At 39.3% G+C, this 72,089-nt stretch overlaps 1 protein-coding gene across 2 annotated transcripts; it reads left to right on the top strand.

Moving 5' to 3' along the window:
• The first annotated feature begins 19,691 nt into the window (after positions 1-19,691).
• HERPUD2 (HERPUD family member 2) lies at positions 19,692-40,027 on the top strand. 2 transcript variants are annotated; one of them, XM_026102141.2, is made up of 9 exons: positions 19,694-19,862; positions 20,092-20,443; positions 25,043-25,120; positions 28,331-28,444; positions 30,461-30,618; positions 36,472-36,594; positions 36,955-37,278; positions 38,567-38,681; positions 39,114-40,027. In XM_026102141.2, the coding sequence occupies exons 2-9, from the start codon at positions 20,297-20,299 to the stop codon at positions 39,273-39,275; spliced, it is 1,221 nt and encodes a 406-aa protein (XP_025957926.2). In that variant the 5' UTR covers positions 19,694-19,862; positions 20,092-20,296; the 3' UTR covers positions 39,276-40,027. The 2 variants fall into 2 exon arrangements, with proteins under 2 accessions (XP_025957927.2, XP_025957926.2); XM_026102142.2 differs by lacking the exon at positions 28,331-28,444 and having other exon boundaries at positions 19,692-19,862.
• Positions 40,028-72,089: the final 32,062 nt, after the last annotated feature.

The following is a 72,089-nucleotide window of genomic DNA, read 5'->3' as shown; positions in this document are numbered from 1 at the left end:
AACGCCCTTGCTGCTAGCAGTAATCTTGAAAAAAAGGAACAAGTTTTTTTAGACTTTGGCGTATCAGATGTTCTGCCTAAGACTGTGTCTTCCTGTTTTATTTGGTTTCTCTCCCTCTTCTTTAAGACAACTACCACAGCAATATCTTGCATTTGCTGTAGTCAATGCTTATTATTAGAAATAATTTGTATCCCCAAACATCAGTGAGAATTAGGATCCCAGTACACTAGCTTACCTCTGACAATTCAGTCTAGCTCCTAACATATACCAGGCAGTGCTGCAATCTGGTTTAAATGCTTACATACTTGAATGTTTCCATTCCATTGCAAATTGAGTGTTATTTGATTCTGCAAAAACAAACATTATGAAGGTGTTTCCTCTTGGAGTTTGGGAACTTCTGTCACCAATGTGTAAGGATCTCTAATTACAGGAATGTTCCCTTCCATCCACCACAGCCGTCTCCAGGAATGTTTCCCCTCATTAGAAATCTATCCTATAATTTAAGATTAGAACTGGAACATAAGGCAGTAATTGCCCCTTTCTCTTTGATTCTTTGCAGAATTTACATTGTCAAGCTGAGGCATTTGCTGTGCTTAAACCTTTCCACCCCTCAGCAGTCAGGCTTTACTTGAACTTCATTTTGCTTTGCCTTGTTTGCATAATCAGCTCCCTAGTTCCAATGCTGTGAGAGCTGCTTGTAGACAGCATTTGCTTCAGGGAAGCACAAGCCTCTGACTCGCTTGATAATATTATAGCCACTGGATGGTTTTAGTTTTCTTTTTTTTTCCTCACCATCTGACACTCAGCTTTTTGCTACATTGGTGACCTGGTGACCTGTGTTACTTTCCCATTAAGTTATTCTGGCTATAAACATTTTGGAAGAAGAACTGAAAGTGAGGTGAAGTGGTAGGTTTATTCAGGTTTCTGTTTTCAGTATCTGCTGGTTTCTAGAATTTGGCAGAAGGCATATATAACATTATTCTATGGGTCATTTTTATCTTTAAAACAATGTATGATTTTGAATTTTTGTAGTTCCATAAATACAGAAATATGAAAGACTTTCTTCCTGAGTTCAAAATATGTCACTTGTTGCATCTGTAAGAAACTCTTGCTGATAAGTGTTGGGCTGGTGACATAGGAAGTAGCTCCCTGCCCTCTTATTCCTGCTATGTTCTTCCAAGCTCTGAGTCCTGGCTGCTCTCCTCTGAAAAACACTTTGTTTGCTAGTGGGTTTCTAACATTCTTACATTATCTTTACAAAGATAATGTAAATTTGCCAGTGAAGTCCTTTTAGCTATTTATTTATTTTGATTTCAATTTGCAAAATATGTATTAAGAAAAAAAACATTTATTCCAGACTCCAAACACGTTTAACAATGCATTAAAAATGTAGTCCAACCCCTAAGAGCTTTAGCAAACCACTGGCTTTTTCCCATATGCCAGGGCTGTGTCTCAGATTTTTCCTAGAGCGGCAAAATGGACAAAAAGGGCTCTGTGTGGGTGGGCTTGGAGTAGAGGTCTAACCCATGTGAACACAGGCCCAGAGCACTTGACTGTTGACTTCTCTGGTCTTTCTGGCTCTTGCCTCAGTGTCTGTGTGGAGAAGCTGTGAGCATACATACCCATGTGCGTACATGTGCACATCTTGCTCCAGATTATGTTTATAACATCCACGTATTGGGAATTACGCTTTGACTAGGAATCTATTCACTGCACTAGCTGTTACTGATGTTTCCTGTTCCAACTTTCTCCCTCTGAACTGCCAACATTAAGTTACTTCTGGCTTTAATGTCAGCACACAATACAATACAACAGAAAAGTTTCTAAGGTCCACTGGTAATTTATAATGTTTTCTTCCTAATTACCTCCAGTTAGCGGGGATAAACATTTCCTCAGAAGACAAAACACTAAATGACATTCCAGGATTCACCTTACTTTCTGGATAGACTGGCTTTTAAAAAAGCAGTCTGTTTCTTAATGGGAAAAAGAAAATTCCGTCCTAAAAGTGTGTCTGAAAATCAAGTCGTTTTTTAGAGAAAACCCTGCAGTCTGCATTTGCTGACTCTCTTCCTGTGTTGCCAATGAGTTGGGATGGCCGTAGCCTGACTATTCCTTTTCTCATTATATTTGGTGTGTGCTTGCTTCCCTCATAGGCTGCATTTTGAATGTGTTTGTTTAGTTCTTCTCACTGTCATACTGCCTTCTTTATTCTTTTCCTTATGAGTTTATTTCTGTCTCTGAATCTGCACTCTGCTTTGCTCTGCTTGGCCAGGTTGAGTGTACTGATTGTAGGAGGATGTGCCTTTTTTGTCATTTTAACCTCTTGGTGGTTAGTGTTCTGTTGAAGACAGAGACTGCAGAATGGAAGTCCAAAAATTAACACCCTAAAACAAAGTCCTAATGACACCACAGAAAAATCAAAAATCAAAATAATATACACACATAATAAATTAATAAAGCAGGCATGGAATCAAAAATTGCATATTTTTTTCCTCAGATATAATCCAGATGTTACTTAATAGAAGAATTGCATTTAAATATAAAAGAATGGTAGTTATTGCATTATATAATTACTGGGTTTTTTGAGTAAGAAAAATATGAAAAACCCACTTTAAGTAAGGCACACCTTTCAAAAGAATCTTAAATCTTTCTTAGCATGGTTTAAGGCCATTTTGGAATATGATCCTCTTACCTCTGGTAAAAGTCTGCAAGGTTTATCAACAGCTTTTAACACAACTGAACTTAAGATATTGCTGCTTTTCCACAGAAGCTATCTGGAATCAATAGGGTCATTCTAAAAATGAAAACTATTTGCATTTCCTGGAGAAATACCTGAGAGGGTCATAATGGATATCTTGCTTACTTCACATCCCCTCATGGGAAGTCAATTGCCAATACTGGTGGCAATAGGATGTCATCTGATTAGATACCTCAGCTATATGCATCTCATAATTTGTACTGGACATCACATTTACCCAGCTATAGCCAAGATTGGGAACAACAAAAGTCAGAAGGAGAAAACAAGCCAGATCAGAAGAAGTTTGAATAAAAGATGGGTAGAGCTGACAGATGGTATGGCACATTTAAGAAATCATGACTTTCCCCTCCTTCCATCAGTTGCTAAGGAGAGATTATATATGAGAGAGTATCAGTAATATCAGCAGTCAGGTAATACTTAACGCTGACCAGTGTCTGTTCATCCATGAAGCCATCTCACATTCTTCCATCTTAATCAGACCTGCTTCTGGGGGGTTCAGCATTCATCCCTGTGGTTCTTTATTTCTAAGATGGATGAAAGGAATGTTCTATAATTTAAACTGACCAGGAAGCTGCTCAGAAGTGCTAACCAATCCAACATGCAGTTGTGCATCTCTTGAGCTTGCAAAGACAAATGGGAACATGTCAGAACATATTTCCCCACAGCTTAGAGACTCCACATTCAGTAACTGTTCTAAAGAAAAAGAGTGATCTTTTCTTCAGCTTCCTACAGGGTAGGGTTCAACCCCATCAATGACTCTGTTTCCCTCCCTACCACTCCAGGGACATTTGCTGAGAGGAGATGATGTAATTGTCATGATTGAAATGAAACTCAGATGAGTTGAGGAGACTGAGTGTGAAGAACACTTTGCTACTTTCATATGGCAAAGAAAAAAAGGAAAGATTAAAAATAGAGAAACTCATCGCTTGTTTTTTTTAAAAAAAGATTGCAAGATGCATATTGTTTACTCATGCCTTCCTTCAATAGAAGCAGTGACATGTGTCTGCTAAATCACCTCCTTCATCCCCTACTTTAGGTATATTATATCCACTAATTCCTCCAAAGACAAGAGATATAGTACCTACCTTCCAGATGAGGCTGGAATAGTCCTCAGAGCTGGATGAAACCATGTTTACTACAGATTCCTCTCAAATGACACACAGCATGCTAAAAAGTGCTTCCCGGGTGGCCACATCCCCTCTCCTCTCCCATCTGAGGTATATCAGGCTCTTGTATTACTACAGTGATACAGACAACTGTTATTTTTATTTAGTAACTCTACACAATAATGATAGTTATGATAATAATGCATACCAATTAATGAGGAGCACTGAGACCTGCCAAGAGAAATATTTGCAGGTATACAGGATGGAGTTCCTCCCCATTGCAGAGAAGCCTGCAACTGGATGCTCTAAACTAGTATTTCATGAAAGGACTTAAGGGGAGGGAAAAAGACCAGGCTGTTAATTTTTGGAAAGAAAAGGATAAAAGAGAGCCCAAAGCACCCTTAATGTTACTGGTAGAATTGCTTCAGCTGTAGTGTAGGTGTGCCTTAGGTGACTGGCAGCAAAATGTATTGCAGATTAACAGCACATGATTATAACGCCTAAAATGGAAGGCATATCAAAAATGAGAGACTGGGACAATTGGTAAGGAGGACAGGGCCAGTGGTGGTAGCCAGGGGATGTTCCTAAATTTTATGGGTAGAAAGGAAGATAATAATAAGCAAAGGCTGTAGAAGTGACTAATAAGGTTTAAGGCCACTAGAGAGGAGCAGGACTGGATGAATGAACTGGTCACTATAGGATGCATTTGTATTAGAGCACAACAGTGAGCATGAGAATAGATAAATGCCGCCAGACTTGTTCCCCAGACCCTTCTTAAGAGGAACCACCTCTTAAGGTTACTTACTTCGCATAACAAAGAGCTTCTTCTTTAAGATTCCTCTTTTTTGGCTTGACTTTGACTTAACTTTAAGAAACTAACTTTCATAGTGGCCCTACACGGCCTTGTTCTTCCACTTGTTTTTTGCCATTTGGTCTATAGTTTTCTCAGTCAGACTGCCTGGCTCTATCTGAAGTCTTACAACTATCTATATTGTGTTGTGTAAACCATTATAGCAACAACGTATAAAGCACAGACTACTACAGTACCTAAATGCTATCTGAAGCACACCTATGATATTCTATGAATAATAACGTACCAAGCCGTAAAAATGAATTGCATAAATATATTATAAACGGATAGGATGTAAAATTCTACTTGTTGAACAGCGCTGACAACAGAGTTGAAATAGTAGCATAGCAGTTTTGAGGGAAAAGAGCAGTAGTAAAAAAGGTAATTTTAATTTTGAGAGAATCTCATGCGCAACAAGAAGACTGAATATTACAAGCATACAGAAGAGAGTGGTACCTTCACAATAGTACAACAAACCAGATGTGAGATTTCGTCAAATTAAGATGCAGTCAAGAATTTTAAGCATTAAGCTATACAAAAACTTAGTAGCACAAAGAAAATTTTCTACCTGGTGACTATGGTGACATATTTCTGATCAAGAAATATCACAGACAGAGTTGTCACCAGTCAAAAACAATCTGGACTCAAGTGAAAGAAATGGTTAAAAAAAAAAAAAAAAGATAATAGGAAGCCATTATAGGACACTGGGGGAGGATGAGAAAGCAGAACAGGAAATGTTTATGCAGATAAAGGAAGCCTGCAAAACAACTACTGCAGGGATCACAGGAATTTCATTCTGCCCGTCACTAAGCGGAATTGTAATTGGGAAATATCAAATAAGTGTGAATAGCTGAAAATTTAATACAGCCCTGAATTGTCTTTATACAGATTATGCAGAGTTATAGATAGAAAAGTAACTGCCTCAGAAAGCTCACGTCATGGAGTTCCTTGCTTATCTTTCCAATTCCAAAATAGTGCACGTCTGAAATAACCAGAGGTTACTGACCTTCTGGGTTACCCTACTCATTCTATTTTCTCAGGCTTTTTTGCAGATGGCTGGGGGCTGGTATATTCACAGAGGATGTGGTTCATTTAACTTGTGGGGATTGACTCTTGTCATGTTTGTGGAGGGAATGAACTATAAACTGTTGTTGGTGAGCTATGAGATGGTTGAGTCCTTATCTTTCTTGACAGGGAAGTGGGTATATGCTTTTTATCATCTGACTTTTTCCTCAAAGTTGGAATATATGATTGGCAATAACTAGTCATATATAGAGACAATAATACACACTAAAAAAAGTAGTTCCATTTTCAATTTAAAAAAATCAGCTAAAAGAAATTCTACTACCAGCAGTATGATTTCACCTTGGCTTTCGTGAAGTTTAAATTCCGCACTGCAAAACTGCAGTTAAGAATTTGAGGCTTTGGCAAAACTTTTATGTGATGCAGTTGTGAGGAAGAAAAGTTAAGTGAGAGTTACAGGAGCCCTCAGCTGACGTTAGTGCATCAGGCCCAGCAGCATTCTTTGTTCTGTCCATCCCTGGCTTTTGCTTGCCTTTTGCCCAGGCACTGTGTGTATGCTGCGCTGCAGCAGGCCTGCCTTTGCCAAGTGTTTCTGTCTGGTCCTCCCATTTGCCACTCAAATGCCCTTGATACTTGCCTTGTCCAGAAAAAGTGTGTTTTGCCATGCGGCCAGCATAAAACGTGGGCAGGCCCCCCTGGCACTAGACTTGAATAGACTTACAGCACATCATGCCATATTAAAGGGACCAAAGCCAGAAAGATACGAAGAGATACAAGAGTAACCATCAAACATTTATGAGCAGTAGTTTAAAGCATGTTGTTCTGAGAAGCTGAAGCAGTTAAATTTATTGTCCTAGGCTTCATTTTTGCAAAGATCCATCTCAAGACTCATCTGGTATCTTCCAGTTCATAGCATACATGTCCGCTAATGCAGCATTCTGCACAACAATAATCACTTTAAGATTAGTCCTGACTTAGTTCAATTTTTCTACTATAATGCAGATTATTCCTTGATATCTGCTAAAATTAATTATACACTTTAATGTTACAGTTCTGTTCTTTATTTGTCCTGGTGAAAGATGATCTGATTTGGTATTTCTCAAGCCATAATTGTTGTGTCTGAAGTCATACTTGTTTGTGTAATAGTGATTGCACTTGCAAGCCTTGAAGGCAATTCAAATGAGCACTGATTTTATGAAGAGACTGGGATTAACTAAAGTTTTGATGAAACTGCAGAAGAGTGTAGATAGTTAATTCCACTTTCCTCTGGTTGTGTGTATACACTGCGCTCCAGCAACTCTGCAGAGAAGTCTTCAGGAAGAAACTATAATCAAACCTTTTGCTAGGACACCCTCGTTAGCAGCCTGCAGAAATGCCTGCTTTATTTTAATGAGGCCTTTCAGCACTATCACGCAACTGTTTTCATAATCTCAAAGCTCTTCTTTAAATAGCTGTGACAGTCAAGTCAATTATGCTCCCATGGACCAATTTTCAGTTATCTTTGGTTGGCTTCCACAAAAAACATATTTGTGTCCCTCTGTTGTCAGCTGAAATATTTTTTTGAATTCAGTATTATTTATTTCACTAATTAGGCTTTAACTTGCTTTTGCTTATTTTTACAAATTTCCCTCTTTTCCCTACTAGAATATATATATATATATTTTTAAGGCTTACTACTTATTGTTTCTACTGAACTTTGGATCCCTGAACCTAAGAGGCTCTGGACTATTCTTCCTATTTAAAATCCAAAACAATGTGTTTCAGTTTCCAGTATTTATTTTTTGTCCCCAAATATTTTCAGCCAATAATTCCCTTTTATATCACTGCTTAATTTTGTTTCCTCCACTCCTACAAATTCAAGTTAAAACAGGACTAGAGGAGATTCTTCTGGCAGCCTGCCTGCTGAACTCCAGAAATGCCACTTCACATATCCATGCTTTAGATGGTTGAATGGGTTCCAGAATACAGCTGGAAAGACAAACCTGTAGACTGAAGTCTTTTAATCTGAGGACAGAGGAAACCATCCTCTAAATTGCTTCATCCTAATAATCATATATCTCTTTTTTATTTTGAGTGCTTCATCTTGACAAAACAACTGATTCTCTTTGCCACTTAATTTGCTGGCCATTGTGACAACTCAGCCAGCAGGCACTAATGGTGCCACTGCACTTTGTGACACTGACACCCATTTACTAATAAAGACATTAAAATACATCATAGACAACTATGCAGTTATCAGATAGTAACAACTTTAGACCTTTGCTTACCTGGATGTCCTTTAAGACAGGAGTCTGGCTGAGAAAGGATGATTCTGTTGTTACTTCATGGTCATGTCCCAAAAGAGATGATCCTAATGATATAATTTAGCATTCCTAAAAGCATGCTAGTCTTTCCTAAGTGAGAATAAACTGCAGCTTTACACTCAATCCTTGTATGGAAAATGTTAAAATTCACAGCAGATTTCCAGACGTCAGCTTCCCAACTGTTTTTTAAAATCTAGGTCATTATATATAGGTGGCATCAGATAAGCCTCTATGGGAGCTTTCAGAATGTTTTAAACAGCAAAATGGGTCAGCTTTCTTTCAAACTTCTAACTATCTAACACAAGTTTTTCATATGTGCACAGTCCAAGAAAGGTTAAATATCTCTCTTGACCCCTCATTTTGTGTGAATTTTTAACGTTCCATGTTCTCATAGCTCTGTAAGGCACATTTTGTAGGTAAATCCCCTTTCTATTTCAATCTGTAGCTTTTTGCCATCCAGTGTGAAACTAATTGTAATATAAATCATTCCATCTTGCTCCAGACTTTGGTTGTTCATTTCCACATGCTGTGCAGTCACAGTGCTGTAGGCATTTTCCCTGAGCTGAAATGTTTGATGTGCCTCAGATACTACAGTTTCTTTGATTTTTTTAGTATTATTCTCCTCTTTATATCGGCCCAGCCTGGGACTGAAATGGAGCTTCCAAGACATGCCCCACTCCCTGTGTGTTCTTTTATGCAAATAGCTTACTGCACTCATGAGCATGCTTGCAAACAAATTTTAGGTTAATGAGAAACAAACACCAGTCTAAGCCATGGCAGAGCAAAGGTGCTCTTGACTGGGTGTTGCTAGGAAGTAACAAGGGGATTGATGGGGAGAGATGGTTGCCAAGGCTGATGGTGCTATTTGTGGGGAAGCAGAGGGACATTGAACCCACATATGCAGATGATTTCAGTGGCCAGAGCTGTTGGATGGATAAAGTGTAGCTGTTTGAGGAGACCAGTGGATACTCAGGCTCCTGGACTTTCTACAGATAAAGGTAAAATGTTTGTTAGAGGGGATCCTGTCATAACTGGCTCCAGACATGTCAGCTTGGGAACCTTTATCCTGCTTCCTCTGGTGTGGATCAGGTCCACTACTTCTGGGCACAGTCCAGTTAAAGGCAGTATATGATTACCGGTCTAAAGAGTAGCGCCACAGGTGCCTCTAGCAGCCCCAGGACTGAACTACAAGCAAAAAAGCCTGCCACACTTCCCCACAGATGGCCTAAGTGCCTGAGAAATCAGCTGAGAGCCAGGCCAGCGTGGGAAGGTCCCCGATAGCTCCAGTAAAATGCGTGACATTTGGCAGCTCAGTTGCTCTACAGACAGTTGAAACCCAGGAAAACATTCCCAGTGCCTTCAGAGGACTACAGATCCTTCCTACAGGCTGCTCTCCCTGTACTGGGACATCATTCCAAGAACTTCAGAAACCATTATCTTCTGGACATGAATCCACCTGCATCTCAAAGTATTTACTGTTTCTTTCCTGAGCTTTTTACATCTCCTGCTTATTTTCAAGTACTTGCCCACAACTGGCAAAAAAATAAACTTGTCTCTTTTTTCATTTCTTTCCATTCCAGTCAATACAATTTCCTTGTGCCCGTTATAAATTCCTCTGCCACTGAACTCTTCTGGCATCATGCTGGCTTGTATTTTTAGGGCAGAGGGGAAAGGTTTTTTGTGTGGTCATTTAATGCATGAGCAAACTTTTGAATAGGCTTTCTTGGTAACTGAAATGTTTTTTATCTGCAGAATAGAGGGAGCCTAACACTGCAAGCTTCCTCCTGCCGCCCTGGCAGTCCCCTGCAATTCCAATTTGGTGTGACTGCTTTTTGGAAAGGAAGAATAGCTAGAACTCAGTACCTATCCACTCTCATTGCTAGGGCTGATCAATGAAACAATTGTATTTTTAGTGTATTACAGACTGACAGGAGACCACTCAAATGTATTATTGTATAACCAGCAGGTAAGAATCAGAAGAAACCAGGACAGTGACTATGAATATGGACCAGAGCTGAGCCCACAACACACAGCATAAAAACCTCATAGCCCATTTTTTAACAAACAAACAACTGAAATATCCAGTTCCTCCATAATGGCTTCTTTGTGATTTTGCAACCCTTGGCTGTGAAATTAAGGTGATGTCAAAAGCAGATTACCTTACTTCAGGTAAGGCAAAAGAAACAGCAGATAGACTGCTCAACCAGAGTGTTAAAAAATTCTGGGCAATTAAAAATTAGTTATACAAAAATAGCGGAATAATACTGTATGCAAATAGAGCCATTTTAAAACATCACAATGCAAAAGTCTCCATGTACTGTCAGTGACTCCTTGTATCTCTGGGAAAAAAGCCCTCCTTTTCTTGGCTATAGACATGGCAATTTCTTCCCTGAAGACGGCTAGAAGCAATACAGCCATCTACTGACTGACACAGTTAACCACAGCATGTTTATATGCTTGTCTCTATTTCCATCCTAAAATTGTGGCCTGTGGAAAACTGGTTTTCAGCAGAAGCTAATTACTGAAGCACACAATTAATATCTCATAGTAACTGCTGACTCTTCTTATTACTCATTGGTTTGACATCTGGTTAGGCAGCTGTGTCTATAATCACCTCTAAGCACGTGCAATGTATTTTTCCAAGCGTAAGATGGCACCACGTCATGCAGCAGACCTGCAAGGGTGCCATTTCCACAGTCATCACTGCCATGTCAGGCTAGGAGAAAACAATAATCACAATACATTTTGGTGGAAAAATGGCACAAGATTACCTGACTGTGGCTATCCTGCTCTTGTCTTGGCATCTCAGGGTGGTGGTTGCTGAACACTGATCCTCTTGTAGATGTCAGAGTCCAGACACTGGTAAAGGGAAAAGACCAACATAATGTTGATAGAACAACCTGGCAAAATAAAGGGGGCGGGAGCGTTTGACTCAGGAATTACGCAGGGTTTTAATTGTGTTTGTCTGAGAGCTGTTTGTAGGTTGTGTGATGATGCAGATATTTGGAAATGGAGCCTGGCATGCAATACCCTGTGTGCTATGTGATTTGAGAGCTCGTATGCTCTAAGACCATAGAATCTTGCAGGAAGTCCCCATCTTGCCACAGACTCTCTCATTAAAACAAATGTGCAACATTTCAGGTTCACACAACTATAATGAAGAACATGAAGATGGGAACAGAGCATGCTGTTTCATGGATGAAATACTGCTTTTAAAGATGGCTTGTATTACAGTAACACCTAGATCCTGAATGGATATCAGGTGCTTCCCTCTTTTACCAAATGGAGCTTTGCTTAATAACCATATAAGACTCAGCAAGAACTGTGTCAGTGGCAGCAAACTGAAAAAAATACCTAGCATACTTGGTGCACAAGTACCTGGCTGAGCAGTCTAAAAGGCACTCATGAAAACATGGTGATGCAGCACACTATTTGTAAATATAAAAAGTCTTATGTTATTATGAAATGACTGTCCAGAGTACCTGACAGTGCAGAATGAGCCTTACAACCGTTTACAGAATCATGGTTTTTACATAAGGTAAATGAAGGCCCATTAATCCTCCTCAGATTTAGGAGGAACTAGGCAACCTGCAGAGCTGCTGTGAAAGTCCTAAACACTCTGTAGATAAAAGACTGAATCTTCTAATTGCACCTATTGGAATTAGGTGACTATATATACAACTGGAAAAAAAAAAAAGAATTAGTGTGGTATCCACCCTTCCTGGAACCAGAGCATCCATTCTCAAGATTTCACTTCTAGCTTATTTTATTGTATCGTGCTATTGTAGATAATATGATATGCTACTATAGATTCTCAGATAACTGCATAAAGCTCCACATATATGAGCAAAAAGTATTGTTTCCTTTAAATTGAGACTTGAGACTGTGCTTGTGACATTTAAGAACCTGTAAAATTTTCTTTATACAAAGTGTGATATTTAATGGACAGAGATAAATATTGTGCTATTGTAAAATCTTATAGCTACAGGGATAAGTTTTCTGGCTGAAGTTATATTTGCCAGAGCACAGATGTCAGGAAGACACCTAAAAAGATAAAAAAGTATAGAGAAGCATTTGGAAGCAAAATATTTGAAAGCATTTGGAAGTAAAACCTAAAACAGCTTGTTTCCACTCAAAAATAAACAAGTGTCAACAGAACAGGCATGAGACAACGGCTCAGACAGAACAAATTATAAATATACAAAGTATATTCATTTCCAGAATAACTGGATCTCAATTCTGTACATACTTATGTGCAAGTGGATGCATTGAGTTTATTAGCACTGTTCATGTGTAAAGTTATTAGTTAGAGTCCATAAGTCTCCAGTCATGTGCAATGACATTTTCAAACCTGTAGGACTGGAACTTTAAAAATGATAAACACTTCTGAAGAGACATGTTTTTTTTCCATGGTCTGCAAGCATTTGGTCATTACTGTTATAAATAAAAATAAGCAGGACATGTAAAGCTATAAAAGCAGAGGCTGAGAAAAGGTTTGACATTTCATAATCATTAGCTTGGCAGTTCTTGAAGTTCTTCCTCTTCCCCCTAAGGCACATGCTCTGCCTTGCATGCTCTCCCCACAATTTGCAAATTATTTATGTGGCAATTTTCCACCTGTGAAGCATTGACACAGGGCATAGCATAGCAGTGGAGAGAGAAGTACTGAGGGCAGAGCTGGAAGGGATACTGCCAACAGACAAGGGCTACACTGGATTTGGGAGCAATGAGAAGTCATCTTGCTAATTCCAAGCATTTTAATCACTGCATCCCTCACACCCTATTCCCACCAGGACATTTCTTCTCTAACTTCACTCCTAACTCCCTTCATTGTGCCTCAGATGCCACTGGAAGAAGGCAGTGGCACTGGACCACGCGGAGCCTGCAGCGTGACGAAGAAGGCTTGGAACCAGCAGCGCGGCTCTGTTCTGCCCTTGCTGTTTCCTCCATGCCACATCCTGGGAGTGGGAGTGGGAGCGGAAGCAGGCAGGATGTGTGCTCCTGGGAGGGCCTGGGAGGAAGCAGCAGGGGGCACGGGGCTGCAGGGAGTGCCGTGGCTACTGGAGAGGCTCACAGGGACCCAGAGTGCTGTAGCTGTTAATGGAAGAGCCATCCTTTCTGTAACAAGAAAGCTGAGTATTTACTTACATATCTTATTTCTTTCCATGCATGTCCTTTCTTGCCTCCACCCCCTAAATTTTGTTCAAACAAAAAATAAGGAATTTGGCCTCATGGCTGGGATTTCTGGACAGCTAGCAACCTGACTAGACCTGCAATAGCGCTGATCAGATGCTGGCTGTCCTGATAAATGACTGCTGTACATATACAGATCAACTGCACTTCAAATGAATATAAATCTGAGATATCTGGAGCGTGTCACACCTACTGCACAGGTGCTAGTTCTGAGTATGTGCCAGGAGATGCCTCTATCTGCATTTCTGCCTGGGTTGTCCTAAATTGAAATTAGAGATTGTGACCGACCAATAACCTCTACAGTGGGAGAAGGCTCAGAGGGCGAGGTGCCCCATGAAGTTCAGGAATAATGTAGGATGTGGCTCATTAATCCTTGCTGTTGCATAGAGAACTGACTTTACCTCAGCACAAAGGGAACCAGAGGGTAACCTTTGTTTTTAGATAAGCAGCTATAGCCGTTAATTGGACCAGGTCTAAACGTCTCCCTGAGATGAGCCAGATCAACATGGGGGAAGCGTATACGTGGCTAGCCCAATATATAGTATAAAACCTCAACAACTTAACACAGGAATTTTGAAGAGAGCAACGGGCTTGAGCTGGCTTCAACCCACGTATTCCTTCCTGGTGAATGGAGACGCCCAGTGTCATGACAGTGAGCATATTACAGAGACCGGTAATTGGCAATCGCATTGCTATTGTGATTGAACTGTGTAAGTGTACACTTGTATTGTGATTTCAGTACATTGCTGAATCACTCTGCTAAATCAAATATCCCATTTAACATCAAATATCTTCAAAACAAACTTTTATATTAAATATTGCACTCTCTGTATGTGTGGAATATCTAAAAGAACCTGGTCAGAGGATACTGGACTCTGACAGAGATGCTGGCATAAATTTTACACAGGATAAGAAAAATACTTTTAAAAAATGTCACAGAGCCCTTCTGATGTAACTCAACAACTGATCAGGTTTCAGAAAACTTTTGCTTTGAGCATGAAAAATGTTGGCTATCATCAAGTTGCTTATTTTCTTTCCTAAGCTTTTAATACTGAACATAGCCAAAGACAAATGTAGACCATAGGGTGGAGTGATCTTTCCAATTATAGTAAGTTTTATGTTTCCACTGATGCAGGTGAGTCCTGGACTGCTTCCTGCAGGCTGAAGGGATTACTCTTGCAGCCATTGTACATTGTGGAAAATCAAACAAGCATCTTTTCAGACTGTATTTGAGCAGTTCTTAGACGTGTTGGAGTTGTTCTGTTCCCCCTGTAAGCGGTTTCCTTCCCTAGCCAGTTCCTCTTGACACTACCCCTGCGCTGGGGCTTGTCAGTACCTTGAGGAAATGAGTTCCATGGACTAATTACATGCTCTTGTAAAAAGAATTAAGAAAAAGGGTTGTACTGGTTTTAACTTTGCTGCCTCTTAGTTTAATTAAATATCCTGTTTTCTCAAATTATAAGGTATCCCTTAATGTTTATTATTTCTATCTTTATGGGCTCCCGATCTCTCAGGCAGCGCGTCGCTGTGCCAAGACACACTGCACAAATAAGCCCCGATTCTGCAGACAGTTAGGCACATACCTAATTTCATACATGTCCATAAAGGATAACAGGGCTAGTTATACAGTGTACAGCTAAGCATTCTGGAGAATGGTCTCTGCCCCAAAGGGCTTATAACCGCAGAAGAAAGTCACATGAATAAAGAATGCTGTGGATGAAAGAAGTTGTTGGATCAGAGCACTGATCCTTAGTAGTCTCTCATGGGCAATATGGTCAGATGCCTTTTGAAAGTTACAACAAATTACATTAATAGATTTTCTTTTACTCACTGCCCTGTGGAAGAGATCTTCCTTTATAGTGTTGCCGATTTGTCTCCAGTTTTTCCTGGTAGAGACTTAGGACTATTTTTAATTTAAAAACACAAAGAATTTGCTAAGCGGAAAATGCTCGTTTTTGGAGATGAATGTTCTTTTTGAAAAACTCATCGTAGTAGCTGGTTTTGCTAGATTTCCTGTGGCCATTTTAGCAATTTGGTTTTGAGCTGTATGTTTGAAATGGTGTTTCTTCAGCATTACATGAGCAGACATTTTAATTAGGGTTTTAATAAATCTCATAGTTTTTTGAATGGATGAAAAATAATTTAAGGAAGTGGTCTAATTTAAATTCTATGTATTAGGGAGAATTAAAAGCACAAAAAAATATTTTCCAAAAAAACCTCCAGTCTTCATGGTGAATCTGTAAACAAAAAGCTGCTCAACGTAACACCACTCTATGTCTGAGATCAAATTGGAGAGCTGACCTGAGGCTGTGAAACACGGTAGTATAGCACTCATATGCTGGAATTCTACAGCATAAAGTAGAGTCCATTCAATTTATACCTCAGAAAGCTGCTGCTCACTTAAATCTTTTCTATCTCTGCAGCTGCTTAACCAGCATATTCACTGTTTGACTTTCCTTGAAACAATAAGATACAAAGACATTCTCTTACCTGTATGTCTCTTTTTGGGCACCTCACATGTAAGAGGTAAGATTTATGGATGAATGTTGCTCCTCTCCAGTCCTAGAGCTACCAACAGGGCAAAAATATTTGCAGGTGAATCACAATTTCGTCTAACCATTTCAAGAAGTTATTCCTTATATAGTTGTTGACAGTTGGACTACCAGAGCTAGTAACATTGCACCCAGTAATACATGTTTTCAGGATTTGTCTGTAAAAGCAACTTCTCGTCCAATTAGAAACTGGATAGCTGGTCTTGCAGCACTTTATTCCAGAAGGTGACTGCTGAAACCGTTATCACCTGGTTGAATTCCTTGGTATTCCACTTCTGTGTTGCCTTCTGACAGCCAGCCGCCTATTGCAGGCTAGTGGGGCCTTAAACGATCATGTTCTTTAAGGATGATTTACAAGTAAAAGCAAGTAGTTCTGTATTTCCCTCATTTGAATTCTCTGAAGGCTAGAAAGGAGAAAGCTTACCAGCTTTCTCATCAGCAGAGACACTTGTAAGGTGTCTCCCTCTTACTGGCCACCTAGTTCATGGAGTCTGTTGTATTGCAGCATCTAAGCCTGCTACTCCTGAAATTTGATTGAAATTGGCCAACAAGCCTCAAGATTAGTGGGAGGATCAACTGGTAGGTATAGAAAACATCACTGTATAAGTCTTGTCCTGACAAACAACCAAGAAGCCATTAAATACATATACATTTCGGCTTGCCTGCTTACAGAAATATCAAGACTGACAAATTGTATGCCTCTTTCAGAAGACTCAGATATGCAGTCAAACCTGTTTGTCAGTGTTGCCAATATGGCAACAAAAAAGACTTCCAGAGCCATTTTTCCTCCTGGAAATTTCCTGGTGGAAATTCCTATAGCACTGTTGGAAATTTGCTAAATGTCTAGTACAGAGGAGATGCTGTAAACCTCCATGTAAACATGTGTAAACACTGCTGTGAACATGACCTCTCCCTTAGTTTTCATAAGGAATAAACCTCTCAGGCTTCACATATACAACTGGAAGAAGCCAAAATAGCACACACCCACTCCTTCCTCCATGTAGGTCCTCTTTAAATCTTCCAGATTATTAAACAAACTGTATATTCTGTGATTCGAAACAGAAAATCTTGATGGGGTCTAAAATACTGATTTTCCCAAAGCCATGTTTTTAAAGAAAGAATGTGGAAATCCTTGTAGTCTTTCCATGGTAGAGCAGAGTTTTTAAAAAGTCTTCTTAGAGGAGACTGTTTCTGAGGCTACAGATTCTGAAGTTCTTTCTGGTTGTGATCCCACTTATAGGTCATTAATTTCACATGACCCCAAATACTAGTACAAATAGCAGAAGAGACTGAATTTCTGTCACTCAAAACCCAAACTACTACAATCTTACTTGGTGTCACAGCTCCTAGGTGGAGCCCTGCTAGTTTATGCAGAAGAATGAAAGAACACGGAGACCCAGAGTTTTTAAGATTTCACACTATCAAAAAAAAAAAAAATCAAGAAACTGGGAAAAGAATCAACTGATAATAGCCTGAAATTTAGATCTAGTCCAACTTGATAAATGGATACTAGCATGGATTATTCATACAATCTACCTTCTGTGCCTAGTTTATTTAAAAGCCTAGAGATGTAGGCTCTTAGATGCTCCAAACTGTCCTCTGGATATTCTAATAGCTGTATAAGAAGCCTAAACTCCCAAATCAGGTACCTCTTTTAGACACCTCAGGTCAGAAGATGATCCCTCAATCTTTCATAGCATTTTAAAGCATGAATTCCTTTTTAAAGGAAGTACAAAATGCAAAAAGATTACTATGGCTCTGTCAAGGTATGTCAAGTCAGACAAGTATTAAGAATAATGACATCATTTCTTGCATGTTAAAATACCAAACAGCCTTTTGATGTGATACTTTATAATAGTACATAATGTATATTCATACAGTGTTGTCTAGAATGTAAATCAGTGTTAATCTGTTTTTATTAGGCTATAGGTTTTAGTCCTACAATGAGATCCTTACAAGTATATTTCTGAACCTGTGGGCCTGTGCACAGTACAGGGATCTACTCACACACCTGGCATAATATGCAGTTTCTAAAATGATGCCACATAGAGATTTTCCTGTTCTTGGGAGATTTCTTGGTCATCCCAAGTCTGGAGTTGTTTACAGCAGGTAATGTGTATGTTCTAGAAATATTACATGTACGTAAAGTGGCAAATTGTCAAGCGATAAAATTGCAACCATCCTACACGCAAAGTTGAAAACTTACAATTTGTTTTACTTTTTGTGTATTAATCCTTGCAAGCGCTTCTCCAGCCAATCCATTTTGGTTCATCACCTTATCTACAAATATTTGTCTAGCACTTTGAAATTCTATTCTATTCTTGGAAATTCTTGGGCATCCAAGTTACATGCCCTGGAAAGCATGTCCAGAATTTCAAGTGCAAATAATTGTTCTTACATAACAAGGGAACGAACTGGGAAACTGATACAACTATGTGTAAATATTACATCTGAAGGTGTTGTCAAGTACCAGTTGTCCACATTATGACTTGATAATATGCATGATAAGCTATGGCAAGGAAAACAGTTGCTGTAGAAAAACTGAGGTCACACGACCCATCTACAACATGAGGCTTGCAAAGGAATAAGTTATAGAGGCAAATAATCAGAAGTGAATAAACTTTCGATTAAGCAAAATTAAGACTGTTTTCTCTGCTTTTGTACATTCTCATGTTAGCTGCTGTCTGTACCCTGGTTTTATTTAACAGAGAGAATTAGGTCCCTGGTGCTTACGACATTCCTTCAGGCTCTTCTTCTTATCCTTCCCTTCAAACACTGGAGTTCCTTAGGGTCATCTCTGTATCAGCAGTCTTCTCTGTGTCTCACTGCTTGTTCATACTGAAGAGATTAACAAGAGGGATGATTCTCTGGCATTAAAGGGACACTGCCTGCTTGAAAAATCAAACCAGTCTGAAACTCTTGTGCCTTCCATATTTCCAAATGGTATTTGAATACTGTAATAGGAAAAAAGCATTGTTTCTTGGATCTTTTCAACAGACACTATAAAGTATTTCTGTTCATAAGCAATTTATTGTTTTTCTTATCTAATTAATAAGGCTGACTTCTATTGTAGAGATCTTTAGCAGCAGTATTATGGGCAGAAGCATTTTCCCCTTCCTCACTGCCAATTTTTGTCTGTAAAGATTATACTTTTAAAGGGTTTTCTTCTCAGAAACTAAAAACAACATAAAATGATGGCAAGCCTACGGTGCTAACCTGGGACTTCAGAAGCTTGTTTTATGATGTGAGACAGGTCTCTTGTCTGACATGAGGCAAATCTCTTGCTGTGCCTTAATGCCCTGCTGTACGGCAGTATACTCTGACCTCACAAGGTGGCTGCGGACAAACATAGCATGGGCTTCGAGATGTTCCCATGCAACAGGTACTAACACTTCAGTCCGCTGATTAAAGTATTTAACATGTCTGTTCTCAAGCCCGGCTGGTGAATCAATACCCCAAGGCAAGAGCTTTGCCCAAATCCCACATCCTGTATTACGAGCCGCCGTCCCCGGACACAAAACCAGTGTCCCGAGAGACAGAATCTGCGTTTCTGGGAGCCCTGTTCCCCGGTGTCCTCCCCCCGCCACCATCCCACCGTTTCAAAACGCCGGAAACCTTCCCTGACAACAGGCTTTTTCCCCCTCCCGTTCTTTAGCGTTCAGCAGGCAACACTCTCCGGAGCGGCTCAGCGTTTACGCGCTGCGCGCGCGCGCACACACACATCCGCAGCCCTCAGCGGGGGAGAGCCGCCCCGCCCGCCGCCACAGCCGCGCCCATCCCCCACCACTAACCGCCACAACCCCCCCTCCCCCCGCGCAACCGCCCCCGCCGGCCGCGAGGCCGCGCGACTGCGGCAGCCCCCCCACCCCCGCCGCCCCGAGGCGCGTGCGGTGCGCGTGCGCAGTGCGCCGCGGCCGCCCGGCCTGCGGGCGCTCCCTAGCGCCGCGCGCGGGGAGCCGCAGTGGGGAAGGAGGGACGCTTCGCTTCCGGTCTCCATTTTACGCAAAACGACTTGGGGGCCAGAGGTTGAGGCGGTACCGCTGGTGGTGGGGCCCGGCTCGGGCGGGCTTGTTCCGGGTACTGGGCTGTCCCGTCTCCCCTTCCTTCCCCCCTGTGGGCGCGGGCGCGACGGTGGGCCGGGGGCGAGGGGCGCGTCCGTTGGCCTGCGCGTGGGGGCGGGGCGCGGGGGCGCTCGGCGCAGGGGTCAGCGGGGCGGGGGTGCCGGTGTGCGACCAGCTAAGCCGCCCCCTCCTGTCTCTCTCTCTGTCTCATTGCTCCGTTTTTGTCTCCGCTGCTTGGCGGGCAGACCCCACGCCGGGGCGTGGCGGGATCGGCCGCCGCCCGCCGCTGCCCTGCCCGCGGTGTGAGAGCGAGCGCCGGCATGGGCGCCCCCGGCTCGGCCCGGAGGTTCGTCCCCGGACACTGAACCCGCCCTCGGGCGTCGAGAGATTGAAGCAGCTTCGCTTCCCGGGGGGCAGAGAAGGGGCGGGCAGGCCGCCTCTGCCGGCATCATGGACCAAAGCGTCGTGGATCACCCGGTGACCCTCATCATCAAGGCTCCCAACCAGAAGTACACCGACCAGACCATTAACTGCTTTCTAGACTGGACCGTGGGCAAGCTAAAATCTCACCTCTCTAAAGTCTACCCCAGTAAGCCGGTGAGTTGTTGGCCAGCCTTTCATCTTGTTAAGGCTGTCTTTACAAGAACTTCTGGACTGATTTATGCTAGGTGCTCTACAGAATAAATAAGGAAGAGTCCTACTTCCAAAGAGCTGTCTGTGTACACGTAATGATTGGCTCTGTGCTTTCAGGCAAGTAGGAAATATAAATAGCCACTTTTTTTAATATTTTAGAAAGAACACAATTTAGTTTCCTGAAGGGTGGTAACACTGAAGGCATTTATTAAATGCTACATTAGTCATCTTTCAGAACTGGAGTTTTAAGTATCTCAGCAGAATTTAATACTAATTTCTGTAAATGTAAGGGTTCTGTCTAAAATAATTACAGTGCTTATGTGATACTACTGAAATTAAAATAATCCAGTGAGCTTACTGAGAGGTGGAACAGGTAGATGATTATTCTTAATATCATTTGAAACATGCAATTAAACAAGCTCTGCAAAAATTTTTTTCTTTGGGAAGCCTATTTGTTGAGGTTGTGCTAAAAACTGCTGTGCTCACAATTTTTTTTACGTACTTTTGTGATGGTTCTGACTGTGTTTTGAAACTCTGTTAATGTAAAAATCCACACTTTTTTGTTCACTGTGGAAAATATGGTTTATCTCTAAGCTCTTTCAGTTCTAAATTTGAGGATTAAAGAGGCTATGAAAAAATATACTACTGTAAAAAGATAATAACATACCTGTTTAGAATGGCAGTTGAACAGAACAGTATGTTTTTCTGTTTGATTTTAAGGATGGTTTGTTCCAGGAAACTGTATGAAGGGAGCGACTTACTTGCCTTCACATTGCAGCAGCCTGTGGGGCTTGGACCTTGCTATAGAAAATATCAGGCAAAGGTTGCATTTATAGTGTAAATGCTAAACATAAACCTAGTTCTATAGAAGAACTATGAACGTTGTTAGTTCCTTTTGAAAAACACTTCATAGGTAAAATAGAGATTCCTTTTGGAGAGAGCAGGAGAAATGCAGTCACTGATACGTTGGAGATCTGTTATACTGTAGTATTTAACAACTTGTGGATTTAATTATTGCTGTCAGTAATTCTCTCCTAAGAGAGCCTATCTGCTTTAAAAGAAACAAATATACAATTTCACTTATTCTTACGTAGAATGTCCTTCTGTAAAATACTTGTGTGTGTGTTTAACCTCTAGTTTTCTGACTTATCCTGTGATCTTGCTAAATTTGGCTTTTAGGAAGAACTATTAATGAACAAGAGATTTTTATGTTGCATTGTAGGTTTTAAACAGCAGATTGATATCAAACTTCAGTTTCCTGATGAAACTTTCTTCTGCTGCAAACTGATTGATCCCCCCATGTTTATGATTAAAATGTATGTTAATAGTTCAGAATCCTCAAAATTATTTTGGTGTTGGATTAAAGGTAGGGGAGTTTTAGTGGAAGTTCTGTCAGTAATTGAGGTTTTATTTGGATTTACTGTACTTAGTACTTGTAACTGAGCACAATATTTTGTTTTATAGAATCTCTCAAAGTAATAGCGTGGAAAAAAGTGTTTTCTAGGATGTTTTCTCTATGTGGTAAAATTGAAAAGCTTATTTTTGGCTTGATATGTTTTGACCTAGAGTCTTACTGTTCTTTCCAAGTCTGTTTAAACTTTTGTGCTGTTAGAAACCTTTATTTAAAACCAGAATAGTGTCAGAGGCTTGTCAGTGAAATTTCTACATTCCCTGAATGTGCAAAGTCCTGGGAATAACTTCTGTTACTGTGCTATTTTAAAAGTGCAAGAGTACATCAGCTCACAGATGCTATACACAGGTATTGTGATGTTCTTGAAGTTAAGGGTGTAAAATAAAAATTGGCTGCCATTAGAGCTTAAGCATAGTCTTTCAAGTTGTTGTGTGCGCCTTGTACTTTATACTGCTATGGACATTTGTAAATTAGTATCTTTTCCAATTGGTAAACTGAGGATAACTCTAAATGCTCTCTTTAAATGTGCCATCTATTAAGAGCATATCTTCAGAAAATGAGCTGGTTAAAGTAGACAAATGAGGAGTTAGGCTTTGAGGCAGTATCGTGTGTAGTTTCACCAGATTAATTTGTAAAAATGGTTTAATGTATAAATTCCAATCATAGCTACATTTAAATCTGCTTAATCAGTTTTAATGTTGGTGTTGTTATTTTACTAAGCCACTAAATAAACTAGATGGGTTTAAATCAGTATTAGATGAGTTTGTGGGCCTATATTGAGGTTGACATTTGTTAAAATTTTTTTCAACTGCACTAGTTTTTCGTAACTAGAGTACTGCAGTTATAGCACCCCTAAAAGAAATTGGGTGTGTTTTTTTTTTTTTTTTTTTTTTGAAAAAGAAGACTTTGAAAATCAATCTGTATGTCTCAGCTGGGCAGATCTTATGTACAGTGCATTATGCCCATAAATGTTCATTTAAAATTTGCTGTTTCTCACTTCCTTTAGTACCTGTCAGCTAGTGTATACTTTGTCCACAGTTGTAACCAGCTGTGGTTGTTTAGATTTTTAATGCCTATGGAAGAATAGTAGACAGATTAAGTAACCAAAGCGGTAGCTGTCCTGTCACTGAAACTAATGATAGTTCAGAGATGGAGTATGTTTCCAGAGGAAAATGCTGCATGAGGTTAGATTTGGTCTCCTTAATAATATTCTGAGCATAGTTAACTTGGACGAAGCATTGCAGAAGGACTCTAGCTTGAAAAATGGGAAGGAAAAAAAAAACCCACAAACCCTAATGATTTCTTAACTTAATATACATAACTTTTGGATTATGATCTGGAAACTGTCTTTCCCATGTCTTACCCGTCTCAGGTATGAGCTGTAAGCTTTAGGTTATAGAATCATTGTATGACTTTGCTTCTGAAAATGGGCCACTCCTATTATTATTATTATTAAGAAGAAGACTACAACTATTTCCATCACACTGGAGTGCATCAGTCTAGCAATGAGCGTATTGCTACTTCAAGCAGAAAGTGTGTCAGGGAAACATCTCTGGCAGAGGATGAGTTGAATGCCTACTGCCTTTACCTTGGAGTATGTGTGAATTACTGTGTTTTCACATTTATCACCTCTTCTTCCATCTGCATTTAACACCCTTGCCTCAAATTTCAGAATTCCGGGTTGGCTTTCAGCTCTGAGAATTCCAAGTGATAATTCCTGTAGTGCACAGTTAGGTATTTAAGTTACATAGGGAGGAGTATGGATTTAAAACCTCTTCTTCCCTTGTTAATATCTCTGGCTCAGCGTGATTCACAGTATGCACTGTTTATAACCTTTTCTTGTGTGGTTATGCAGGAAGCTGAATTGCATTATTTGGGACTGTGTAGTAGTCTGCTCTGAGGGATCGGTTTAATCTAGCCCTTTCTTGTCTGCAAAGTACTTGTATTAAGAAATCTGATAAATAATTGATATACTTTAGTAGTTTTGGAGAAGGTATTTAATTTTATGGGAGAGAGCGGGAAGTTCCTGTGTAAGATACTGCAGAAAAGAATCTGATTTGACCATGCAAGAGCTTGTGTTGTGAGTGGGGCAGGCAAAACAATTCCCCCCCACTCCTTCATTTTGGATGATAGTGCAAGGATTTTTTTTTTTTTTAAGGTGTTTAGCACAGTCCTAATTAATCTCCACAGAAGCTATCTCAGGACCCAAAAATACGGTTTCTGAGACTTTTCTTCTGGCTCCGCTGATCATTCTGAAGCAACAAATTTCTTATAAAAGTCAAGGTTTTGTGTAATTTTGGTGCATGCTGCTAGTTCCAGAAGAGAATGGAGAAGAACATAGAAAATGTTTCTTCAGTATAAGTCATCAAAACAGTTTTGTACTGTATGTGGCAGATTATCCACTCATTGTTTAAAGCTGTGTATTTAATCATGAACAGTACTATGAATTTTGTTTAAAAACAAAAAAAAGTGTCAAGTTTACTGTGTACTTTTTATAATTCTTTGCTTAGAGTAGCCATAAATCTTTATAGTAAAATGACCAGATTTTTTTTTGGGGGGGGGGGGGGGGGAGGGGAGAAATCAACCAGTGTTCTGTAACTCTTCTGTGTTTGCTGAGTTACTGTCAGTCTGTAGCAGATTATTGCAAGAAAAAATGTGTCAGGACGTCTGTGAAAGATGTTTTTTAATCTTAGAGGTATGGATTTCAGGTCTTTACCTTTAGTATTAGCATGAATAAGACTGCAGAATGAAGGGGTGGGAGAGAAAGAGGAGAGAAGTAAGACTAACTGTTTGCATGACGGAGAAATTCTTCAAATATTTCTCACTGATAATGCATGTCTGTTCCACTGATGTTAGACTAGATTTCTTCTAGCATTTAGTTAGGCTAGCTCCCTCTTTCAGCATGTTTCAGTTATGTGGTTGTAATTGTCGCAGCACAATTGCTGAGTGCATAATTGCAAAAGTTCTTTCAGAAATAGTTTGAGAGTTGGACTTGAAAAGCCTCTGAAATGTTTTTAAGGCCATCAGTTAGTGGTTGGAATTGTAAGGTGTTTTCTCATCTGCAAATGTTTTCTCATCTGCAAATGTTATCTCTAGCTCTTTATCTGTACAGCTGGAAAAAGCTAAATTCCTTTCTTTGTCCCATCTCCTAGTCTACAAAGGATCAGAGACTGGTGTATTCTGGCAGACTGCTTCCTGATCATCTCCAGCTGAAAGATGTTCTCAGAAAAGTAAGCCTCATATCAACACCATATGATACCTGAGGAAAACCAGTTTTGGGGAAATAGGAATTTAGGTTTGCATTGTTAACTTCAATTTTTCATTGTTGTATTAAGACTGAAATTGTTACAAGCCAAGTAATGCTGATATGTTCTGGAAGATGTATTTTCAAGTATCCCTTGGTTGTAGCACTACAATACTTGAAGACTTGGGGAGGTTTTCCATTGGTGGGAGAGGGAGTAGAATATGGAAGTCCTAAATAAGTGATATGTAGCATAGAATTACTTTTTTTGATGGTTCCTGCTGTAACTTAAACAGCACCAGTTAACAGATTTGCAATTGCTTGAGACATCATTTCATTTCCTGGATTTAAATCCAAGAATTTACATTAAAAATGGGACTTCTGTAAGCAACCTAAGGGTAATACAGTTATATGTAGAAATAGACTTTCAAACTCCTGAATGCTTTTGCTGGGAAAGCTGTTTGTTATCCTGGCTTTATTCTTCAGATGTTAACTGTTCCTGATCATCTTGTTGTACTTCCTTTCTTTGTTATTTTGCTGGTTCATCTTGGGGGGAAAACAATTTTACTAATCTAACTTTGTCTTCTTTAGGCAACATGCAGATTAAATCCAAATCCTAAATACACACTATGTCCGATGTAGGAAATCTTGAAATACCTGCACCTAGTTCTCACACTGGGTCAAATAGCCTTGGTCAATGCTATTGAGAAATGGAATTAAGTTAGTAAAGTTCTTAAAAGCATTATAAAATAAGATGATGTTTAGTGCAGATTATGAAGAATTGTGTATGTTTCAAATTTTGGTAGCAGAAAGCGTAGTGCATTATGTTGAATATTCTTTAAACTCTTTTGTAAGCAGATCAGGATGCATTGATAGCTTTATTTTTAAAATATTTCAAGTCATTAAGCAATTGCAGTTTTTTAATCTTGTAAAATATGCGAACTCTATGATATGATACCAGAGTGTTGGTGATGATACTTTTTTTTGAAAGGTATTGATGTTAAAATCAGCATACAGACTGCAATAATGGGTTACATTTAGTATGCACAAAAATTTTTGTAGAAGAATAATGCTTTATAGAGCTCAATCTCTTACAAAGTGGGCAACTGAAATACCATGATGAGTATGAAGAGGCTGATGAAGAGGAATCTTGGGTATTGCTTGTGTTGACTAATGCTGTCTTTCCTTTTTAATCTTGTTTTTGAAATAGGTCTTACTAGTTTGGATTTAACTGATTAGGATAAGTAATTGAGATTTACTGTGTCTAGTTTTACTAGAAAACTGGAAATGAACTATTGCCAACAAGTATGCATCTGGTACAACTTACATGTTTATACAAAAGTGCTTCGCTAACTTATCCCAAAGCTTAGTTTTGCTTGTTAAGAACAAAATGTAGTCTGAATCACCTAAGTTTGGTTGGCTTGCCTACAACAGAGTAATTTTAGGAAACAAGTTCAAATCTTGTTGACCTCCCTTTTGTAGAGGAGAGGCTTGCCTAACTAACGTTGTCTTCATTCACTTTACAGGGGAAAGGTTTATTTTTTTTTTTTTAAAGCATTTTAATAGTTTGTCTTTAATGACCTTGGGTTTAGTTAAAGGAATTTAGTGAATTTAGAAACATATTCATCGCTCTGACTACAGTGATAAAGATCTGTGGTGAAAAAGAAGAATTCTTTGTGCCTAAGCTTTTAAGAGTTTCTGGAAGAAAGGTATGATTACTCTTAAGTTCAGTCGCGCCCTCTGGCACTATAAGCGTGGTGATGGCCAACACATGTATGAATAAAAACATATTACAATAAATAACTATCCCATTGAGTAAAGTTGTACACGTTAAGCTTGCAGGTAATTTGTCTAGCTTGCTTTATCTCTCCAAGTGGTTTAAGTTTTTCTCCAGAAAGAAGATAACTATTTAGGTTAAAGGCTTTTGAGTTGGTCAGAATGCTTATCATCTGTGTTTGGTGCTGTCTGAGTCTCTGCTTGCTATCACTGGCTAGTAAGAAATTACTTAGTGTTACACTTAGCGTAACAGTGAGGGTGTGCTTGGGTGTAGCAACAAATACATGTTATGAAATGAGTGTGGATATGGATAGGCTACACTAGCAGGAATACAGAATGTTGTATAAAAGCAGCTGTCTGGTTTTCTTTGTTCCCAGAAATTCATCCTTAATAGTTAAGCATAGAGAAGTGTGTTTTCTGGCTCTTTTTCCAGATTAAAAAAAAAGTTTCGAAATGTCTTATCACTAAAAACTGCAGTTTGACTGTGTACCACAGCTCATGACTTCAGAAGATGACAGGTGGTTTTTGGCTGGTTGGTTTTCCTTGTTGCCCCCCACCCCGTGCACTGCAGAAAGTATAATGTTCAGTTTAAATATATAGTTGTTGCCCTTGCCATATAAGCTTCATACATGTTGATCTAATGGAGTGTTTTCATTTGATACAGTTTGATACAGTAAAGTAGCTGTAGATTATGAAGTTTTTATGGCTCCATATTTGAAAAACAGCATATTCTTGAAGAATTGGCATGGGCTGATTACTTGTATGTTGACTTGGCTTCAAGTGGTGCCGCTAGTTCCCTTCTTTATTTTCAAGTATTCCAAAATACTTGAGTCATGTGTAGTGCTTCAAAAGGGTAGATTTGAGACTAGCTTAGAGTAGAATGAGGTGGAAGCAGCAGCTGGTATATTTTCCTTGTATTGCACTGCTCCTGGTCTTTTTAGCTCCTACATTTTTCTTTTTCTCTTTTTTTTCTTTTTTTTTTTTTTTACCCTGTTGTCTTTATTGACTAACACTCCTCCTTAAATCTTAACACAAATGTAAGCATTCTTAACTTAAGGGAAACTAAGCCCTAGAAAGAGCTGAGATTTTTCCAAAATATTTTGATGCGAGGTAAAACTTGAGCTACGCTTCCTCATGTTTCTCTGTGTGGTCTTCTATTGGTTCTGCCATACTGCACATTTAGGCAAAACTGGAAGTAAGTGAATATTCAGTGTTACTGTAGACAGCTGCTAAGAAAACATGAATTTTGAAACACTGAGCTTCTCTTGTACTAGGCTCAATTTTGCTTTGTGTCTCTCCGTTTTGTATAACATTTCTTTATTGATTACAAACTTAACTTTGGAAGTGGATTTTTAAAGAAAGTTCTTACTTGCAAATTTCACACATACTGTTGCTTCAGCTCTTCAATTTCTTTGATTTTTAGCAAGATGAATATCATATGGTTCATCTGGTATGTACTTCCCGGACACCCCCAAGTTCTCCAAAACCGAGCACCAGTAGAGAAGGTCGTGGAGCTTCAACATCCAGCAATAGCTCAGTGAGTTTTTTTCATACACAGGACATGGATTTCTTCTACCCTGAGGAAGCTTTCCAGTAATTACTCTTTTAGTTTTTAAAACTTGACTGTAAAATAGTATGATGAAAGTAGAGCATGTGATATGCATTTGTACAATTAGACTTAATGATTTAAGGGTGTCACTTTACACAGATACAACCCTTATTCCAATTGTAACACACTTATGTTTATTAAATGATGAAACATACTACTTTATCTAAGCTACTCTTTTTTTAACATTTTCATTATGGAACAGTATGATTTTATTTCTCTCCCTTTCCCCATATCTTTAGTAGAAATTGAGCAGTGGATTCAGACATTTTTAAAGTAAAGTTCTTGCTTTGTGAAAATCAGTGCTCTACAGAAGAGACCAGTCAAATTGATGCCCTTATTGTGGGAAATGCAGGTGGAGCTTGGCCACTGTTCATTCTGCATAACATGAGCTGGCCGGTACTTGGTCAGCTTCAGAGTAGTCATAGTGTTTGTAGTCTGTGAGGTGGTGAGGATTAGAAAGCTTTTATAAGGTTTTTTAGGTCAGCTGTTTACAGAACACTCTTGTTCTGTGTGTTATCAATCACTCTTCTAACAGAAATGCAGTTAATGTTTCTGATGAATTGCTTGTCATCACTGTGATTCTCTTGGTTTCTTCCAGAGGTGACAATATCACTAAATGACCCTTGAAGGTTAGTCAGAAAAGAATATATACAAAACTGTTGTAGGTACTTTCATTTGTGGCGTTTTGATCATCAGCACACGAGCAATACCTTTCCAGTAATGAGCTGATTTTCTTTGTTCTTCTGTTGATAGAGTACTGTTTGAGACTGCTGTGTTGGAAGTGTGAGCAGTTTAAGCAGTAGTAGAGGGTGGATAGTGATTACATTCTCTTTCTGAAAACTGTATAATTGTTTTCAAACAGGACAAAGGAGGCTTCCTTTGTGATTATTTTATTGCTAGATAGGTGAGATATAAATGCTGTGTTTAAATGGCTGTATACTAATGACTGCCTAAAACAGTCAGTAATACACAGTGCTAAACTCTTAATACTTTGAAGGGAACAATTCCAAAGCGTAAATGGCCTTTGTTCTTCCATCTGTTTCTCCCCACTGTCTGGTGGTAAATTTTTCTTGTTTTCCTTTGTAGGGCAAATGTGATATGGATGTCTTAAGTAATTGCAGCTCCTCACTTCCTGAGTTGTCAAAGTTGAAGAGGATTTTCTACTGAGTAAACATTACAGTAACACTTAGAAATAGGATTTGTGGATTTATTAAAACTAAAATAATGCATCTTACTGGCAAAATTATAGTCTTGTTATGGTGACAAGTAATCTAGGAGAGCCAGCTGTCATTCTACTTCCAGATAGATAAGTATCTATCTTGTAAAGCACTGAATGTCTGAAACTCTAGTTTCATGTATGTTTCTGGGAGCCTACATAGTTTCTAGCTACTTCCCTGTTCTCTAACCTCAACCTGATCAGTTGGCACAGAGATTTGGATTGGGCAACCAGCACAGTGAAAAGGGTGATACTTAGAAGGGTAGAAGGGAAAACTGAAGACAAGGTCAGAGGAAGGGTAGCTTTTAAGCTACTGCAGGACTGCATCGTCTGAGTTTAAAGCTATAACCTGAGGTTGCAGTTACTTTTACTAACGATAGATACTAGAAATTTTGCTGCTGCTAAATATTCTTTGGATTAAGCTTTAGTTTGGTCAAGTTTTTTTGAAACTTTGCCCAGTGACTCGTGGTTTTCTCTGGGAGCTGTGAAGTGTTGAGTTTTTCTGTAAACTTCACTTTCTTATATGTGCATCCAAGTGAATTTCTGTGTTAACTATAGGCTTGCCAGAACCAATAAAACCTCACTAAACTTGCCTGTTACTGTGTTGCTTATATCCACAATAAAACTCATGACAAAACATAAAAGCAAACAGATTTTTAAAACTAAGCAGTAAATCTTGTAACTGTGGCAAAAAAATCCCCAACCTCTTTTTTGTGTTTTTTTTAAAGAATTTAGACCATTCAGGATCAACTACTGCCTCACCCACAAACCATGAAGTTTCGTCTACATCTTTGAACACTAGTGCAGATGGAGTGAGACATCGTAATCTTCCACAAGCACAAAGCAATCCTATACCAAGCCACCAGTTCCCTTATTTAATGCAAGGGTAAGTGAGGTTGAAGTAATCCTTAGCTCTTTGATACTCTTTAAAATATTTTTTAGATGTTCAGTTACAATTAAATTTCTTTTGCAGTCCGCAAAATGATTTGGCTACTTCATTTTGAAGCCTAAATCATATTTAGAAACATTTTTCATATGAATGTTAATGTTTTTAGCCAGGACCCATTCAGAAAGTAAGGGGTTTTGGTGTACCCCTCCCCACTTCAAGTTGGTTTTTTTTATTTTTTATACATGCTTTCTGCCCTTGGCTTTCTATTGATAGGTGCAGTTGTAATATTCATCTCATAGACGCACTTAGTAATATAACTAATCAAATGATTGCTTTTGGCTGCTTTTTTCTAGTCTGTTATAGTTTAATATAGTCATTAAGACTAAAATATTATCAGAATATGATAGTTTTTGGCACATAAGAGCTTGTAACTCTTCCATTCTTGTCCATATTGGATTTAACAGTAGAAATGATAGGCAGTTGTTTTGAGTAAGTCTGAATCTACAACAGAATTTTTAAGCATTGGCATGCTCACATAACAGAATGAAATGTAGCCAGTGTACTTCTCTAGATTAGATCTGTTATTCTGTAACTTCCAAGATCATGTCTTTTTTGTGAACTTAAAATGCAGCTTTAGGAATTTTTAGCCTATGTAACTTCTGCAGCTTCTTAAACATTCTTTGCCTCTTCCAAGGGGAAAAGAGGAATATAGTACATTCTGATTTGATAGCCGTAATGTCCTCAGGGGACGCTTACTTTCAAGATTTGGTTCTGACAAGGTGTTTCCCCAGTCCTATGTAGTTTCCAGTGATTTTATTTATGTATTTATTTGGCAGGGGGTGGAGGGAGAGAACGTCAAAGCAAAAAACTATGAACCTGCTAAGAGAGTAACGATTAATTCTTTCACTGGAGAGAGAATAGTTGTCAAGAACTGTTAAAATTCAGTTCAATTACTTTCTTGTTAGATTTAATCTAGACTTTACTAGTCTTACTTGCTACTTTTCATCCTTAATTCTTTCAGATCCTTTTTATTATTTACATGAAACTTATTCTCTGCTAGGAAGAAATCACCTTTGCAGTGGCAGGAGCACTCATGTTATTCTGGCCACATTAATCTTTGCAAAAAAACCCAATTATATTTGTTTCTATGAGGAAACCAAGTGAGACTAGGTTGACTGTCAGGGATACTGTTCTGCCTACTGTAAATCCATTCCAGAAGCTATTTACTGCATGCTGTGTAAATTACTAATCTGTAAGAGGTTTTAATTTAGCTTTTCATGTAAACATACACTAAGCATGAGCTTTTCATCAGTATGTGTGATCAACAAAATAGATTTTTGACTTCAAATAGATGACAGAACCATTGATTGTTATCAGTTATATTTTAATATTGATTTTTTTTTTCAGCTGAATCATTTCAAATGCATTGCTAAGTATTAAAAAATGGTGTTTTCTTTTTTTTGTAAGTTAAGACTATGTCAGTATTAGCAAGTAGTATGGATTGAGAGGAATGGATCTACAAATCATTGAAACAGTTGGTGCTGAGAACATGACATCAATGCTGCACGCGTTTCAGGGCTTTCTATCTTGTATGGGTTATCTGCAGCTTAGTCACCTGGAATGGATGCTCATTTGTGGCTGAATCGTCTTAGGAGTGCACCTAAATCACATCTTTCAGTTTAGTTTCATCCAAAAGGAATTCAGTTCATGGTCCAAGAGTGTTCTGTGGCATAACCGGAAGAGGGAATGATTGAGAGATGTGCTTGAAGAGTGCAGTTCAGATCCAAACAGAAGTATCAACATAAACGCACCCTAAATGATCTTAGGTCTTTTTCATAAAACTAATTTGATAGAATGCTATCAGAGCTTTAGGTAGATTTTTGCTGTAGGCTGCTGGGCACTAGCTCTACTCTACTCTGAAAAGTCAGTCAGTCTGTGCCGGTGCCTGCTGTAGTCTGCTGTCTTCTTGAAGCATCCTTTTTAGTGCTTTCAATGCTCTGTGCCAGTTGGATACATCTCTCTTTTTGCCCTGGGTCACTGCTACCTGTATTCCAGCATTAATAAACCTTACCACCTCACTGGGGGCAGTGAAATCTAACTTTAATGTACTGTATTTGCAGAATGAGACTTGTTTTGAACAATCAAGATTAGAAGCTGAAATATGTGTTGCCTTGTGGATTTTTTTTATTATTGTTCCATGACCAAACACTTTTTTTTCTTTTTTTAACTGCATGATGAACTGTAGACTTTACTGATCGAAAAAGACACCAGATACTTGAAAATGTATGTGAGGGTTAGTCTCCTTGGGCGTTTTGCAACACTGTCATTAGTAACAGCAATTTGTACAAATAAGTAATCCAAATGTTAGGTAGTTAAATGTGATTTTGCTGTTTGTTTTTGTTCTTGGAACAAAGTTTCAGTGTGTGAGTTGTATACCCTTTGGGAAAATAGCTGACTCAGGTTGTTAAAATATTACAGAGAAATAGATTTAGAATTTTATGTTGCTTTGAGGTTTTTGTAAACACAGTTTATAGATTTGAATTGGGAATGTGGAAGTAGCAAAATAATGGCTTAGTATAAATATAAACTGTGCAGAGTAGGGGTAAGTTACTGTCTGCTCCTATGGACTTAGCACAACGGGGCTCTGATCCATGGCTACAGAGGTCCAAACAGAGCAAATGAACTCAGTCCTGAAGTGGCTTGCATTTCAGATTGGAGAATACTCGAAAGCAATAAACAGATAAGGAACATCAAGGCAGTAAGATTATTTGTCAGCATGAGCAGCTCACCTATTAAAGCTGTTGTATATACATGATACGTAGTATTGTTCGAAAGCAAACAAGATTGCATGTCGGCAGCATAGAGTATGTTCTGGCACACAGATACCAATTTTGCTTCGTCAGTAGCCTTTGTTTGCTGTATATGTATTTTTTTTTAAATAGTAAATATGCATTCAATATTGAAATAGCATTTAAAGCTGATATCCCAGTCTCATATGAGACTAACAGTAAATGAGGTTGTTCTTATTATGAGTCAAGATCATTAAACAAATGCAGTGATGCAAAATGACAATGACTGAGCTTATAAATTGGAATAAAAAGTCTTCTTTTTTCTACTAGTGGTGTGCAGTATCTTTATTATGACACCAGTTTTTAAATGTAAAATGTTAATCTGTTCCAAAACCTTACTCTGAAATGAGTATTAACTCATTTTAGGTTTCTTTCATATAGCAAAAGTAGTGAATTCTGGGATTTTTAGCCATTTAAGGGGTGGTGTGCCTCTTTCTTCTCAGAATATTCTGAAGCTACCTCTGCATTTGAACCTTAAATCTATTTTCTGACTTACCTGACAATTCTTCTGTTGTCTGCACTGCTTTGTTCTCCATTTTTAGAATGCCTGTGCCTGTCCAGTTCGCTTCCCTGCTCTTCTGCTGTTGCTGCCATTCTCTTAAAATACTCTGCTTGCTGCCTATTTCTCCTCCTTTTGGAAAAAGATGAGAAGAAAGCATGTGCTACTTTCCTTTTTCCCCTAACAGCAAGCCAACTCGCTTTGCTTAGAAGGGTCTCTTCCTTTTGAGAGATTCTTCTCACTGAAATGCCCTGTACCAGATTTAGAGTTGCTTCTGAGTTTCAAAAGCAAAGTTAATAGCCTGCCGGCTGTAATAGCTATATAATTTGTACTATCTTCCTCATTATAATTTTTGATAAACAAATAAAATACTTCTCTGCTATTTAGCATTCTAATGTAGAGACCAGTTCTTTTGACATTGGCATCTGCTTTATTTCTTGTTAATGATATCAGATTTTGAAAAAGTAAGTGTTGCTTCTCAAGAAGTCACATCTCCTAGAAAAGCAGTAAAAATATATATAATTTATATTGTGTGTGTGTGTGTATATATATGTGTATGTATATTTGAATGTGAAAGGAAAGAACATGACATAACTGAAGTAGTCTTGCTTGACCACTTTTTATTCTACGCTTTACCCTTAAGCCTTGAGACATTGAGAGAATAACTTTGGAAAGAATTTGGAAGAAAGTGGAGATTCAAATCTTATATTTCTAAAAGGCATGTTTGTGGAGGAGGGCTATTACAATAAGCCTCCCAACTTTTATTGAACTCAACTTGGCAGTTTTAAAGAAAAACAACGCTAAGATCTTTATCTGATCAGAAAAAGAATTGTTAAATTCCTGCAGAACTCACTCTGCCAAGTTTTTAGGTAGCACTGTCTTCCAGTGACTGAGCTTGGGAAACATTTGTGTTGGAACAGTGGTCCTACTTATTCTTATCCCCATACCATAACCCACCTGCTTGAAATTGAGATAGTGCTCAGTGATTTGTCACAATGTAGTACTTAAAACCTGTGTAGAATATTTCAATTATTTTTACATTTTGAGGGTCAAGTGAAGGGTCAGTATTTTATGAGAAATAAAACTCTAAAATTCATAGTGTTTGTCAATTTAGGGGGTTGCAACAATCACATTTTTAAGGTTTACAGCCTTAAAGATAAAAGTACGATTTTTGTTCTTGAATGGGAGCTTGATAGCTTTACTGCTCAAACATGTTAATTTTGCAGAAATTAGTCACATCAGCAAGGCTCCCAGTTCACCCTTGCAATTTACAAAAGAAATCTAGAATATCGCTTATAACCATCTCATTCTGTATGTGGTGTTAGGAAAGTAGCTTTTGCTTTCTTTTCTTTCTTTCTTTCTTTTTTTTTTTAACTATTATTAAAACAGGTAATTACTACAATAATAAATTCTGCTTTTTTTTTTTTTTTTTTTTTTTTAAGCAGAGGTCAGAGTTGAATGGCAGGCTCTTGTCCAGAATTGCGGTGAAATACTCACTTTTTCATATATGAGATGGAAACAGATTTTAACGTCTTCTTCCCATCTTTCTTTCTGGGCGTGTTTTGTGTAACTGCATGCCTGGTAGACTAATGAAATCTCTTGGTGATATCTTTGCAGGGAGTTCCTTACTTAGGGAACAGTGTAGTCTGCAGTACAATTACAGCAGTCTCAGCTTTTGCTACCTGCAGTCTGAATAAACTTTTCTTCATGCTTTATACTCTCATGCTGTCCTGAAAGATGTCCTGGTTTACTACAATTTACTACATGAATATCTTGGGGGAAAGAGTTGGAAATCTTGCCAAAACATGCTATGTACTCTAGGAGGTAAGAGAGGCTAAAAGAAGTTTAAAAGCAGACATAACCAAACCTAAAACCTATGTAGGAGCTATATATCTCTTGCATGTGAATTTATGTTAAAAGCTAGGGCAGAGAATTCCTTACGCACAAAATAGCGAGTGAGGAAAGTAATGTGTTTACAGTGTTCTCTCAGCTGTGGTCTTCAGAAGCTGTATCTGAAGATGAAAGATGAGTTTACTGTCTTTGCTCATGTTCAGGTCTTGATGTCTTTGATCACTGTAGTGTTTCACGTGTTGCTTCTAAAAGCTGTAGAAGCTAATGAGTTTTACCGTTATAGCTCCTGCAGTGCTTTTAAGGAGTGACCTCTGAACATACAAGGTATTATATGGAAGAATTTCTGCAGTTATGGATGAAGTCTTGATGGACTGTTAATGTAGTTTTGTCACAGAGATGTAGCTAGCAAGAGAATTCTAACTACAAAAACACATATGCTTTTTGTATAGAAATAACTTCACCTAATTTTTTGCATGAAAACAAAGTACTCTCTGGAATGGGTTGGATAATCTCACTGTATGTTGTTTCAGTTATGTTGAAATTGCATTATCGTAGGGGAACAAATGAGAAGAAAAATGCTACTTTATTTTTAATACTAATGCATTTTTAAAATGTGACAATTATTACAACTCATTTTTTTTTCTTTTATAGCAATATAGGCAACCAGTTTCCAGGCCAGGGTGTTCCTGCTGGATTTCCTATGTATCCTGCATTCAGTCCCTTACAGATGATATGGTGGCAACAAATGTATGCACGTCAGTACTACATGCAATAGTAAGTTGTTCCTTGTACTATCTTAGATAGTGCTGAGTTACACTAATGAAAGGGGGTTATTTAAAAACTGAAATGTTGTACGTAGGATCAGAATGTCTGTGCTTTTTTGTGGCTGGGCTGCTTTACGTGGATAAAGTTTGTCTAGCAAACTATAAAATGCAGTTTTGGTTTGGAATTAAATGAATGTTTTAATAAGCAAAGATAAAAGGGAAAAGCACATTTTGTTTTAACCTTGTATTATATCTGAAGTTTTTTTTTTTTTCTTTTTTTTTTCAATTCGTGCAGGGAAGAAGACAGAGTAGGCTTAAATGTTTTGATGCATGTTTTTTTGACAAAACAGTTTTGTATTTAAATTTTTAGCCAAGCTGCTGTTTCAGCACAAGTGACTTCCAGCACTGAGCCGGTGAGGTCTGCAGTTGCCCAGGCTGTGAATTCAGAACGTGCTCCTGCAAATGAGCCCGCAGCAGCGCCAAATGTAGCCATCCAGGAGAACAGGCCTGTAAACCCAAATGTCCAGATGAATGCCCAGGGAGGGCCAGTAGTAAATGAGGAGGACTTCAACCGGGACTGGCTGGACTGGATGTACACATTCTCTAGAGCAGCTATTCTTCTGAGCATTGTATACTTCTATTCTTCCTTCAGTCGATTTGTCATGGTAATGGGAGCCATGCTACTGGTTTATTTGTGAGTACAACAGTTAAGTACAGATGCAGATCAGATATGTGGAGTATGGTGTTCATGTATAACCCATTTAAAATTTGAAATATTACCCAAATACAAAATTTTAAGTACTACTACTTTAAGGTATGGTACACACAAATTTGAATTTCAAACAATCAGATGAGATGATTTGAGAAAAGTTTAAAACAAACAAACAAACAAACAAACCTTGAAAGACTCTTACAGTAAGTTGGATACCATTTGTACCTAAAACAGTGCTTCTAGTTGTTGATGATATTAACAAATCAGTGTTTTAGAAATGTAGACTTTTGGGATGGAAATATAAAAAGTGAGGGCAGAGAAGTTTATATAATTAATTCAAATGTATGCTTACATAAACTTAAAATATTTAATGCTTGGATATGAAGGGAAAATTGCAGAGCTAAACTCAGTGGAACTTAAAGTACAGGATGTGTGCAGTAAATTTATGTTAGGTAGAGTGCTACTGTACCACTAGGTACTAGACTTGCCAGAATTGCAAGGACAAAAAAAAATTTTTTACAATGCATGCTAAAGACCTACGCGCTCTGTCCAGTTTTATTGAGAAATATCAAGTGTTATCACTTCACCCTATATATGAAAATACCTTAGTGATATAAATAGAAGTGGAAGATGGCAGTAATGCTTGATATTTTAGACATATCATTCATGATGTCATTCATTGGCAATTCGCTTTACATGGCAGTCTGATCTTTGTAACTTAAAGAAGCTGTTCACAAGAGCTTTTTGTTTCTGATGCAAGTATGATAGAAGCTGAAATTGGAGTATAGACACTTGAAAATATAGGAGAGGCTTCTTTTAATTTAAAGCGGTAATGTGCTTCGAGCCTTAGCTAAATTTTAAATTGCTTTTCCCCAGAAAAATCAACTTTAAACAATGAAACTTTAGGCTACCCTGTGAAAATTAATAAAACTTAGGCACTCAAAAATGGGAAGTAGCACGCCCCCACCCGCAATATATTCTATGTATTTCATCTCCTAATCCTGGTAAACTTTTCATCTTCTAGAATAGCGGGCTGCAAACAGCACTTCTTGAAACTTACAGAAGAACTCTTAGAATGGCTGTTCTTTGATATCTGTGTTATAGCTGAGTTAGTAAGAGTCTTGCTAACTAGAAACAACACTTCAAAAGAATACATGCAGCCTCATTCAGTTGAAAGTAGTTGAGGAACATGTTGCAGTAGGTAGCTGCAGCAGCAGATCTTTTTCTTCCCTTCAAAAAAGGTTTTCAACTGTTCTGTTTTATTAACTAGACACCAAGCTGGATGGTTCCCCTTTAGGCAAGAGGGAGGCCAACAACAGGCAGCCAATAATGTGGAAGTGAACCGTGATGGGCAAAATGTAAATAATCCTGATCTTGAAGAGATGGTGAGTAGTAGCAGATGTTTTTTGAGACTTTTGTATGTTGTATTGCAAAGTATTTGTGACTACCTATTGATAGTACAAAACTAACTTGAATTGGGAATGAATAAAGCTGGCAAATGCAGCTTTTTTTTTTAATAGTTCAGTAACTTTGTTATAATGACAGGACAGAAAGTCAACTTTGTGAAATATAGCTGGCTCTACCAGAAAGCTTTCAGCGTTGTCCCTACTGTTGCGCCTACTGCTTAAATTTGATATTTTTTTAATCAGAGAATTAATGATTGTCTCTTCTTCAGTGAAAACAAATTTTTTTTATGCTAGTTATTCCTCAGGAGGTTCTTTTGAGAGAAGTTATTTAATGTAGGGAGACACAGCTGTTTGTTTATTTCAGGGATCTGAAATGAAGCAGTTGAATTGCTTAAATTTCTGTTTTTAAAGGAACGACTTATGGATGATGGAATTGATGAAGACAGCGGAGAAGATGCAGGTGAAGATGCCAATACAGAGCAGCAGCCTGGATTCATGGCTTCTGCTTGGTCCTTTATCACTACCTTCTTCACATCACTCATCCCTGAAGGGCCTCCACAGGTTGGCAATTAAAGGGCAAGAGGAACTGTGCCAGGCAGCCTCTGTAGCCATACTTAGAAGTGGAGCAGATTCTAGAGAGTGTTTTAAATACAGTGCAATTTCAGAAAACTTATAAAGTTACCTTTTTGATCATGGTGTACAAAAATGTGTATTTTTTTTTCTTTTGGCTTTCTCATGCATTGAATATTTTAAGCACAAGTGGACTACTAAATGCTTTCTTTAAGATTCTTCTTTTTCTGAAGAATAAAATGTAAAGATATCAGTCTTCCATGTTTTATTTTAATTTCAAATGTGTATTACACTGAGGCAAAAAAGCTTGTACTTAGTCTGCACCATTATCTCTTTAAAGAGCTGTTAAAGTATGAATATTGATAGACTTTTCCAAATACAACCTATTCATCTGAGTAACTTCAGTGTATTTTGTGTTAGTTTATGCAGGGTATGAGTTCTTATTTGGGATTTTGAGTTCGTCATTCCCAAAAGAATGCTGTAAACACAAGGATTACTTGCTAATGGCATGTCGCCTTCATGCCACAAAATATTAAGCCACTTCTCATCTTTAGAAAGCTAAAAACTTTTTCTTGCAGTTATACTGTAGTTCCTTAAACTTGGAGATGTTTAACAGCTCTTCAAAGAGAATTAACAGTGATGGGATAAACCTTAAATGTTTGATACATACAGTACTTTTTTTAAAAAAATAGAGGTACCTGGGAAAAACATGTAAATTAGTTTTTTGGTTTTTTAAATAAAAACTGTTATGGCAACTCTTTTGGATGTTTATATGCATATTTGAATGCAAGCAACTTAATAGTGCATCATTAAGGATGAGGGTATAATTTGAGATCAGAATAAAGTTATCATGGTGGCATTACTTATATTGACTAAAGTGGTGTATGTTTGTAGTGGCAAACAGTGACAATCTTAAATGTCATAAGACTTAATTATTCTTAGAATTGTATTGAACAGGTTTCAGCTTTTTGGCATACGTGTTCTCCCTACTTCTTTTCCTAAAAGTTCACTTTTCTGTGTGTCTTGCAGATGGTGCATCTGTAACTTGTATGGTTATGACCTAGCGGTATCCAGTTACCAAGAGCTGTTAGTAGCTTCTTGCTGTCATGGTGTGGATTTTTTTGTTTTGCATGCTAGAGGAAGCAATTGCTGGTGGGTCTTGACAATCACTAGACTGGATTAAGAAAGTTGCTCTTACACTGTTAGCCCTGATCTTGATCAAAAGTGCAGAATTGTCACTGCTTGGTTGTGTCCAGACAAGGAGAAATCTGAGTATAAATATGGTAAAATTGAGATAGGGTAGTGGGAGATCCTGGTAGTTAGTTAAATGTTGTTAAGGGATGTGTGCTGAGAGTTTTGTCTAGATCAAGTTACTGGAGCAATAGATTGAAGAACCCAGATTCCTGTGAGGACATTTTTCAGCTCAGTGAACCTCCCTGCTTCCAGAATCGTACTGAGATCTGAGCAAGGAAAACTAAGAGGGTTACTGAGGCAAGAGAATGAGAGATGAAGGATGACCAAAAAGAAGTGAAAGAATGGAAGGCAGAGGAAAAACAGGAAGAGCAGAAGGAGGAGTGAATATAATCACGAATAAGTATGAAGCAAGGATCAAAGAGAAGGTTGAGATAAGAGAAGTGCAAAATATTTTTTTCAGAAAGGGAAGTGAACTTGATGAAAACTAGTGAAGTTCGGTGCTTGTATTTAGGGGCTTTTTGAGCATTTTAGATACAGAAATGAACAGTATGAAATATATAACAGATAATGATAATAGAATGGAATAGAAATGAAAAGCCTAGAAAAACATGCTTATTTTTGTTTTTAGAACGGTTCCTGTAGCAAGGATACACTATGGCATAAAACAAAACACAATCATATAGTGCATGTATGTAGGTAAAGCAAACGAATATAAAAGTGTTTTGAAATCCATTGTCTGTCCTTCACCTTACAGGAAGAGATGAAATGACAGTATCCTACACTTAAGTCTGTATGCCTAATAGCAGGTCTGTGCTAGCATGTCCAACAGTTTCACCGTATGTTAAGGCAGAAATGAACATAGAAGTTCAAAGCATATTCCATCCTTAATACGTGTTGGTGCTGTGAAGAGATGGATGAGATCACCAGCACTGATGCATCAGGTGTATGCAAAGAATATAATAGCTGCTCTTTTGCATAATTTCTCATTATTGTGCATATCCTAAAAATATGTGGAGTAAGCAGCTTAAACTTTCATTTAATACTTTGCTCCGTTGGCCTGGGTTCTGTAGTAAAGCTGGTCCTAAAATTTTTCAAGGCTGTAGGAGGAGTAAAAGGGAAGGAAGGGTTATAATGCTACAATTTCGTGTTGACTTTTTTCATTGAAACACCAGGCAATATTAGCTCTTGTCTTCATCCTCACATAGTTTTTAGCTGTCCTAGAAATAAACTGTAGCATTAGCAGTCATTTTTGGAGTAGGGAGCTTATATTAGGCAACTGCAATTGTAGTTTAAATCTCAGAGTTGAGGTGCGTGTGAGTAAGTAGGACAAAACTTACAGGAAGACTGTTGACACTACAGACACTGTTTCTCGGCTTTGCAAAAATTCCAGGAGGGAGCATCTGCGTGTGAGGAGTTTGTGATACAGAATAAAATTTGAGTTGTGGATATGTTCATTTATAAAATCTGTTTATTCAGAAGGACTGTGCTGACCTTAACTGCTGGTTAGAAAGGAAAACCAAAACCTAGCATTTGTGTTAAAGTTAGCATGTTTGGGTAGCTTGCTGGAAGTGTTTTGGTTAATAACTTGGTGCAAGGTTAAATTGTAGTAATAAAATAACCACAGTAATATGAAAATAAACTGCTGCAAAAATAAATGAGCAATTTGTCTAACCGGTGAGAATTTTGATACTCTAATTTGTTAACCAAAGATAATTAAAGAAATGAGTAATAGACAAACTAAGAAAAGAAGTCATATGTGATGAGGTGATTCTTAGGAGCCTTTTCCGGGGGAGGTATTAATGCCACCCTATTCTGTAAGGATATACTGAGTGCAAACAGGAACAGACAGAGCAACCTTGCTTAGACAGGAAAATGCATCAAGGGCAGCAGCATTTCTCAGATACCCCACTAGATGGTGGTACAACTACAGCCACTGCTACCACAACTGCATTGATTCAGAATTTCTGGTATGAGAATAGCTTGTTCTTTAGAGAGCAGTTTTTGAATCAGTTTCTAGAATCATGACCAAGAAAACCTTTGCCAGTGCAAACACTTTTCTTGATGATGGGAAGATAGGGCAAGGTAATTTGAATCTGGCTTGGATAGCAGTCAGCAAAAGTGGTTGTGATAGTTGTGAAGAAAGTGACATTTTGGAGCAAACAGGTCCAGAGTCCTACTGGACAAACAAATATTTCAGAATATGGAGTGATGCACTTTATTATGAAGATTTATACAGTTACTTGCCCGTGGGGAAGTTTTTCTTTATGCCTGGAACATACATCTTTAATATGTTTCCGTGTCCTAGGTTTGTTTTAACTGGACACTTCTTAAAAAGCAAGCCTGTTATATGCTTGTCCTCCTGCATCAGTGAGTCACTGAGATTAGTAAACATACTGAGTAAGCATTGTCTGCTTTAAAATATGTTCTCTGTCACTTTTACCAAGTATCTTTCCTGGCAACAGAGATGGTTTTCACTTTATCAAGTGGCTGGTGTTCTCATTCTCTTTTTCCAAGAGGTAGCTTTCCCTTAAAAGAGAGTTACAAACTCACTCTTCTGTGGTATGGCCAGCAAAAATGAGTCATTTTAGTTGAAATGAAAGCTGATGGTTCCCTCACTCTTGAAAGATACAAGTCCTACTTGAGGTAAGTGGATGAAGTATTGTGGGGGAGCTGTGAAGTTGCTCCCATTGTTGTATCTCTTTTCTGGTATGAGGGCTTCACAAGAGAGGCAGTCTTCAAGCAGTTCTGTTTGTAACTCTCTTCCCAAGTAGTTAGAGTCTCTCAGTCAAATGCATGTGGTAATACTCCTGCTTGGTAAAGCACTGCTGTAATGGGTTAGGCACCCTGCTGTCTTCATCTCATTGAAAAAAAACAGCCCTCAAATTTTGTGACGTTGGGTTGGCTCAGGGAAATGTGGGACTCATCAGCTTATTGGGCTGTATGCTAGTTTCCTAACGTAGGTTTTGTTTTTTCCTGTGGCCACAGGGAAAGTGTGCAGCATGCAAGTTATAGCATAAAAAAACATTAATTAGATGTTTATACCTGACTTGGTCTTGATATATCTCTAATCTTCTGACATTGTAATTATAATGCAAAAAACAGCATGAGTCTTCCTAGCAAATAGTTATGATAATGTATGATTCTTCAGAGCAAGTTTTTTTTGTTGTTTTTTGGGTTTTTTTAATTGCTGAAGTAAACATTCATTTTAAGTCATCCGAGTAACTTCCCCCTAAACTAACTGCTGCTGGTGGAGGACATATGATACCTTTTTAGTGTTCACTGTTTGCACTTTTTTGGTGAAGGGTGGAATTTGCGTGGTTTCCGATTTAGCTTGTAAAGTCCTTTGAAAAGTGAGGTGACAGTACCCGTAGAGATTCAGTGTTGTAATATGTAACATTGGTGACGTTATCCAGTATTACAACATGGTACCAGACATGGGCTGGATTCTATACAGGCGTTTTCAAAGGCTGAGTCAGTTCTCTGGTCTGATTCTCAGCATGGCTCCATGAGCAGGTCTTCTGGGACAATGGAAGGGAACCAGTATGTCATGGCCTGAGAGCAGTACTTGGCAGTAGAAATACCTTAAGAGAATATTGCTGTCAAAGACTATCTCATGAGGCCATAAGCATTGTTCCAAAGTCTAGTTCAGGAAATAGCAGTGCACTTTTTTTGAGGCACTAAACTAGTCTGGACAACATCTTGTTTTCTGTATTTCCAGGGAAATGCATACGAGTAAAAAGTTGGCAGAACCCTAAAATCATTGGCTCTCTTCTTCATCTGGTGTACATGGGCCATATGAAGCAAGATAATAGGCTACATGGATATGGGCCTGCTTGCACTATACAAGAATCTGGCCTAGTGTTATCTGAACTAAGCTAATACTAGGTTATACTAGCTAAGCATGAGACAGATAACTTTATGTACATATTATATATGTGAAATTTATCGTGTATCTTTTAGTTTCTCTCTACCTTGGACTTTTTGTGTGTCATAAGGGTGGGTCTTTTGTTCCATCCTCTTATAGGTGCACTCAAAAGATAAGCATGTATATATATATATATATATATATATACACACATATATATATGTATGCACTCAAAAAAACCTTTGATGAGAAACAGATTCCAGGGATGGGATGGATTTTCTTCCATCCTCTCTGTGCTTGTTTCATCTCCTTCTTTTTACTGCAATTTAAGGACATTCGGTCTGTAAAATATGAGGCACAGATTATAATGATAACTACACAATTCAGTTTGTGTTTCTCATTCCCCACTCCCTCATGCCTTTGTTTCTGTTAGGCTGTTTTAGCATGAAGATGGGCAGCTGTGCAAAACAGTTTCAGATGGTGGAGCTCATGGAATATGCTATAAGGATAAAAAATGCTTGTTGAAGAGGTCTCTTCTTCATTGCTGTGTGTTTGTAAGCATTCTGAGATGTCTGATGTCTGTTAAAGAAAAAGCACAATTTTAGTATTTATTGGAAGAAACCAGTGTCTGATTTTCTTGTCAACCAAATTAAAGAACTTATGCAAGAAATTGTAGGTTATTATGCAATAGTGATTTTTTTAAATAGCAATAATAATAAATCAACGGCTATCTTTCCATTTCTATTGTAAATACCCAAGGCAATTTCTCTTTGGCTAGAATGACACTGCAGTGCTTCATACTGCTTTTGGGGCCTCTCTTAATGTGGACAATGACCCTGGCCTCTTTAGTGCATTCAGCACTGCTGTTGAAAAGTTCTGTTTGGGAGTTGGCTTTTATGATGTGTGAAAGCACTGAATGATCACTTGGAAAAATCTTTGCTTCTCTTTCTGCTCTTCTCTCTTCTCCCAGCAATTCTATGTCAGCTCCAGAATTGGGCTTGCCAATGCTTCTGATTTGTATCAGAGCTATTGTGAGGAATATGGTAACATGAAATACCACTGATTGAGATGGAGGTTATGAAAGCACTTTCCATAAGATATCAGGTTAAACTCCATGTCTACGTTTCTTGTGAAGGGACTTCCAGTTCACACAGTATAATTGTCCAGCCCATCACTGAGAGCTTGTGTTGTTCCAGCAATACAAAGAATAGGTAGATCATGAATACAAATAGGTTTTAAATCAGGTGTTTGAATGCAGGAAGTAATACCATTGAAACAAATTTCAGAGAGCTTTGTTGACTCCATAAAAGTAGAATTTTACTTTGCCCTTAAACTGAGACCATGTTGCCTTGGTAGCCATATTACAGATGATATCACTTAATATTCTGTGGCCATTGTGATGCCAAAAGAGAAATTAGGTCAAGGAACATTACAGGTGAATTATTTTGATTTTCTAAGTTTAACAGATAATTCCAGAGTTCATTGCAGTATATTTCTTTTTGTGTAGAATTTTCCATTTTTAAGACAAAAATCTGTAATTGCAAACATGGAGAACAATCATCTCTAAAATCAACTTGGTTTTGATTTTAATGGCTACATTAATGTTTTTCCCTATTGTAATTTAATAGCAATGGTGATCTTCCTTGTAAGGATAACAGACTGACTTATTCGGTGTAGTGATATACATGCACTCACTCGCATTCAGTTACATATGTATCTAAGGAGCTACTGTTTTGTTCAGTATAGCTTACCATATATGTTAGTAAAATCTGCTGCAAAAGAATGTTCTTGAGAAGAATGGGAACTGTGTGGCCTTTACTTGGAGCAGAAAAACTGCCAGTTGTTGGTTTCAATGAGGATATGGAGCTGACCTTGGCAAAAGACAAGTAACTACAGATCAAGGAAGCCCAGAACCATAAAGCTGGGATGTGGGTGCTGCACTCCATGCTTTAAAGACAAAATAAAAGAAGAGGTGACTTCTGAGATGACAGTAGATGTAGTCTAAAGAATGAAGGTGACTAGATGCCAAACCCATGAAATGCTTATTGTCCTTAAGTTATGTGTGTGTGAAGTATTGCTGGAGACAGTAGGTAATTCATGGCCTGGAAGTATAGCTGGACATAGTGGCCTAAATCAGACATAGATTTGAAGATGCAGAGGGAGTATTGAGCACTCAAAATTTGCAGATGCCCTTTCATGCAAGTTTTTCAGTGGAATGGATCAAGGTGACAAACAGGCTAGGAAAATACTAATGAAATGAAGTGTCAGGGGTCTGCAGTAAAAGTCTTTGTGACTAGGGAGGGAGGTGGAGAACTAAGGCAAGTTAGCATAGGCCTCCTGATGGTTTAAGGATGTATGCTGTGGGAACAGGCTTATTTGACCACTGAGAAGCTTTTGGAAGAACTAAGGAGTGCAGAATTTGAGAGGCTTGGTGTGTGTACACAAGGAGAAGAAAATCATATATGGAGGATACAGTAGTAGATGAAGGAGTGCCAGCATTGAAAGAGGAATAGGAAGAAGAAAGTAAGCACTGACTTTCGTGATTACAGGGTAAGGGAGGTGACACAGATGATCAGAAGGATTCTGCCCCAGCCAGCTAAGGAGCAAGACATATGTATATGTGGAGTAATGTATAATTCTACAAACATTTCACTTTTTTTTTAATATCACAGTATCAAAGCTGGCATGTTATTAATACAAACATACAATAACTTTGAGATCCTTCACTGGTAATTCATATTATTGTATTGCAGAGGGATTATGGATACATTTTGGCAACAGAAATTGTATAATGATATTCGAAGTGCTGCATTGTTCAGGAAAGACTAATAAAGCTAAAGGGACTGGTAATTCTATGTTCATGGTACGACATGATAAAGAGGCAAGAAAAGATAACATTTGCCAAATATGCCCACTTTGGATTAAATATTTATAGGAAGGATGGTGAAATAAATTCTACTGTTCCTAGTGCTAGGAGTCTTGTTAGGGTTAGATTTAGAAATGGGTAGATTTCTATAATTAAACTTCTGCTGGAAATTCTAGATAAGGAAACAGCTGCTAGGATTAGTAGGATCCAGGTATTCTTGGATACAGTAACCAGCAGAATTGTTCACCAATACTCACTGGCCTAATAGGAGTCAGCATTACTGTAGACTCATTCAGGATAAGCAGCAAGGTTATTACTGAAGAATTGATTATCAAAACAAAACTTCTTTGACTGACTGAATGCCAGTAGACTTGCTTTAAATCAAAAGGCAAGTTAAAAAAACTTACCACATCTAAGATGATTTCAGGAAAACAAACTTTGAGAGATCACAAGATCTAATGAGTAGAATAAGGTTGACTAATGACCTCAAGGACTTGATTGTAGAAGACTTGGTATTCTTGGCATCAAAGTGTAGAACCTCGCCCAACTTCGAATGAAGAGGAAAAACTTTATAGGAAAGTGCTGCAGACACAACCGGAACATGAAATGTCATGTCTGACAGAGCATATTTTACAGTGCTTTGAGAGAATTTATTAGTTAAAATGGATAAGATGGGGATTAATATAAGAGCTAGCTAAAGAAGAGATAACAGGAAGTTGTGTTGAAAGGGGGATTACAGGACTGGAGACATGTTTTGAGACATCGCCTAGAGGAAAAATCATATTGAATGGCTCAATTCATGATCTTGTACAAAAACTTGCAGCAATTTTAGGGATGGATTAAGAGGGGCAGTCAGAGGCTAATGGGATAACATCTCTTCATTGGCCCTTCCAGTGCTAAGTTATATATTGCGGTTACAGTCATCCTAGCCAGATCATGTCTGTGGCCAGGCTCTGGAGTGCCAATGACATTTGCTCCTCACACAAAGTTATGAGGCATCAGCAACATGAAGGGGATGGTAATACCGTGCTTTGGGGGGACTAGACTAGTGAAAATGGGATGAAATGCAGGAATGTGAAGAGCTAGGTGAAGCATTTAGTGACTAATATCAAGAATTACTATTATAAAAGAAAAAGCTTATCAGTTGGAAACAGCAGAGTATCCTGGGCATGTTGGATGATCGCAGGTTTACAAGGAGTGATAGGTGTGAAGTAACCATGAAAATAGTATCTATGATCCTAATATTTTAAGATATCTTAGCTGAGTTATTGCCAGAAGGAAAATAATAATTAATACCACTGTTCAAGTTATTAATGTGCAATGCAATGTGCAGTCCCAATCACCCATTTTCACCACAGGTAGTCTCAAAACTGTAATGGGAGAAGAGAAGGGGGGCCACTGGGATGATCAGGAGAAAGGAGAACTAACTCTACGAGACTTCAGAAGCTTAAATTGTCTAACAAAATTTAAGTTGAGAAGTTATATGATTGTTGCCTGTGATCCTGTTAAGTGGATAATCTCTGGCAGGAAAAAGAGCTCTTTAGTATGAAGAACAAAACTGGCATAAAGAGGAATAGATGTAAACTTCAAGATGTAACTTTGGGCCAGAAGAAGATTCCGAATCGTGGAAGTGGTATTGTCCCAAGAAGAGTGAGGGGGTTGAAGATTGCGGCTAGGTATAAGATGATGTTTGAGGAACCCTGTGACATGGTAGAATTCCCTCTCAGTTCTCTCTTCCAGTGTCCTTAAGAGTGTGTGCTTACCTTATTTGTGATTTATATCATATGAATCATACAAAGCAACACTGGAATACCATATCCCACAGAAATCATGGGGCATGTGTAAGGAGGCGAAGTGTAATTATCAGGCTTAGAATCTGGCCTCAGTACTGAAAGTAATTCTTGATGCTTTGTGAGAAATCATATTAGATTCCTGAAGACGCTCAGTGATTTGGATTTCATTTTTATGCATCTCCCAAAAGGCTAATAATAGTTGCTTTGGGGACTTCAGGGAGCTCTCATTCCTTACATCATCGTCACTGTCAAAAGAAAGTCCACTGGATTGCCCTGGAATGGCAAGGCTCAAAAAGGAAATTATTAGATGTCAGTAGTTTAAATTGGGTTGTGTCTGGAAAGAAATTATATTTTTTGTGACAAAGCCTATTATTAAGGATACTGTGAATGACTGCTGTTACGCTCTGAAATAGTTTCTTTGGTCTCTGAATAAATGCAGCTCTGAATGTCTTGGAAGTTTTGTCTATCAAAATGATATTAGACAAATGGATTGCTATGTGCAGTGGATTTGACCCTCTAACTCACCTGTTATCCTCATTAACATGAGTACAACGCTGGGCAAAAAAATATAGAGCCTGGTTAATAGTATCAACATGGAAATTGTTTTAACAGAGATTTCACACAAAACTTCAAACATGCTTTCTAATCTGTCCAAGGTTAGTGCTTTTAGCAGGAGGTAAACCTTTTAAAGGGAGTTCTTAACCTCTGAAAACAGAAGTTGCCTACCCAACTGGATTGCCCATAGGCTACTGGGCTCTCACACTTACGCTACATTGTGTTAGTAGTTGTTGCACAGAAGATCTCTACACTGGGCACTGGCACATCATTTTGGAGGCTGCAGGAGCGATGGAATCCCCAGTCTCAGACACAGATAAGAAAAGACACAGATAAGGAAAGACAAAGAAACATAAGAGACAAGAAGGATGTAAAAAATGCCATAATGAACTCGCGTGTCTTGAGAAAACCTCTAATCTAATGAGAATGGATTTTGTTTCAGAGATTGTACCAGTACAATTAATTATTCATGGCAGCGACATCATTAGGATTTCATTTTATTTAAAGGCCTCTAAATGACTTGGAAAATTGGGTTAAGCTGAAGAGGAGTTTCAGGAGAGAGACAGAGGAAAGCTTTTCATTTTATTGGTTTTGTCTAATATTTTCTGGATAGCTATTAGAGGTACAAACACAAATTACACTCAAGCTCTAAAATTCCTGCATTAAATGTGAGCATAAACTTGAACAACATAAATATGAAGTCTGGGCCAAATTGGAATCGTGATGGCTTTTTGTGGAAGTATTTAGATACCATTTTACTGACCTGCTGTCAGTAGCTTGGGACTTGCTGTACTTCAGTCCTGTTCATTAACACCAGGTTCTGTGATCAGTGGCTCCGTGTCAGAGTTTCCAAGCTTGGATACCTAATGTCTCACGTACAGAAGTAAGGGGGTCTTATGGCCTTTCTCCTTGTCCTGCAGTATGTTAAGTGCAGGCAGAAATGGATAACCCTGGGCCATCCCCAGCTCTTCTCTATAAAACCAAAAATCTTTAGCTGAGGTACATCCAGAACCAAGTCTAATGCATATCTGCCTTGCTGCAGTAGAAAGCAAAGGCAGAAACAGATCTAGAAAGCAGTAGTGGCCAGACCTCTCCTTCATGTACAGTAGCTAAAGTTCTTTGCTTTTGAACAAACTGTCAAGTGTACTGCTCATGTATCCACAGAAAATAGCTCCTTCCTGCATGGGCACCCCTGCACTGGAGAGGATAACTTGTACCCCAGCTCAGATGGAAGGGGCTGCTGCCCACAGCAGTGTCATATGACCTGAGACACTGCATAAAGCACAGCTAGTGGGAATGAGGTGGGGATTGCCTCCCTCTGGTCTCCTGATAAATCTATACCTGATTCACAGAGAGGTTACATGGCCTCTGAGCTGCTAACAGTTGTATGCTGCTGAGAAGTTTTTTGGTTTTTTTCTTTTATTTTTTTTTTTAACACATGGATGCTAGCCTGGGAACTATCCAGGCGTTTGAGTGTCTAAAAAGTCTGGTTTTCTTTTTCTGTTTGTAGTGTTTATTTGTTCCTTTCTTTGTAATTCTCCCTGTTAACTCATGGACATCATTCAGGGACAGATTTAAATTGAAGCAGACAGACTCCAGTTCTGTTCTGTCCCTCGAACAGTTTAGATTTGTTTAAAAGTGCCGTCGGGAGAACACTTGGTATGACTGGAATGTTCATGTCTTTGTTTTTCATTTCACATCATGTGTGAAGTAACCCGGCTATAACTGGAGATGTTCACATGGCTGTGGTGGTACCATCTCTGGACTGGCCGAGGATTTTGTAAATTATTTACAATAATTTACTGGGGACAGTTGGAAACAATGGACTGGCCACCTACAAGAATACGGGGAATGAAGCTCATATGGACCTAGACAAGAGGCTTTGAGAAATTACACTGGGCAATGTCTCTTGAAAATGAAAGGACACATCTCAAAGTACTGGCCTGGATCCAGTTTCAGGCTAGGCCTGAAACTGAGAAACAGTCGCTCTCTTGCTTTGATGTGTGGTTTGTTTCCCAATATTTATATCTAGCTGACACTGGGAGGGACAAATCCCATTGAAATTTTCTAAGTAAGAAGTTTCAGTAAGACAATTGCCATTTGTCCTACAGTCTCCAAGAGCTGCTTTACATAAAAATCTACAATTGCTCCAAGTTGCCAAGCTCCTTCTTACCTGAAAACAGAGATGGGCCACAGCAAGGTTCCTCCTGGCATTATGGATATCAGCTGGGTCAACCCTGAATCAGAAGAAAAAATAGCAGCTGCTGCTGCTGCTGCTGAATTGCTACTGCTGTGACCTACCTGTGACATCTCCCTGATGATTTTTCAGGCATCTTGCTTTCGTTGCAGCCCAGACAAGTTACAGCTGTGCAGCCTTCCTAGGTGTCCAGCCCCCCCACTGCTGGAGGGTGCCGTGCCTATGGAGCTGCGTGTGCAATGGCTTCCCAAGAGGGTTAAAGGCATCACAGGTTGATCTTTTTCAAGTGCTGAGTGCTTCTAATTGCCAATGTAACACAAAGAAAGATATGGAGAGTGCTCAGCACCTTGCAGATTGAGGCTTTCTAGACTAAAAGGAACCTCCTAAAGCATATAAAGGCAGAACCATTATATTGGCCATTAATTAATTTCCTGTGAAGAGCATAAGATGTCTCAGTGCTAGGACTTCAGGTGGTGTTCCCCTGCACAATTTTATCCTGGTTTTTATGGTGTATAGCATACAAGGGGAAGGGGTGGACATCTCTGCTACTTCTGATGACATGCTTAAGACTACTTGTTTTCCCTCAGCTGCAGCTGGGGAGGATTGGAAATGTCTTCCCACAATGTCTCATCTTAATCAGTCTGAATAGGTGATTGTTTTAGGCTGTGAAGTCTCTCCCTGTATTCCCTGAGGCCCTGCTTGTGCTGCTCACCAGGAGGAAAATTTTTGTACTTTAAACAATCAGGCTCACAACCTTCCCAAACTTCTAATAGATGGAATGTGGCTGCAGTCTTAATGTTTATTTAGGCTTCAAGAAGAAGGAACCACAGAAGGAAAAAAAATCTATTCAAATAATAAAACCTTTTCTCCTGATGACTTTTTGATGACATTACTTTGGTGGCTAGACGCTTAACTTTACAATATGTAAATACTCATTTATTTTCCCATATGAGGAGAAAATTCAAGTCAAATAAATTGAAGTCAGTTTGGTACTTTAATTTCTCTCTCTCCTTTTGAAAGATTCCCTATTATTTTTGCAACTAAGTAAATGTGTTTGACTAAGCTTTCTTTTTTCCCATGAATGACCTGGGGTAGCTACTATAATTTAAAAAATATGGGTGAAATGTAACTTCTCAGTATAGTCAGCCTAGCATAAAACACTTTTTTTCTCATTTGCTGTCTGCTATGGCTAATGTAAAGCTTAAACCCATACATGTAGGTTGGCTGGACCAGCCTGAACTCATGAAGATGATTTTTCTTTAGTGATAGTTCACACAAACTTGATTTACTCTTCGTGGGAATGTAATGGCACTTTTCTAGCTGTTGAAGAGTAGTGATGTTTTTCTAATCATCCATTATTAAATCTCAATCATCCAGACCCTTGCTAAGCAACACTTCTGAGGATTTCCTTTAGCTCTAACCCTGTTCACTTTATTACAGCAGTGGGTTAACAGCTAGGCAATACCTTTCTTGACTCAGGGCCATGGCAATACAAGTATATGTGGCTTTATAAACACAGATCCAAATTCTGCCACCAGGTATGCAAAGGCTTATATTTATGGGCTCAGTCAGCCCATTAGCCTACTTCAGAGAAACTCACACTTCGATCCTGTTGATTAACACCAGCATTAGAGTAAGCTTAATTGTTTTCCTCATGTGGGATGGATTTTGATATGTGCTCACCATTAAGTGTTTGTTTAACAAGTCAACCCATCCTCTTGGAAAGAGAAACTTTAGGGCCATTCCTCTCTATCCTAAAGGATAAAGCATGCCAGTAAGGAAGAGGACCATGCAGTCCTAGGTGATTAATTAGTGCTTGTTTTTGTTTCTTTAAGGGTCCCAGTCCAAAAATCTTGCAGTACAGCGTAGCTGCTAGCAAACTGGGGAAAAACCTTAAGAAGGATGGCACCATATGTTTTCCCTCATAACAAGAAACATTATGCAGAAGTACTAACGGCATCTACTAAGCTCTGTTATCTCAAGATGAGACAATTTGAAAAAGCATCTGCTGGGAGAAAGCCAATTTGAAGCTACAGGTGATGTGAATTAGCACAGTCCTGGCAGGAGCCCATAAGAGGGTTAAGAGCCAGAGAAGCAGCTGGTGGGTGAGTGAGAGAGAGTGAGTCTGTTGGTTGGTCAGAGCTGGGGGGAGAGAGGGTTTTGTGGTGCTAGGTCTGTAAGGTGGTAGAGGATGTAAAACAGGTAAATTTGTTAGAACAGTTTGGTCTGAGTTAGTGTCATGAGTGTAAATCATCAGAGACTGGGAAGCTCCTTGTTCTTGAGGAGCTTGTTGATGAATATGAGCTTGGAGAGTACTGAAGCTGTCTAGACTAGAAATAAAATGGTGTATGCTAGGGCCTTGGAGCAAACCTATTGGAGATATAAGAAAGGATAGGTAAGAGGCAGTTGGTGCCATCTTTTGATGGATACTGTTTGTTTGATTTGGATGGACTGGTGTGACTACAAGCAAGTCAGCTGGGACTAAAAGACTTAAGAAGGTAAGTAGAAAACAGAATGGATTTAGCAGAGGTTGATGGGAGAGAGAAAAGTGAAAGCTTTGCTAGAAAGGAAGGGGGTAGAAATAATATGCAATGAAGCATCTTTGAGACTGAGCAGGGAGCTGCATAACTTAAAAGAAATTAAATAAAATAAACCAGCAATCCTAAACATCAAGTTACTGCCTAATGCTCCTCAAAGCACCTGGATGTCTAAATTCCATCCAACCTTGATGCTTTGGGTGGCTAGAAAATACTTCAGGCTTCCAAATTCAGAGTGGAGCCAATGTGGAAAGGGATGGTTGACAAACCTGTGCTGGAGGTGATGCAACTTGGTTCAGCAGAGCTGGCTGATCAAAAAATGCCTTTAGTGAGCTTGGTTTTGGCTGCCTCCTCTCCTGGGGGTTGTGTTGTTTAGTTGCCTCTCTCTGCACGGCCTCTGCAGGCTTGGCCCTTCCCCCAGAACGGGCTGTTGTTAGCTTGACAGCATACCCCAGTAGTGATAAGCATGTGTCTGCTTTTTTTGAAATGAAGGCTGTTTAAATATATCAGTGAAATGCTGTGTACTGTGGAACAGCAATAATAAACTTCTGAAAACTGTAGGCTCCTGCCTGGTGCCGGCAGAATAAGTGAGGAAGGCTTTTGCCTCAAAATCCCAGCATTATTGAGGCCTGAGGAGGGTGAGTCTCTGTGTGTAGGTAGTGGGTATAGTGGCAGAATTTCACAGAAATGAAATGATTTGTCCTACTTCTCTCATCATAGGCTAGAATACTGGGAGCAGAAGTGTTGCCCTTTTTGAAGAAAAGAAGGCTGAAACTGAGGGTTAGATTTAATGAAAGCACAATTCCTTATTTTTTCCTCCTGCTTTTTGTTTGCCTAGTTCAATAAACTATGTTCTATATAGGTGTTTTAAAACTTAATATACAGCTAGGTACCTATGTTGTATGCTATGTCTTAATATTGGATGTTGTTTTCTCAATTTAACACTGCAGCTGGCTAGACTGCTGTACAGTGTATATTTCTAACTGTAAAATGTTTAGTCCTCAAAAATAATCCTCCCTCTTGGGGCCAGCTCTCTTCCGGTTGGATCCTAAAGCTGGCCCTCAAAGCCCTGTAGACATTGAAGGTTGAGACTCATCTATGCTGTTCTTATAATTCCTAAGCTGTAATTGCTGCTGCTGTAATTGCTGCTGCTGTACTTGAAATGCACTGTAACTTACCTGGCTGGAAACTGCCTACGTAGGTACTAGTAGAAATCGGGTCAGAGCTCAGTGAAGACTAAATGCTCAAATCCTGTTACTCAGCTGAATTTTGCATTAGAGTATCTCTGCACTGAACTGCAATTATGGTAGTGACTGCAGTATAGTCATAACACAATTAGGTGTTCTTGAATATCCTATTAGGCACCTAATACTCTCAAAGTTTTAGTTTTAAGTCATTTGGGTGCTTTTTGCATTAGAGCCATGGTGCTGTAAAGTATGCAGAAAGTGTCTCCAGGTTCATGTCAGGTTTTCAAACTTATTATGAGTCTTCTTTCTGAAGTGGAAAGATTGCTTGTATGTTAGAGTTGGGTGTTTTGGAGTGTTTTTTGCTTTTCTAGTATCTTTTCCCTAGTAATCGGGGCATCTGCAGAAATACTTTTTATGTGAAGGAAGAAGGCTGGGTTTGCATTAAATGCTTCTCTAGCTGTTCTGACTTTGTGTCAGTGGTTAATCTGCGAGTGGATGAGATGAGACTGTCTATGGCTGCATGAATCCTAGGATGAATGTCTCGTTGCATAGCAATGCCATGGAAGGTATCACATGTTGCATGTGGGGATTTCTGTCTGCAGGATGGGATCTTGTTTGGTTTTGGAGCAATAGCATTAGACCAGACCACTCTGACTCTGAGTTGTATATGGTCAAAATCTGGTGATTATTTCATAAATTCAGTGTGAGTGTGCACGTATATGCCTGCTCCATTCCTCATAGATGTTCTGTAGCAGAACTTCTCAAATACATTTGAGACATGCCTTTACTTACTTTTGTCTGGGTACATACATATTTCATCAGATCCAAATTGCTCTATTAAAAAATGGGCCTCTTCTTGAAACTTCACCAAATTGCTTCTCTTCTTTCAGTTGTTAACAAAAGCAATTATGATATATTGAGAAGTGTTGTATGTTATTCCCCTAGTTTAACACATACTGCTTGCTAATATCCTTTACATGGTTTATACCCTGCACAGCTAAATGTTTAGTCCTCAAAAATAATCCTCCCTCTTGGAGCCAAATGCTTTCCTTTCAACACTGTTTCCTTCATACCAGGGTGAGGGTGGGATTCCCAGCCTCAGGCTGAAGTGCAGCTCTAGACTGAAACCAAATACAATGCCCTGGGACTAAGTCTCCTCATCTGCAGAAGCTGGGCAAGAGGAAATGTTTCTTGTGTTAGCTCAGCTTGTGGCCACACTGGGAGAATTTGTTTTCACACCAAACGGTTGGCTGACTTCTCTGTTTGGGGAAAGGAGGATCAAGGACTGATCTCTGAGAGAAAAGATCCTACCTTAGCAACAGCCCTTTTTAGAGACAAGTTATTTAAAAATATATATATTATTTTTCAATAGCTGTATGTATATAGTACTCACCTCTATTAAACACATGTAAAATTTTGCTAATAGCACACTTCTGTACTTAAGCTTTTTGGGGAAAAAAATAACAGTGATAGAGTTCAGGAGACTTGCATGCATTTGTTTCTCATGCTCATGCTGCACAGCTCTAGCCTTGCTCTTATTTCTAGAACTTTAATTTTGATGGCTGGGTTTGGCAAGCTGTGTTATGAAGCCTGGAGCTATTTATAGTGTTGCTCAGCATGTACTTTTGTGTCAGGTTGATCTCCAAGTTCAAGAGAGCAACATATTTAAAATGCTGGCTTGACAACACCAAGCACCCTCTTGATTTTCAACAATTATTTCCCTAATGCAGTTCAGTGGTGTCTTGCTGCAAAGAGGCTCGGTTTGGTTTGTTTTCTGACTTCCCATGGTGTAGGGAACTGAGAGCCCTCTCTAGGGCCTGGATCTCAGCCTGGCCCAAGTCTAAACACCAAGCTGCGCTCTGTGTGTGGAAAGAAGACTGTCGCTCCGGGCTTGTAAATGACCACTGGTCAAGAGCAGAAGGTGAATGCTCTTGTCGTTATTGTGGCAAATATTGTGAGTGAGGCTTTCACATCTCCCTCTTAAGTGATGACAGAGGCCATTACAGAGATGTTTGGTTTACATTTTTTGTGTGGACACTGCATGCTTGTGAATTTGCTGAGCCTGTTCTTTAGCTTTTTATTTTTTAAACAGTACTGCAGCTATGCCAGCTAGAAAGCAATAGTTTGTGCAACTTTATGCCCTTCATTCAGAGCAGTCTTTGGGGCAGAACTGTATCTTCTGATGAACAGGATGCTTGTGAGTATGTGTGTCCATAAAAGAAATGGAGTTACTGGGAAAAGTGATGAAAATATTTTCACTGTGGCACATAACACCCTTCCGAAACTCCTGCAGTGTTTTTTCAACTGTTACCTTTCACTGTGATAGAAATTACTGCTGCATTGAGCCTGTTATGTTAGAAGACCAGGGCCCTGCAGTGAGTAGAGCATTTGAATTTTTCAGACTGCATTAATATTATCCCTTCCTTGTTAGAATGGAGACCAGAGGGGTGTTTCTGGGTCTAATCCTGACAAGTAACTTCCATTAGCTACTTTCTACTTGCTGATAACCTCCTTGAACTATTTCGTCCACTGAGGGACAGCATAACCACTCTCAAACTCAAGATAGTACCCTTAAAGAAAAATTAATCTTACATTGCATTATAAAAGTCAGGCGAACACAGCTCTTGTGGTCTTGAATATTGAACCATAGCTCTGTCAAAGTCTTGGCATTTGGTATAATGATGTATAGGACATAACATGTAAATAGTCAAGAGTAACCAGGAGCAGTATGTGTAGAAGCTGGCAAATATAACTACTGCTATTCTGCTTCTTGCAGGCAGTGAGTGAAAGTGCCTGTGAATGGCAAAGCATTGCACCAGTTGAATATGGGTTCTGCAATCATGTCAGACTTTGTTTTCCCTTTAGGGGATGTATTGTTTTCTGCTAGTTGGTATGTATTCAATTCCTTCTTTTTCTCTTCTAAAGCCCAATCAAGAAGACTGAACTACTGTGCAGAAAGAAAAGGAAGCCCAAGTCATTAGCTGACGCTAACTGCCCGCTGTCTGATTTGACAGAGTTTAACACCCAATGGCATGTATTGGGATTTTTGAGGACAAGAGGGACTGTACAGGTTGAGGGGGCTAAAACAGGGGACCTCCCTGGAAAGAAGACTTAGCTTTATGTTCTGGATTAGGAGCAAAAATGAGAATGGAAAAAACTTTCACTCTTTAATCACTATCTAAGCCTATCTCGTTCACCACTTTCTTTCATTGCAATGACATCACCTGGTATGAGTAAATCCCTATAATGCCAAAGGCAGGCAGAATACAAGAAAGCCTGGTACCTGTGGCCTGATCTTCAGTGACATACATGGCTGAACATCTCCCATCAGTCTGTGTGTGCCCCACCAAGTTCAGTGTCTAGCGGTCTGACTGTGAGACACCTCCATCGGCCTCTGTGGGCTTGCTCTCACTAGAGCTTCTAGGAAGCTTGATGAACTATGTGGCTTGTTTGGTGCTTCAGAGAGCTGACCCTTTAGAGCAAAACTTTTTCTAAGGTGACTAGATGCATGGGTGCAGCTGCACTGAAGACAGCTGGAAATGGAAAGGGGTTACCACTCCCTTACAAGTTTGTCTGGGGAAAGTGCTGCATTGGAAAGCACAATATCACCTTAGTAAATTTGTTCCAGGTGATCTTACAGGGCCTTTAGCAGCAGTGAGTCATGTTAGGAGTTTGCCATAGCAGTTAATGCCCCCATATAGGAGTGGCACAACAGTGTAGGCAACTGTTGCAAGTATGCAGGAATATTGGCTGCTTCCTCTGGAGAGAAGCCTTTGAGTATCTCAGTGAATGTAAATGTAGGTGTGTGTTGATTGCACTAGGCAACTGGTCTTTGCAGAGCAGTTAGCAGTCTCTTGCTGTTAAAGTGGAATTAGTTACTGAGATGTTTAGGAATTGCCATTTACTCTGTGCCACCCTGAGATGGGAAGTGTGGCACTGCTGAGCAGAACAGGAATGGCCTAACCCAAGCATGAACTCTGACAGCTTCTTCTGGATAGTAGCAAATGACACATTTGGACAAATGAGAGCAGAAGACCTTGTCCCATTGTGCTCTGCCAAACTTATGCATGGGGGATAGTGGGGGCTTAATGCTCCTGGGTGCTGCAGTCTAGGCAGGTACCTCTAGCATGAGCCATTTGAGGTAGGGACTAGCTGATATGCTTTTTCGCAATGTGGGCAGAGCCCTGCTAAAATGAAGTTACTGTCACAAGGAGAAATGCATGTGTATTTAATCTATCAGTCAGTCAGTGCTGGTTCCCTTTTTGCTTTGAAGCTCAGACTATAACCAGGTAAGATTTGTATGAGTTAAAACTAAATTAGCTTTGAACAACCCTGAGTGAATGCAATGCTGAAAGGTAAATTCAGTTGAAACTATCCACACTTGGTTTGACTCTTCCTTCTGAATATATTAATTCAGGAGATGCTGATGGCTTGATGTGCAATCATAAATGAATATTTAGTGGACATCTCTATGAAGGTAGAATTTCAGGTTAATCTGAAGTTAATCTTTTTATAGAGATCAGTGAAATGGAGCTGAACTTTTCATTTTGCAGTGGCTCCCAAAAACAAGACAAACAGTTGGGATGACCAAGCACCAGGAACAGCAAACTAACTAAAATATGTGATCAGGAATTTTATTTCACTCAGATCTTTTTCTTCTCTCCCCCAGTGAGATGCTGCACTAATAATTGGTAGTGAAACAGGCCATGTGTCCAGCCATTCAGATTGAAACTTCTAGATTTGAAGTATCAGAAGTCTATGCTGGGGCTGCTTAGATAGCTCTTCTTGAGATCTACAAGATGACTTAGTGCAACCTCTCCCCATAAGGATTAGTGCACTAGCTCTAGCCAAGTACATGAACTTTTTTTTTTGGCTTGGGTCTTGCAGTGGTCCCCCATAGCCATTTCCTGAGGAAGAGGGTGCTCTTGTAGGAAAGTGAAAGCCCTCTTGGGGATGTGTAGGAAGAGCCTATGTTTAAGCCAGCATCTAACATTCAAGTAGCTCTGCCTTTGATTTTAAAGGGCATTTAGGTACCTACTGCTTCTTGCAGGCTCAATAGCTTTGAAATCTACCTTCGAGTATCTTGAACTCTGCCCTAGGTAAGAGAAACCAAAGATAGTACTGAAATGTTCATTTTCTGTGTATTTCTAAACTTAACCAAATAAACTTCAACCTAGATAGATTGTCGGTTCAGTGGCTTACAGCAAGATGTAATAAACTGAATAACTGTAGGCTTTAATATAATCTCACACAATTGTATTACTGCCCAATTACTATTCTGACCTCTTTAGAGCTGTGCTTCCCTTAAAACGCACGTGGTCTGCAGTTCTGATCGTCCTCACTGTGTTCTGCGTCAAGGGAATCGATAGACCAAGCAGAGTGAATTTTATGCTGCTGGCTCCTCTTTGCAAGAGCACAGCAATGTGAAAGGCACTGTGTGTACTGAAGAAAGCAACTACTGTAGCATACATCCACTCAGTGGTTACAGGTGCTTGCTCCATTTCTCAGATTCTAGAGAACTTGAGACAGCTGTTATCTTCCTGAAATTGCTTGGCAAATGTGTCAACTATTTTGCTGTCAGTACTGTCAGCTTTTTGAAGTCAATAGGCTATTCCTCTTGATAAATTAAGGCTATTGATTTAATCCTGTCACCTCCTTCAAGAGCAAATCCAGCCAACAGTACTATAGGTACCTTCACTGACTTCAAACAAGCATGATAGGAAGTTCTGGGGCTCTGATTCAGGAAATGACTTCAGCATCTTCCTAGTTATTTTATGAAGATCTTCTGCATTAATTGATGTTTGGAAGGGAAAGACAGGTAGCAACTGTCACTGGGGGGAGGGAGAGGTGTGTGTGTGTGTTTTTTTTTTTTTTTTTTTAAATAGCAGATGAATACCATGCCATAGGATTTTTGCTAGCCCACAAAGGGTGCAGGACTAATTATCTTTAATGTCAAAGCCCTTGCATGTTACTGATTAGAATATAGTCCCATATTTTGTATAGCCCAAGATAAGGCCATAAAGGGGGAAGATAGATAGGCTATATGGGCTAAATACTCCTCGGTATCTTGCCTTTGCATCCCAAGGATTAAAGGCTCGTACAGGAGCTTATGGGTCAATGGGATTAGACTTAAAGTGCTGAATACTCTCAAATCATGTGGATTTTATTGTACTATGAAAGCAGAAGAAATAAAGGTGCTCAGCATCTCATTGGATGAGATCTTAAAATAAATGCTTTATGGGGTAACAGCCACATAGCAAAGTATAGAAAACTGAGAGTTGCCATACAGTCTGAAACCCACTCATCTCACCATTGGTGTTTTTAATTAAAAACACCTTGTTTCCTTATGCCTTGTTATCTTAAAACCTTGTTTCCAAATGCCAAGTCCCCAAAGGTTCTCACTTCATTACAGTCTTAGAAGTGTCTCAAACTTTTTTCACTAAAAAAGTGTATTTAAATATTATGATGCAGTCTTGCACAGAATATTGTATTTCACTTCTGTGTGTGTGGAAAATACTGACTATTTTTGAACTTCTAGCAGAGAATTTGAGTGCCTTGAAGACATGCATTTAACCTCACTACTGTCTCTGGAGCATTTCTGCTAAATATTGGTATTCAAAATCTGAGAGGACAAGACTTTAATATGTTGATATGCAGGCATTTTTGAGCTCATGCTGAATGAACTTGTCATGCAAGCTGCTTGGCAGGAGGTTTCAGGTTCACAGTTTCAGATGGGTGCCTCAATTCAATCCAATTGCCACCTCAATTGAATATCAGACTTTAAAAAATGGCCCTTGTGATGTCTGTCAGAAAGCTCCTAGTGGAGAGAACCCCTCCTATGATAGGGGAGATCCCTAGTGCTTATTATTTAAATATAAGTTTGAATTATTTAAAATAAAATGGTTTTCTGTAACATAGCCACTGAGTAGAAAGTGTAGGGCTATCAGAAGCAACTGCCTTACTGACAGAATGTCTCCTAGTTCACCTGACTGGTTAAATAAAATTCTCAGTTCACAAAGGCTAGTGTTATCTTTGTAGGTTAAAAAAAAATCTCTTCAATGTTCTTTCACTCACAGAAAGAACAGATTAGCTACTATGCCAGGATTTGGTGGGTTTCTCCTTCTGTATGTGGAAGGAGAGACAAGAAGAAATGATGACAAATATTGTCCTTCTAGATAACTGTTGTAACTGAGATCCTGAAGACAGGAGCAAGACAAGGGCTGTGAATATCTTCTTCCAGCTTTATCACTTGTTCTAATAAGTAATAATAGTAATGGTGAGTTTTGGTGTGTACAAGTTCTTCAGGTCTCTCAAGATAATATGCCCCAAAAGCTGTTCATTTTTCTCATGTATATGAATTGGTCTCTTACAATATAGAATAGACAGATTTTTAAAAAGCAGGAGGAATGATTGCAGTAAAAGGGAAATATCAAATTTAGTTTGGAGCTGGGGAGGAACTTTTGTCTTGTGGATTATTTTCTGGCCTACAGCCTGATCAAGGAAACCACTTCTATCAGAGGATAAAAGATTCAAGCCAGAAATTAAATTGCTTAAGAAAAAGATTTACTGCCTGTGAGGTTCATCAAACTCTAAAAGAAAGTCTCCTCTGTAACATATAGTGCATCTCAACTGCTCTGAAAACTGTTGCAAAGAAAAAGAAATCTTTGCATGTCCAAGTGCAGGGTTCTAGTTCCACCACAAGAAAGTGATTTCTCAATACCACTGAAATGTGGTTCCTAGTACAGAATTTCTGCTTATACTATTTTCCTGTCATCTGAGTTTAAAGAATGAAATTAATGGAGGAAATATTTTGCTATTATATCAAATAAATTAAGCCCCGGCTAGATGAATAGCTTGTTGAGTTACCCATAAGGTACTCTCTCCCCGCCCCCCTCCCCCCACTTCATGTCTCATTCATATAAAGTAGTTCATATGTTACTCTTCTGGCTATTAGCATTTGATGCAACACCTAATTTATTTTGCAGGACAGTTCTGAGGAGAGAGGTCATCTAGAGCAAAACTGCAGTTCTGAATGGTTTAGAAATACCAGTTCAGTATTTAAATGTAAAAAAACTACTGTACTTTTATCCTTTCCAAAAAACAAGTGCAGTAACTACTGCATGTTAGGATTTTATATTCTGAGTGAAAAAGTCTACCTTGCTATGGAATACCAGTCTGGCATAATAAGGATTTTCCTTCCCAGGAAGGCAGCAACAAAGGAGATGGTACAAAAAATGAACCTGTTCTGTAGCTCAATAATTATTTTCTTGCATTATGAAAACATTTAGAGCCTTCAGCAAAAGCTATATATTGACAACTCGAGAGCTTATTGGCTGGGCTGGAGCGCATAGATGGAAGCTAAGAACAAAAAGCAGGGGTTGGTGGTGGGAGTTACCAATGTTACCTCAAAAAGCTTAAGTGTCAATGGACGAGTACTGAAAAATGAGGTTCTGGACTCCCAATCCAAAGCCAGATGTCCTTGCCCATACTGCACCTATCTTCCCACATCTGCCTGCAGAGAAGATGCTGCCTGAGCTCTGGAGGGGAGCTAGCTCCAGTGCTCTTCTCCAGGGAAGAACCCTTCTGGAGGGAAGTCTTAGGAAGATTAAAGAAAGAGTCTGCTCAGAGGTGTTCCTTCTCCCACACCCTCTGTTTGATCCTGACAGAGGAACAGATCATAAGCAGCACTGAGGTGAACCACAGTGCAGCTTTAACCAATAGAGAACATTGCCCAAAGCTAAGGGGGCTTCTGTATTTCAGAGTATAGTCTGCTTCTGTTGCATTTGTCCTGGTGCTACCACCAGCGTCCTCTGGGTCATGATCTTTACTAGAAGTGGGCAATTTGGGAAAAACATGAAGTCAGTGCTAAGCCAAAGCATCTGATTCCCTTCCACATGTCCAAGCACCAGCAAATCCTTTAAAGCTCTCTGCAGGCATTTAAAATAAAAAAATATACCAAATGATATACATGAGGAAAGTGTTTGCCAAGAAATAACCATAATTATTTTCTCTGGCTTTCTTTCTTGGCTTGTTCTTCTACATGAGCCCAGAGACAAATCAGACCCAGGCAACAAGTTGGAACATGAATTTCAGGTTAACCATCTTCTCTTCAGTCCTCTGACAACATGTTTGCTCCAATAACTGATGTAAATTGTGGTTCCACTAGTGACCACAAAAGCTGTTCTCCAGCAGAAGTTGCCATACCTTACTGATATTAACTTCAGAGCAAGGTTTCCTTGGTAGGAAGGGGGGGGGGGGAATATGATTCAATTTAACATTAAATGAACATAAAAGAAAAATATTAGCAAGTACAGCCACCTGCTGAATCTTCTATTCCAGCATCCAGCATTCACTAGCAGGAAAGGTTGCTCTGTCTCTTTTTCCAGCTCAGCCAGATAAGCCTATCTGCTTTGTAATTAACAGACTGGTATCTGGTGGCCAGAAAAAAAACAAAAAGCCAAAAAACCCTACACATCTTGCTGGTTTAATGTTTCAGAAAGGTTTAAATATAACAATGGCACATACATCTGGTTTGCATTCCATGAGTATCCTCACATATCCTGAGCTGAGGAGAGCAGTAGTATATGAGAGGATAAGCTGGCATCTGAAGGTTTAAAGCCTCTTCTGGTTTAACTTGCATTTTTGATAGTTTTCACAGAGCATATTTACTTCTGGGCTGTGCTTTCCTTCCTTTGAAGTTTCTTTTCATTTTTTTGATACTGTGATGTAACTAGAGATCTGGTCTCATCTCTGAATATACTAGATGGTTTTCCTTTGACTTTATGCCTACAAGTAGGTCTGTGGCCTTTAAACTTAAGGATCAAACACTGCTGAGGTGACATTTTCCTGAGGTTCTTTCATCAAGAATATAGTGGTGTCTGAAGCAGCCTCCTTCATTCTGAAGTTGTAATGAGGACCAGTACAGTTGCTAGGCTTGGTGTACTCTGTACCTTTTAAATCAGAGTTTGTTTTTTCTGTGGTAGAGTTGTAGCAGTGGTCTCTTGGCCACGTATGGCAAGTGTGTGAAGATAGTGATTGCAGAAGGATCCATGGTCAAATGTCAGGCCCTTGTGAGGATGATGTGACTCTAAAAGGCATAGCAAGGAACATACAAAGCCCTCTGAAATATGCAAAGTGTGTGCCTGATGTGGTGCAAGAGTCAGGGTAATGTACTTGCTATGTCAAAGATCCTCACTCCTCACTGCTGTGCAGCCTGCCTACCCTGGGAGATGTGTGACATGGCCTCATGTGCAAGAAAGGCAAGCCTCCCAGCCCCTCCTCTCTGCCTGAAGCCATGTGTTCCCCTGTACTTAGGCAAGCAGCATCTGGACCTTTGCGTTGTTTGAGGTGAAAGTGTTCTGCTAGTTCTTCGCTCTTGTGAGCCTTGAAAGCAGTTTGCATCCTCTAGCAAAGTGCCTCTCAGCGCTGTAGACATGAAAGGTCAGTACTCTGAGCATGTAATAATGCACCTTTCCAGGCCTAAAGAGGGAGACGGTCAATAGGAGGAAAACACTAGCACAGAGCAGATCATGAGGCAGGACGACGGTTGAACCAAGTCTACTGACATGTACTCCTGTGACCTTGTCACCAGACCGGACTTGTCTGCTGTGAGGAATAAAAATGGGAAGGAAAAAACTGAAGACAAAGTCACAAAGATACACAGTTGAGATCAATGACACAGTCTGAGGATTGAGCTCCTTTGTTATATACTGTTTTTCAGTGGGGTTTTCCTTAAATTGCCCATCTCTGTCAAACAAAAGATGAAATAAATTCATAGAGTTTGCTCTGGAAAGACTCCTGCAGCCCTGTTCCCCTCAAAGTATTCACTTTAGCATATTTTTGTGAAGAGGAAAAATACTTTCCAGTTAGTCAGCTAAAAGATCTTAATATGTTTATTCTGCTTAACTGAAACATGGAGGTCTAGGGGGAGAGTTCAAAGCTGTGTTTAGGAAATGGGACACATGGTCTCTACTTCTGCTAACAGGATGCTGGTGCTTGATGCTCTCTCTGTCCTGCCACTGATGTCTAAAATGAAATAAAAATAGCCCTCAAATGTGTCATGAAATGGCTGAAAGGTCTAATTTCCCTAGAATGAAAATAGTGTGGCTGATGATTTAATTTCAGACTCTTGATGCATTGAATGTTGGCTAAATTATCCTTCCCCCCCCCCCCCCATGTTCTTAATTAACAATCACCAAGGTCAAAATCTGGTACTGAAAGAAAAAAATCTGTTACCCTGCTGCTAGCACCAATGGGAGTGAAAAGCTGGCCAAAAGCAGACATGGGAGATGGTAGATGCATTGCTTGTGCAACTCTGTGGAACAGATTCCTGCTGCCAAGTTTTGACTGCTGCTGAAGGGAGAGCCTTGAGGCATGAGGGAGGGATGCAGAAATGCCTTCAGAGTCCTTTAATATTTCAGTGAGGACTTGAGCAAAACTCGGGCTATTCTTCCTGAAGAAGAAGGTCTGCTCTCCTCCTAGGCAGGCAGCTTTGAGATCCCATTCTGTCTTGCTTTAGTTTGGATCAACCAGTCCTTCAAGTAACAATGTGCCCTTGGGCACAGATCTCCTCTGGGGTGAAGCAGAGACATCATGTTACAGATTTTGCCTTCTGTGGTGCTGGATCAGCAGTACAGGAATACCTCTGTATGTTCTGAGCTCCCAGAAAAGCTACAACAGCAGAAAGCCGCAGACCTCTCTGTCCTCTGGGCGAGCAAGCACTGGAGTATTTCCTATATCAAAACTGTCATGGGCGCTTTACTTCACAGGGTCCTTCTTGCAGGGCTTGCAAACTGCCTGCTCCAGGACAGGAACTGCCCCTGACTTGGGAGAATTTCATGCAGAGCTGCTAAATTTGCTGAGGAGTCTGTGGAACTCCCAGGTCAGGAATCACTATTTTGGAGAACTCAAACAGAAGGATTCCTCAGATGAAAAACAAACAGAGTATTCCTTTGACACAAAATGTCAAAGCAGTTAGGTTTTCATACCAGAGGAAGAAAATGCTCACGTGATTTCAGTATTTTTGGGGGATAGGAATGCTGCATGATCCTTGGCTTTTATTCTTGGGGCAGTGAAACCACAGAGGCCCTAAAACAGGCATCAGCCAGCTATGTTCCCACACTTCCCTTTGGAGAGAGCATCTATCTTATTGTCTTAAACTGGAGATTACAAACCTTTCTCAAAGACTACAGACCTCCATTTGCTTGGATTCTTATTGAAGATGTTCCTTATTGTGGGAGGATGCAAAGGGGACAATTGCATTTCTTAGTCATTTTTAAAATAATTTGCAGCTTCATCAGTAATCCCTTCTAGAAATGTTTAGAAGCAGTGCTGACCGTGGCTGTGAAAAATGCCTGTATTCACCCCTTCCTGGATTGTCCAGCTGTTGTAATGTAGCACCTGCAAGATACATGGCTGGGAAAGAATAGGGAGGGATTTAGTGAATTTGAAGGACGAATAAAATATATACTAATAGCAGACAAAATTGAGGGCGTTGAATTCCCATTCCCCAGCCCCATATGTTTTCATTTATATTTATTTTATATTTGCAATATGTATAAGTGTATAGAATACCTTACTTTGCAAAGATTGAATTGATTAAACAATGGCCAAGGCAAGAAGCAAGTGGACCTTGTGTATGAACTAGAGCAAGTTTAAGGAAATGGCTTTTAGGTCCAGCTAACAATTATTTATGAAATCATTATGAAATCTAACCATAGCATTGCAAAGTTTAATAATAATGTATGTGTTTTTCTGTTGATGGTGCTTGCCTGATATCTGTGGCACTGCTTCTAGCACAAGTGTAGTCTGTTATGTGCATTTGTTATTTTCTGCTCTTCTAGGGAGGAGCAAGTGTTTGGGGATAGCTAAAACAACAAGCATTTCTATTCTTTGCATGTATTTCACCTGGCACCCAGTGACTCCCCCCTCCCCCCCCAAAAAAAAAAGGGAAAAAAAAGGGATATAACTCATCTATCGGAGTGGACAACTGGGCAGTTATCACAAATTTGAATGCAGTAGAGGAAACTGGAACATCCTGTGCTTTGCAGAAGGACCATCTCTGTTCACAAAAGGTGGTTGCTGGCTTAAGAATAAATGAAGAAAAGCTGCTTTCTGGGTCACCACGTGTTAAACACTTGCAGTCTGAGGCTCTGCTCATAGTTTTCAGCTGATGTTACCAGTAAAAGCCCCATTGAGTTCAACTGGAGCAGATAGTACCCAAGAGACAAATGGATCATGAGACCTCTCCTATGCAAGGCTGTGAATATCAATGCCTTGCAGATGCTATGAAAGAATTTTGCACAGGGTTGTAAATAAAAAAAAAAAGCAAGAAAATCATAATGTAAATATTGTTGGAGTGAAAAGCCTTATCTATAAAGGAAGAAAAAAAAAAGGCACAGTGTTGCCAAACCAAACTAGAAAGATCTTGGAGCAGAGGAAAGCTATGAAACAAACACCTGGCCAGAAGAAAAAGGCCTCAGACAAGATGGCCGTTGGCTAAGTTCCAACATGGAAATGAAGGCTATAAATCACAAAACTTCATTTCTAATATCAGTGCCTGCATTGGGCCTCGTAAGTATTGTCTCCATGGATCGTACAAGGATTGCTGATCTCGGAGTAGGTGGTCTGAACCTCTCATTGTTCCTCTGACGCAGATTGCCTTCCTCCTCTTGACAATTGAGTTGGAGATTTATAGTGGGAGAGTGGCCCAAAGAAACTCTGTTAAACCATTGGGGAAAATTTCCTCAGGGCATAATCTTCCAAGCAATGAAACAGATGCGCAGTGGAGAGGGGCCCTGACTGCAGCTTGGGAAGTGGCTGCCTGCATTGCCCTAGCCTGTGCCTACCATGCCATGGGAGCTCCTTCTTCCTCCCTTGTTTCTGGGGAAACGTCCAGCAGAGCTGCTGCCTTGTGACATGATTTGGATTCATCTCAGACACTGAAGAAGAGAGGATCCGCTGTGACAGTGATGCCTCACGCCCAGGTCTGTTTCATGTGCCCTTTTAACAATTAAAACTAGTGTCTGCTGTGTTCTGGTTTTCACTTTACAGCTATGCAACAAGGGAAAGGATGGTGTCCCTTTGCTCAGCTGATGTCTTAGCAAGGCCTGTTTGATTGGAGCATGTGAACAACCAAACGGAGAAAGTTCCTGTCCCAGCTAAGTCCACCTAGGAAGCTGCCAGAGCAGCTCCTGCATGGGCAATGGGTGTGAGCTATGCACGAGCTGCTCCTGGAGCTGGGGCCAGTGTTTGAGCATGGGCTTAAACATCAGCGCCCTGACTCGAGGCCTCTGAGATTCTGTAAGAACTAGATTTTTACAAAGTGTATGTGTGTGCAAGTGTTTTATATGCAAATATGCATTTATAAATATATGCATCATGATCAAAATGAATTGTAGGTACAAATATAATCATACCAGCTTTTAAAAAATATTTAACATCTATCAGTATTCTTTACCTATGCTGCTTATGGGACAAATAGGTTTTATACAACATTGTCTACATTTTCATTTTGGACAACCAATGTGTTTGTGTACACAAAAAAACCCCCTATGATCTCCAACACATGAGCAGTGTCCATGTGCTTCAGAGCCAGTGTCTGAAACTGATGGAAAAAAACCCCCGAAAATCGTCAGCCATCTTTCTCTGGTCAAAGTCAGGCAAATGTATGCAGAGGAAAAGCTAGGCAAGTTCTTCTGTTCCTACTGAACATTGTGAAAGTTTCATTAGTGCCAGTGAGACCAGTTTTTTTTTTTTTTTTTTTTTTAAGGCTATTGTTAACTCTTTTGATCTGTAGTGTTTAGTTTAAATTTTAAAATGTCATCCCTTCCTAGGCTTACCACCTTCTATTCTTGTTTTCAAACAAATATTTTGAAATATATGCATGGTTTTTGTAAGACTTGCTGCTTATCTAGCAAAAAATATATGTTGTAAAATTTTGCAACTCATGGTCATTTTGGTTACTAATATATAAGTAGTTAGAATGGTTGCATTGAAATATCAAGTCTCTAGGTATGACAAAAGCTAATGAGAATCTACCCTTCTTTCTCCCATGTATAAATCTGGTACAAAGTTTATATATATAACTTCAGTTCTGGGAAAATGTTTGATATAATTTTCTTAAATAGCACAGTTCCCACCCGTAGGCAAACAAAAAAGGAGCCATAGTGATTAATCTGCAAACAGGATGCAAGTGATCTGCGTTGTTTCCATGCATTAGTCAGCTAAAATACTTCTTGCAAATCCTATCCCTTTATCACCCTAATCCTCTGAGTCTGGAAGGAAAATGCAAAAGCACATTCAAAATGGAAAAGCACCCTCGGCCCCTCTCCTTGTTAACAACTTGATTTTCAATGTTACACAGTCTCAGGGCATTATCTGACTTAACACTGAGCTCTCGTTAACATATGCAGAACAGACAATTCAATTTATTATCTCTAGGGTCATGACTGACAATTGATGCAAAACAAATGGTGCGTGTGCGCGTGCAGGATGCTTCCTGCCACTGCACTTTCTTCAAGAGAACCACTTGGTTGCTCTTGGTGCTGGAAATACTGATTTTTTGAATCTGGGAAATCAAACCATCAAAACTACATGTTGTCTCAAAGAAGTCATGGGCTGCGTACTTAAGATGCAGTGCTTTTCTGCTGGAGATACTAGCAAGATAAGGTGTATTCTTGCTTGCTCGTTTGCTTCATTAGCTAACTATATATCCACTGCTGTTCTTGGTGGAGGGTAAAAAAGCACAAGAATCGAAATCATGGATATTGTTTACCAGTAAACAATTTATTATGTTTTTATGCTAGTATGTAAAACTTTGGTGCCCCTTCATCAATGGAAGTGGCCCAGTGCTCAGTTTATCATCAAACTCTGGGCCCACTGGACAGGCACGGGGGAGCTGGTGAGAAGAACGAGCCCCAGGGTAGAGGTTGCTTCACAGAAAACTTCTGCTGGGGATCTTGGAGAAGGATAAGCAAAGGGAAGAAAGGCCTGCTGCACTGGATGGGGGTTTTGCAGAGAGAGTTTTCAGTCAACAGCTGTAAGCCCAGGCTCCTTGCAGCTGATAACAGATCTGCTCATTCAGCCTAACCACTCATGCATGGAAAATTGAAGATTAGAATCTGTTTAAAGCAAGAAGAAGGGAAGAAAAAAAGCTTCAGTAAACTCCAGACTATCAGAAAACTGTTTTTATGATGCCAGGTACAGTATGGGAAGATTCGTTTATCACTACTGCTTTTAAAGGTGTCTCTGACTGTGGTTGTTCTGTGACATAGAAAGTTTGCTCACCTATTACAGCTGGAAATCAGAAATAACTATGTTGGTTTTCATGATTTAAGTTCTGAATCAGTAGCAATTAATAGAAATATTGATGTTTCTTGAATTATAATCATTAGTGAGTCTATATTGCCTTCAAACAGAGTAGAGAAGGATGCAATCCCAACCTACCTTTCTTTGGTTAATGATGCTTTCTATCTCCTCTTATTTCAGGTACTGAAAAGCTCCCTAATCTATGAGTTTGTAAGCAGTATTACAACTGTAAGCAGAAGAATTTATAGGGTTCTTTTAGATGGATTTCTGCATTTATGTCTGAATTGTCCTAAAATGTGTGCTTTGCTCTGGCTG

This window comes from Dromaius novaehollandiae, chromosome 2, assembly GCF_036370855.1.
Source record: "Dromaius novaehollandiae isolate bDroNov1 chromosome 2, bDroNov1.hap1, whole genome shotgun sequence".
NCBI classification, from domain to species: Eukaryota; Metazoa; Chordata; class Aves; order Casuariiformes; family Dromaiidae; genus Dromaius; species Dromaius novaehollandiae.
This window is presented reverse-complemented; position numbering and strand designations above follow the sequence as displayed.

Bases quoted from the DNA above. Each gene is read 5' to 3' on its own strand.
- HERPUD2 (XM_026102141.2), top strand. From the start codon at position 20,297: ATGGACCAAAGCGTCGTGGATCACCCGGTGACCCTCATCATCAAGGCT. The intron at 20,444-25,042 runs GTGAGTTGTTGG...CCCATCTCCTAG, and splicing joins AAGTCTACCCCAGTAAGCCG to TCTACAAAGGATCAGAGACT. The intron at 25,121-28,330 runs GTAAGCCTCATA...TTTGATTTTTAG, and splicing joins TGAAAGATGTTCTCAGAAAA to CAAGATGAATATCATATGGT.